We start from the raw sequence: 72089 nt of genomic DNA on the forward strand, positions 1-72089 counted from the left end.
AGCTTGTCACAGGCTGCTTTTATTGTGAAACTGTTGACACTGAAACAGGAAGCTGTTCCTATTTAAATCTAACCTTCCAGTTTCTTTAACTTATTCTTCTTATTTAAATGTTGCCCCGAGGATCTTTTGAATGGTTTTGTATGAACGGATCAGAACTCTGCAGCTTCAATAACGATTTCACAAGTTAAATGAACCAGAACCAGAACTCAATGACCTGTAACCTTCTGCATGTGAGTCAAAATCTGCAGCTGAGCAAACTCTCTGAACTCTCACGCTCAGCGGGAAGAGAGGAGACCTGCTGACCGACCTGCTGAGGCCTCTGGTCCTTGCCTGAGGTCTCTGGTTCTGGTCTGAGGTCTCTGGTTCTGGTCTGAGGTCTCTGGTTCTGACTAAAGACTAAAGCTAGGACAAACACGAGGACGAACACCAGGACTAAAAATAAGACTAAAGGTTCTGGTCTGAGGGCTCTGGTTGTGGTCTAAATTGAAGACTTTTCTGTTTGCTGCTGCCTTTAATTGAACCAGATTCAAGGATATTAATACATTTCTGCATTTTACTGCTGTATTTATTTCTTACACTGCTTTTTAGTGTTTAAATGACTGTTTTTAATGTTTCAATGAATGTTCTTAATTGTTTTTAAATCTCATTTTCTTTTGCCTCGTGTTTTGATGCTTTTAATGGTTTTATGTGAAGCACTTTGAATCACCTTGTTGTTGAAATGTGCGATACAAATAAACTTGCCTTGCCTTTAGACTGAACAGAACTCTGCCCACCAGGTAGACCTGAACAGGTGAGATCACCTGAGGTTTTACCAGGTAGACCTGAACAGGTGAGATCACCTGAGAAGGTTTTACCAGGTAGACCTGCAGGGGCTCGCCTCACCTCCCCCGCTCACATCACACCTTCTCACGAACTGAGCGACCTGATCAGATGTGATTAGAGGGAATAAAGCTCCACAGGTCGGAGCAGGTAGAGAATAGAAACGCTCCCCGCGGAGAGAAAAAAACTGATAATTAACACACAAAAGAAATTCTTTTAGTTCAATGAGGCTGAAGAATCCATCTCCAGAAGGGGGACGACCAAAGCTGCTGCAGAGTCTCAATGTCCTGAAATAACTTCATGATTTAACCCTTTTTATATATTTAATTATCTGTGTTTCATATGTTCAGGATTAAGATTAATTAACTATAAATACTTTATTTTAGGGTTCAGCCCGACCACACAATGGTGTGATAGTGAGACTGTGGTTGTTCCCTTTAGTGACATTACACTCATTCTTGGGTGAGTTTTCCCTTCATCTCAATGCTAAAATTCACTGTAGATCTACATCTTAAAGTTGATTTTTAAAGATCTTCCTAGGGATCCTAGACCCTCAAGGGCCCACATCTTTGTCTTCTTCGTTACCTCTGATTAGTTTGTACCTCTGTTTATAAATTAAAACAGATACGAATACTATCCTCTGGTAGCAGACAGACATAAACTGGAGAGAACCTTCTCTAACCTCTCTAGTCCACTTCTCTAACCTCTCTAGTCCACTACTCTAACCTCTCTAGTCCACTTCTCTAACCTCTCTAGTCCACTTATCTAACCCCTCTAGTCCACTTCTCTCACCTCTCTAGTCCACTTCTCTAACCTCTCTAGTCCACTACTCTAACCTCTCTAGTCCACTTCTCTCACCCCTCTAGTCCACTACTCTAACCTCTCTAGTCCACTTCTCTAACCTCTCTAGTCCACTTCTCTCACCCCTCTAGTCCACTTCTCTAACCTCTCTAGTCCACTTCTCTCACCCCTCTAGTCCACTTCTCTAACCTCTCTAGTCCACTTCTCTCACCCCTCTAGTCCACTTCTCTCACCCCTCTAGTCCACTTCTCTCACCCCTCTAGTCCACTTCTCTAACCTCTCTAGTCCACTTCTCTCACCCCTCTAGTCCACTTCTCTCACCCCTCTAGTCCACTACTCTAACCTCTCTAGTCCACTACTCTAACCTCTCTAGTCCACTTCTCTAACCTCTCTAGTCCACTTCTCTCACCTCTCTAGTCCACTTCTCTAACCTCTCTAGTCCACTACTCTAACCTCTCTAGTCCACTACTCTAACCTCTCTAGTCCACTTATCTAACCCCTCTAGTCCACTTCTCTCACCTCTCTATTCCACTTCTCTCACCTCTCTAGTCCACTTCTCTAGCCCCTCTAGTCCACTTCTCTCACCTCTCTAGTCCACTTCTCTAACACCTGGGCTGCCGATTGTTTCTACCAGCCATCCCTGATTAAAGGTTAAAACCAGCCCTAATCTGTTCCCTTCTTCACTAAACTGTTCCGTACTTCATTAATCCGTTCCCTTCTGTATTAATCTGTTCCCTTTATTAATCCCATCCCTCAGTATCTCCATTATTGTGACTTTAACTTCAGTGAAAATACATTTTAAAGAAGTAAATTCACAATGATATTTTCTAAATGTAACGAAGCGACTGAACTTGAGGTATTGGTTCTGGTTCTGGTTCTAGTTCTGGTTCCTACCTGATCGGCTCTTCTGCAGACCCTGCAGAGCCGCAGCAAGCTCCTTAAATCCATCCAGGTTTTTATCGTTCTGACTGTACAGAAGGATCTTCTTGGCGTCCGAAAACAGACGAGAAATTCTAAAAACACAGAAGAGTTTTTAGTTAAAAACACTTAAAAGATTTAAATAAACAGAGACGGAATCTGAAGTTGGATTTAACACTTTAATTGAAGTTCCACTTTTATTTTGACAAAGTTTGTTTCTTTTCCTGAAATAACAACTAATGAATTCAACATGAAAGGTTGAAGCAGTTCTTAGTCTTTAGTTCAGACCAGATTTTCAGAATAAAAGCCTCAGTAATTTGTTCTCACATGGAGTCGTTGAAGTTTCCGACGACTCCCGGAGACTCTCCCGGCGTCGTGCTCCTGAAACACGGGTTGTTGGCGTTACAGAGGATCCCCTGTAACCACGGCAATGTGCCGGCCGACGGCATCGCCTTGTTGGGGAAGTGACCTTCAGACAGGAAGTAAACAGGAACTGAATCCTTAAAACAGGATGTAAACAGGAAGTGAATCCTTCAGACAGGAAACAAACAGGAAGTGACCGTCAGAGAGGAAGTAAACAGGATGTGACCTTCAGACGGGAAACAAACAGGAAGTGACCTTCAAGCAGGAAGTAAACAGGAAGTGACCTTCAGGCGGGAAGCAAACAGGAAGTGACTGCTTCAGACAGGAAACAAACAGGAAGTAATCTGCAGATGGGATGCAAACAGGAAGTGAATCCTTCAGACAGGAAACAAACAGGAAGTGACCTTCAGACAGAAAACAAACAGGAAGTGATCCCTCTACCAAAGTAAGAGGCCCAATCCCAATGTCCCCCTTGCGGACTCACGGACTTTGAGGCGCGCTCCCGCGAAGTCCGTGAGTGTTTAGTTCTGTCCCGTTGTCAAATCATCGAGTGTTTGAGGCTCTCTGCAGACATGTTGAGCCCTTTATGAACCCTTAACGTAAGTCAGCATAGGACTTTGACTAAGGGAATTACCCACAAATCATTGCAATGTGACGTTAAACACGGGGTAACCGTAAGACAAAAAAAAGGTAAACAAAGAGGACGGCTCAGTGTTCAGTCTGGAGTATTACATTTAATCAGAAACATTAAGGGTTAAAGATGGAACAAAAAATAAACATGAAATCAGAGAATATTTATTCATGTTTTCATCAAATAGTAGATTTTGTCATTGAAGCTGTTTTGACAAAAATGAGTAAATAGATTAGATGAAGTTACTTCATCTTGTGAGGAAAGATCCTGAAGACTTAACATCAGGGAGTACAGAGTACACAATAAATACACACAATTATACATCATATTTGTTGTTGTTTTCATGGTAACGTGATATGTTGCAGCAAAGTGTTGTCCCGTTCATATTCACACCATCTCGAGCCCTCACAGCCTCTCACACTCACACACTCACCAGGTGACGTCAGTGAGTCCTTGAGGGTTCAGGGCTTGAGGGTTTAGGGGGGACGTTGGGATTTGGCCAGAGTCTCAAGAACAGAAACAAACAGGAAGTGATCTCTCTACCAGAGTAAGAGTCTCAAGAACAGAAACAAACAGGAAGTGATCTCTCTACCAGAGTAAGAGTCTGAAGAACAGAAACAAACAGGAAGTGATCTCTCTACCAGAGTAAGAGTCTGAAGAACAGAAACAAACAGGAAGTGATCTCTCTACCAGAGTAAGAGTCTGAAGAACAGAAACAAACAGGAAGTGATCTCTCTACCAGAGTAAGAGTCTGAAGAACAGAAACAAACACATGAACACGTGTGAGTGAAGACGTTTTATCTTCCTGCTGCGTTGGAACAGACAGTCCATTGGTTCACCTGGTTTACCTGAACAAAGGTAGATCACAGGTAGATAAGCTGTGATTGGTTCCCTATCAGCTGAAGGTTTAGGACCTTTACCCCCTGAAGCAGAGCACAGAACCGTTCTAATCAACACTGATTAGATAACAGCTCACTTCAGGCTCACAGCTGATGATCAATAAATATAGAAGTTTAATAAAATAATAGATTTAGATTTATTGAAAAATAATGTGGTGGGCTTGAATAGATGAGTGAATGAGTGAATGAATGAATGAATACATTAAAGTCCATCAGCTGATTAATTTCACTTCCAACTCAATAAATAAAATCATAAATAAATAAAATCACTCATATTGCTACTGGAGCGTTTCCTGTGTTTGACCAATCAGATACCCTCAGCCCTACAAACTCCGCCCCTAATGTTGCTGAACCTTGAGGGACGACTTCCCCCCTCAGTTTGTCTTACAGGAGCTACATGGAGTCCCTGCAGCTCTTTAGTTCCTCAAAAGCTTTTTGGTTCCCTAATAACGACATCCTCACGATTTCACAAGGAGTTTCACAACATGTGTTTATTTATTAAATAATATATAAATAATAATATAATATATAATAATAATATATAATATAATATATAATAATAATATATAATAATATTATATAATAATAATATATAATATAATATATAATAATAATATATAATAATATTATATAATAATAATATATAATATAATATATAATAATAATATATAATATAATATATAAATAATAATATATAATATATAATAATAATATATAAATGTTCACTAACGTGTGCCTTCACTCTGAGCCCAGTGACGAAAGAAGAGAGTGAGACGAGTGGAACCAGGTTCAGGGTCTACAAACTATCGCTAACGAGCAAGCTAACGTTAGCTAGCTAATGAGCAAGCTGCTAAGTCAGATAAACAACATCTACATTATTGATATTATTATGATTATTGTTGGTTTAATATTAACGCCATAAAAACAACACAAGTATCATTTCGTTCACAGCTTAAAGTTCCTCTTTAAAATATAGATAAATGTATGTATGTATGTATATATATATATATATATGTATATATATATATATATATACATATATATATATAATATGAAGTTGTTAGTGAAGATCTGAGGGTTGAATGAGATCAAAGGTCTGACTCAAAGAGCCTGAAGAGACCTTTTCTCTCTTTAAAGAGACGAGTTTCAACACGTTGGAGCTCCTGAAGCTGAATCACCGCTCAAATATTCTGCTTCTACTGACAACACTCTGAGTCCTGGTCTCTGTGAGTCCTGGTCTCTGTGAGTCCTGGTCTCTGTGAGTCCTGGTCTCTGTGAGTCCTGGTCTCTGTGAGGCCTGGTTTCTGAATCCTGGTCTCAGGACCCTGAACCCTCTGATGTAATAAAGGTAACTCACACTCATGCTGCTCGTATGGAGGATAGTTGACTCTCACAGCGATGAGGATGAAGAAGATGAGGAGAGGCCAGATGATTTCTACCAGGAGCTGAAGCTGCAGAAGAGACAGGAAACCATTAACACACAATGAGACACACACTGAGACACACACTGAGACACACACTGAGACACACAGACACACGTGGTAAAGAGCGTGTGTGTGAAACAGGAAGTAGCTTCTTGTCTTTATGATGTCATTCATAATTAATCGTTATCTATCGATCGACTCAGAAATACAATCAGAGCAGAAATCAATCTCCCATGATGCATCAGGGTTATCAGGAGGCTGTGACCGTTGACCTCCTTCAGAACTACAGATCAAGATCCTCCAGAGTCACACAGACCTGGATCAGTTCACATCAGTTCACATCAGTTCACATCAGTTCAGACAGACAGAGAGACAGAGAGACAGACAGACAGAGAGACAGAGAGACAGAGAGACAGACGTACCGTCTGCCGCCGTCTGTAGGTGAAGTTCTTCCACAGCAGCAGACCCAGCTGAGTGGACACAGACATGTCTGTCTCCGTGAGACGTCTCTCAGCTCAGTGAAGACACTTCTCTCTGAATAAAGACACACAGTGAGACACACACAGTGAGACACAGAGTGAGACACATAGAGTGAGACACATAGAGTGAGACACAGAGTGAGGCACACACAGTGAGACACAGAGTGAGACACACACAGTGAGACACAGAGTGAGACACATAGAGTGAGACACAGAGTGAGGCACACACAGTGAGACACAGAGTGAGACACACACAGTGAGACACAGAGTGAGGCACATAGAGTGAGACACATAGAGTGAGACACACACAGTGAGACACAGAGTGAGACACAGAGTAAGACACACACAGTGAGACACAGAGTGAGACACATAGAGTGAGGTACACAGTGAGACACAGAGTGAGACACATAGAGTGAGGCACACAGAGTGAGACACAGTGAGACACATAGAGTGAGACACAGAGTGAGGCACACAGTGAGACACATAGAGTGAGGCGCACACACAGTGAGACACAGAGTGAGACACATAGAGTGAGACACATAGAGTGAGGCACACAGTGAGACACAGAGTGAGACACAGAGTGAGGCACACAGTGAGACACATAGAGTGAGGCACACACAGTGTGAGACAGAGTGAGACACACAGAGTGAGACACACAGTGAGACACATAGAGTGAGGCACAGAGTGAGACACACACAGTGAGACAGAGTAAGACACACAGTGAGACACACACAGTGAGACACAGAGTGAGACACATAGAGTGAGACACATAGAGTGAGACACAGAGTGAGGCACACACAGTGAGACACAGAGTGAGACACACACAGTGAGACACATAGAGTGAGACACATAGAGTGAGACACAGACTGAGACACACACAGTGAGACACAGAGTGAGGCACACAGTGAGACACAGAGTGAGACACAGAGTGAGGCACACAGTGAGACACATAGAGTGAGGCACACACAGTGAGACACAGAGTGAGACACATAGAGTGAGACACATAGAGTGAGGCACACAGTGAGACACATAGAGTGAGGCGCACACACAGTGAGACACAGAGTGAGACACATAGAGTGAGACACATAGAGTGAGGCACACAGTGAGACACAGAGTGAGACACAGAGTGAGGCACACAGTGAGACACATAGAGTGAGGCACACACAGTGAGACACAGAGTGAGACACATAGAGTGAGGCACACAGTGAGACACATAGAGTGAGGCACACACAGTGAGACACAAAGTGAGACACATAGAGTGAGACACATAGAGTGAGGCACACACAGTGTGAGACAGAGTGAGACACACAGAGTGAGACACACAGTGAGACACATAGAGTGAGGCACAGAGTGAGACACACACAGTGAGACAGAGTAAGACACACACAGTGAGACACAGAGTGAGGCACACAGTGAGACACAGAGTGAGACACATAGAGTGAGACAGAGTGAGACACATAGAGTGAGGCACAGAATGAGACACATAGAGTGAGGCACACACAGTGAGACACAGAGTGAGACACATAGAGTGAGACACACAGTGAGACACATAGAGTGAGGCACAGAATGAGACACATAGAGTGAGGCACACACAGTGAGACACAGAGTGAGGCACTCACAGTGAGACACAGAGTGAGACACATAGAGTGAGACACAGAGTGAGGCACAGAGTGAGACACACAGTGTGAGACAGAGTGAGACACACACAGTGAGACACAGAGTGAGACACAGTGTGAGACACAGAGTGAGACACACACAGTGAGACACACAGTGAGACACAGAGTGAGACACACACAGTGAGACACACAGTGAGACACAGAGTGAGACACACAGTGAGACACACAGTGAGACACAGAGTGAGACACACACAGTGGCACACAGAGTGACACACAAAGCTCAAAGGTCAAACAGATGCAGAGATACTACAGAGTACCTCCTCCTGATACTCCAAGTATATCTATACAACATATATGTATATATATGTGTATATAAGTTGTATAACATCTAAATATATTATCATATCATTTAAATACCATATGAGCTCGTGCTGATTATTGTCTCTAATGAGCTGATTGAATCACAGTGATGAGCACACACACACACACACACACACACACACACACACACACACACACACACACACACACACACACACACACACACACACACACACACACATACACCCACACAGATTAATAACTTGATCTAAACATCAGTGTGTAAACAGAAAGTTATTTCCTCACTTCCCTTGTGTTCACTATTTCTTCTCCTCTCATGAAACTTGACATCAAATCAAACTTTCTGATGAACGAGCCTCCTTTTACACTCTAAACCGGATCAAAGCGGAAGCAGCGAGACATTGACATACACATAAAGTAGATCAGAGAACATAATTATCACTATTAACATAAAGGTCCACACAGAGGAGGTAAATACCGTGTCCGTGGTGCGTTCACGGTCCTCCTTCGCCTTCACTCTGCAGCATCTGCTCCTCATAGAGCTGCAGCTCAGATCAAAACTCACCGGAGTCACGAGCACGATCACCACACTGCTTCCGCTCTATTCCTTCAGAATAAAACGTTTAGAACAGGTGTGATGCTTCCGCTCTATTCCTTCAGAATAAAACGTTTAGAACAGGTGTGATGCTTCCGCTCTATTCCTTCAGAATAAAACGTTTAGACCAGGTGTGATGCTTCCGCTCTATTCCTTCAGAATAAAACGTTTAGAACAAGCGTGATGTTGTCACGTGTGGTGGTGTATGTTAGTAGTTGTGTGACAGCATTGTGAAAATAATAGATAACTTATACAAACATTTTAATTATTTTACTTGTGCCAGGTTTATAGATTGTTCTTTGTAGTATTTGTTATTCATGTCATCGGATTATTATTATTATTATTATCATTGTACTTGCTGCTTACTTCAGTTAAAATATTAATTTAAATGTACCCTTATATAGTCAAACAGATGAAAAAGGTTTTCTGTTCATAAAAACATGAATTTGTTATTCATTTAATTCTTATCTGACAAACTGCGACCTCCTGTGACGTGGTCATGTGACGTGGTCATTACCGATCCTGCCTTTAACGTAAAACTATTAAACGATTAAAACATTTAGTAAATATTCTCAGAGCTTCAAATAAAATATCATAAAGTGACATTCTTTGCAGTTGCACCCCCTGGGTCCTAAGTCCCTCCATGTACAGCTTCTTATCACCCTCTATGTACCAACGTACATTTATAACAAACACCACACATGTTACATTTATAACAAACACCACACATGTTACATTTATAACAAACACCACACATGTTACATTTATAACAAACACCACACATGTTACATTTATAACAAACACCACACATATTACATTTATAACAAACACCACACATGTTACATTTATAACAAGCACCACACATGTTACATTTATAACAAACACCACACATGTTACATTTATAACAAACACCACACATGTTACATTTATAACAAACACCACACATGTTACATTTATAACAAACACCACACATGTTACATTTATAACAAACACCACATATATTACGCTAATCAGCGTAGCATAGCGTCTGACCAACATACCAACAAAATAAATGATTCATTTAAATTATTATTTTAGAGTTTTTAAAGTGTTTAGTTTGTAATATGTATAATAATCATATCATTTAGTTATCACTACTGAGAATTTAACAAACATAAAAACATGACGTAGATAGGTTTGCAGGTTTCAAGATGTATATTTAAATTCATCTCTGACACACATGAAGATAAAGTTGTGAACACCGGCTGAATATCTATGATCAGAATCATTATAACTGTGTTATAACTGCTGCTGTGTGAAGAGAATCCTGCTGTTAACAAGAACCTGATGAGTTTAAAGTGTTTAAACCAAATGTTGTTGACCTTTAGTTCATAGAGCAGCACTTTAACACACTACTTTAGATTCATTATGAACTTTAACATAACAATGAGATTAATCAACATTACAATGTGTAATCGTTGCGCAGCACTAGTTTAAATACAATAAAGACATAGAGATAGAATAACATTGTTCTAGTTTGACGTGGTTCTACCTCCTGACATGGAAAGTGAACCAGCCTAGAAATTAAAAGTAGATCTTTTTTATTTAAAAGAGATCATAAAGGTGATGATGCAATATCCTGTTTAGTGTTCTGCTCTTTAATGTTATAATAAAAGTCTCATCTTGACATTTGATTACTGGACAAAAGATTTATTCTGATCTCATTACTTTAAACTGTTGGTATTTTATTTGTGAAATTATGTTTATTTGAAAGATGTCAACGATAAAATCATCCCATTGTATTCATGTTTAATGTATTATCATTACAACACAACGCTCTGATAGTTTCCTTATTCACTGTGGTTTGAGATGCCAAAACAGAAAAGAATGAATATTATTTGAATGGATTCAAACTCAAAAGCTTTTATTGAATGAAATGCCCCTAATAATACATGATATAATAATACTACTTTCCTTTTATAGAACGCCTTTCTAAATACCCAAAGACGCTACAGAGCAGACTGAGAGTCGCTGCTCTCTGAAGATCTGTTTCATCCACGAATTATAACATAATATACATATATTATATACCATAATATACAAAGAAATAATGGACTCAGACTAAAATATGGACATCATGTCATTGACCCACACACTCACACACACACACTCACACACACACTCACACACACACTCACACACACACACTCACACACACACACACTCACACTCACACACACACACACACACACACACTCACACACACACACTCACACACACACACACACACACACACACACACTCACACACACACACACACACTCACACTCACACACACTCACACACACACACACACACACACACACACTCACACTCACACACACACACTCACACACACACACACACACACACACACACACACACACACACACACACACACACACACACACACACAGCCTGGTACAACAGTAAACAATAAGACAAAAGCTCTCTGTTTCTACTGATCAGACCCACATCGCTGCTGTCCTCAGTCTGTAAGGAACACCAGGACTCTACAGGACTCTACAGGACTCTTGATGACTCTTCAGGAGTCTCCAGAACTCTACAGGACTTTCTGGGATTCTACAGGACTCTCCAGGATTCACCAGGGCTCTACAGGACTCTCCAGGACTCTCCAGGACTCGGTAGAACTCTACAGGACTCTACAGGACTCACCAGAACTCTACAGGACTCTCCAGGACTCTGTAGAACTCTACAGGACTCTACAGGACTCACCAGGACTCCACAGGACTCTCCAGGACTCTACAGGACTCACCAGGACTCCACAGGACTCTCCAGGACTCTACAGGACTCTCCAGGACTCTCCAGGACTCTGTAGAACTCTACAGGACTCTACAGGACTCCACAGGACTCTCCAGGACTCTACAGGACTCTACAGGACTCTACAGGACTCTCCAGGACTCTCCAAGACTCTACAGGACTCTCCAGGACTCTCCAGGACTCTACAGGACTCTCCAGGACTCTACAGGACTATGGACCCTAGGTATCTCTCCTCCAGCTCTCAGCAGCAGGCTCAGCTCAGGAAAAAGGTAAATACTATCGTATCATTTGAAAGTACTTGTTAATTAATGACTGAATGACATCACACAGAACCACGTCTGTGGTACTTTGTGTACAAGTACACATTCTTTAAAAGTAGCAGTACAACAGTGTACAAATACTGCAGTACAAGTAACAAACACAGAAGATGTAGTACAATAATTGAATGTGTTTTATATTTAGTGTACTCTATAACGGTTTATGTATTAATGTGTTTTATATTTAATGTATTCATTTATATATTGATTATGTAACATGTTGATCTGATGTAGACTTCAAAGTGGAAATATTACCAAAATGAAACTACAAGCAAATAGAAGTACAAGTAAATAAAAGGACAAATAAAATAAAACATAAATAAAACTACAAACCAACAAAAGAAAACTTTGTTTTCCTCACTAAACGTTCCAGTGGAGGAAACAGCACCACTCAGTGGTCACAGCGCGTATTACACCTGCAGCTCCGCCGCTGTAACGGTTTGTTGTTCAGCTTCTCCTGCTCCGGCACTGCCACGCATCGCGCATGCGCAATGAGATGAATGGCCGTTAATCCCCCGCTCGGTACGGTAACCGGAGGAAGTAGCATGCTCAGCGGACCGGACCGCTCAGTCTGAACCGTCGGAACTTGCTCTCCTGCTCCGGGTTCTGGTTCTGGTTCTGGTTCGGCCTCCAGAAGATCTCTCCGCTGCGCAGTGAGTGAATGCGGGCAGAGCGCACGGAGCTGTCAGCTGAGGCTCCGTGAGGCTCCGGGAGGCTCCGTGAGGCTCCGGGAGGCTCCGTGCACGTCCACCCTGACTGCAATGGGATGCTGCGGGAGCGCGGAGGTAAGAACGGCTCGGGTCAGTCCGGGACGGCCCGGTCCGGTACCACCCTAACCCTCCTCCATCCCTCCTGCAGAGCACCGGTGCGTGTTTATTTGTTCACCGTGAAAGGGAAACCGAGAGAGGGCCGAGCTGGGATTAGAGCCAGGAGGCTGTAATCCAATTAGCTCGTTTACCGGGTTTACCGGGGCCTGTTACCGCGGCCTGTTATCGGGATTCGGTTCGGCCCGGTCCCGGTCCTGCAGGATGTACGGGTCTACCTGGGTCTGTTACCGGTAGATAACCGGTGCTCTGTGATCTGATTAGTGATAACCGGGCCTGAGTCCGATCTGATACCTGTTACAGGTCTCCGATCGGAGACCACAGATCGGAGACCACAGACCACAGGTCGGACCCTGTCCCGGTCCTGCAGACCCGGTCCCGGTGTGACCGTGTGTTGGTGTGTGTTTCAGAGGACAAAGAGAGAATGGAGACCGCTGGAGGATCGGAGCTGCACCGACCTGCCCTGGTTCCTGCTCTTCACCGTCTTCTGCTTTGGCATGGTAACGAGCCCCACTCTGATGTTTACAAGAGACGTTAATATTAATATCTATCAATATGTATTAATATGTATTCATATTTATATATATATATATATATATACATATTTATTTATATTTATTTATATTTATTTATATTTATTTAAACATATATATTTATTTAAAACATATTTAAACATATATATTTATTTATACATATATATTTATTTATATTTATTTATATATATATATATTTATTTAAACATATATATTTGTTTATACATATATATTTATTTATTTATATATTTATTTATTTATATTTATTTATATTTATTTATATGTATTTATATTTATTCATATTTATTCGTATTTATTTATACATGATTATTATATATGTTTATAAACGTATATAATAATTTTCCAGGTGTTACACTGGTTCAGGTGTGACAGTAGTCCAGGTGTGACAGTGGTCCTGGTGTTACACTGGTCCTGGTGTTACACTGGTCCAGGTGTTACACTGGTCCAGGTGTTAGTGGTCCAGGTGTGACACTGGTCCAAGTGTTAGTGGTCCAGGTGTTACACTAGTCCAGGTGTTACAGTGCCCCAGGTGTGACAGTGGTCCTGGTGTTACACTGTTCCAGGTGTTTCAGTGATCCAGGTGTGACAATGGTCCAGGTGTCGTATTGGTCCAGGTATTACACTGGTCCAGGTGTTTCAGTGATCCAGGTGTGACAGTGGTCCAGGTGTGACAATGGTCCAGGTGTCGTATTGGTCCAGGTATTACACTGGTCCAGGTGTTACGGTTTTTAAACCAGTTCAATCACTGACGGTCTCTTGTCCTGCAGGGCAGCATCTGCAGCTTCACCATCGTCACCGGCGGCGCCGCTCGCCTCGTCTTCGGGTACGACAGCTACGGCAACACGTGTGGACAACGCAACGAGCTGATCGAGGGTGTCCGGTTGAGCGGCCTTGACCACACCGACAGGAAGTAGGTTTTATACATGATGGATGTGTTAGTGTAGACTGATGATGGATGTATCGGTGTAGACTTATGATGGATGTATCGGTGTACTCATGATGGATGTATCGGTGTACTCATGATGGATGTATCGGTGTAGACTGATGATGGATGTATCAGTGTAGACTGATGATGGATGTATCAGTGTAGACTGATGATGGATGTATCGGTGTAGACTGATGATGGATGTATCGGTGTAGACTTATGATGGATGTATCGGTGTACTCATGATGGATGTATCGGTGTAGACTGATGATGGATGTATCAGTGTAGACTGATGATGGATGTATCGGTGTAGACTGATGATGGATGTATCAGTGTAGACTGATGATGGATGTATCGGTGTACTCATGATGGATGTATCGGTGTACTCATGATGGATGTATCGGTGTAGACTGATGATGGATGTATCAGTGTAGACTGATGATGGATGTATCGGTGTAGACTGATGATGGATGTATCAGTGTAGACTGATGATGGATGTATCGGTGTACTCATGATGGATGTATCGGTGTAGACTCATGATGGATGTATCGGTGTAGACTTATGATGGATGTATCGGTGTAGACTGATGATGGATGTATCGGTGTAGACTGATGATGGATGTATCGGTGTAGACTTATGATGGATGTATCGGTGTAGACTGATGATGGATGTATCGGTGTAGACTGATGATGGATGTATCGGTGTAGACTGATGATGGATGTATCGGTGTAGACTGATGATGGATGTATCGGTGTAGACTTATGATGGATGTATCGGTGTAGACTGATGATGGATGTATCGGTGTACTCATGATGGATGTATCGGTGTAGACTTATGATGGATGTATCGGTGTACTCATGATGGATGTATCGGTGTAGACTGATGATGGATGTATCAGTGTAGACTGATGATGGATGTATCAGTGTAGACTGATGGATGTATCGGTGTACTCATGATGGATGTATCGGTGTAGACTGATGATGGATGTATTGGTGTAGACTCATGATGGATGTATCAGTGTAGACTGATGATGGATGTATCAGTGTAGACTGATGGATGTATCGGTGTACTCATGATGGATGTATCGGTGTAGACTGATGATGGATGTATTGGTGTAGACTCATGATGGATGTATCAGTGTAGACTGATGATGGATGTATCGGTGTAGACTGATGATGGATGTATCGGTGTAGACTGATGATGGATGTATCGGTGTAGACTGATGATGGATGTATCGGTGTAGACTTATGATGGATGTATCGGTGTAGACTTATGATGGATGTATCGGTGTAGACTGATGATGGATGTATCGGTGTAGACTGATGATGGATGTATCGGTGTAGACTTATGATGGATGTATCGGTGTAGACTGATGATGGATGTATCAGTGTAGACTTATGATGGATGTATCGGTGTAGACTGATGATGGATGTATCGGTGTAGACTGATGATGGATGTATTGGTGTAGACTTATGATGGATGTATCAGTGTAGACTGATGATGAATGTATCGGTGTAGACTCATGATGGATGTATCGGTGTAGACTGATGATGAATGTATCAGTGTAGACTGATGATGGATGTATCGTTCTAGACTCATGATGGATGTATCGGTCTAGACTTATGATGGATGTATCAGTATAGACTGATGATGGATGTATCGGTCTAGACTCATGATGGATGTATCGGTCTAGACTCATGATGGATGTATCAGAATAGACTCATGATGGATGTATCAGTATAGACTCATGATGGATGTATCAGTATAGACTAATGATGGATGTATCGGTCTAGACTCATGATGGATGTATCGGTCTAGACTCATGATGGATGTATCGGTCTAGACTCATGATGGATGTATCGGTCTAGACTCATGATGGATGTATCAGTATAGACTAATGATGGATGTATCAGTATAGACTCATGATGGATGTATCAGTATAGACTCATGATGGATGTATCGGTCTAGACTTATGATGGATGTATCAGTATAGACTAATGATGGATGTATCAGTATAGACTTATGATGGATGTATCAGTATAGACTTATGATGGATGTATCAGTATAGACTCATGATGGATGTATCAGTATAGACTTATGATGGATGTATCAGTATAGACTAATGATGGATGTATCAGTATAGACTCATGATGGATGTATCAGTATAGACTAATGATGGATGTATCAGTGTAGACTCATGATGGATGTATCGGTCTAGACTTATGATGAATGTATCGGTCTAGACTTATGATGGATGTATCGGTCTAGACTTATGATGGATGTATCAGTATAGACTAATGATGGATGTATCAGTGTAGACTCATGATGGATGTATCAGTATAGACTAATGATGGATGTATCAGTGTAGACTCATGATGGATGTATCGGTCTAGACTTATGATGAATGTATCGGTCTAGACTTATGATGGATGTATCGGTCTAGACTCATGATGGATGTATCGGTCTAGACTTATGATGGATGTATCGGTCTAGACTTATGATGGATGTATCAGTATAGACTAATGATGGATGTATCAGTGTAGACTCATGATGGATGTATCAGTATAGACTAATGATGGATGTATCAGTGTAGACTCATGATGGATGTATCGGTCTAGACTTATGATGAATGTATCGGTCTAGACTTATGATGGATGTATCGGTCTAGACTCATGATGGATGTATCGGTCTAGACTTATGATGGATGTATCGGTCTAGACTTATGATGGATGTATCAGTATAGACTAATGATGGATGTATCAGTATAGACTTATGATGGATGTATCAGTATAGACTTATGATGGATGTATCAGTATAGACTCATGATGGATGTATCAGTATAGACTTATGATGGATGTATCAGTATAGACTAATGATGGATGTATCAGTATAGACTCATGATGGATGTATCAGTATAGACTAATGATGGATGTATCAGTGTAGACTCATGATGGATGTATCAGTGTAGACTCATGATGGATGTATCGGTCTAGACTTATGATGGATGTATCGGTCTAGACTCATGATGGATGTATCGGTCTAGACTCATGATGGATGTATTAGTGTAGTGTCCAGGATTTAGGAAGAGGTGAAGAAACAAGTCTAAACATGCCCCCCCTGTTTTTAAACAGCAGGGTTCTAGTCACGACTATCTAATCAATTTCTTTCAGCGATTAAATATCCCGAGGCTCCAGACCCTCTGGGGCCCTAAATATCCCTAAGCTCCAGACCCTCTGGGGCCTTAAATGTCCCGAGGCTCCAGACCCTCTGGGGCCCTAAATATCCCTAAGCTCCAGACCCTCTGGGGCCTTAAATGTCCCGAGGCTCCAGACTCTCTAGGGCCTTAAATGTCCCGAGGCTCCAGACACTCTGGGGCCCTAAATATCCCTAAGCTTCAGACACTCTGGGGCCCTAAATATCCCTAAGTTCCAGACCCTCTCCAGACCTTCTCCTAAATGTCAAACACTGTTTGCGGCGTTAGCTGCTACATGTCGCCATGTTGAGGGCTGTGTGGAGGCAACAGAGTTGCTCTGGACTTTCTAAAGATTGACTGCACGCTCTTACTTTGAAGGACTGACCTGCTCTGACCTTCAGTGACTTCCTCTCCTCTCCCTCAGGTTTGTGTTCTTCCTGGACCCTTGTAACGTAGACATCGTCCAGAGGAAGATCAGGTCCATGGCTCTGTGTGTGTCTCTGTGTCCCACCGAGGAGCTGAAGACCTACCAGGACTTAAAGAGGTTCGCCATGCTCAACGGTGAGGTCATCACTTGTTTCATTAGACGGGAGGGACAGCAAAGGGCCAATCAGGTGACCAAGACCCCGGATCAGGTGACCAGGACCTCGGATCCGGTCTGGACCTGTGAACAGATCGGTTGAGGTCCGGGTTCTGTTCCCTGTGGTTCATCAGGACAGAACTGACAGAGAGGAGGACACTGGTGATGTCATCATGATGATTTAATGCCTCACCACCCGAGTACAGTACACACACACACTCACACACAAAGGCAGCATTAAGACGTCTGTGTCGTTGGTGACTCGTCTCCGTTTGTCCATCATGTAGTTCATGAATAGAGTCTCTGTCCCAGAATCACACAGGAACCAGGTCTCCCTGTCTCCTGTCCTCTCTTACCTCCTCTCTGTCTGTGTTCTTGTGTTTCAGGTTCAGAGTTGTGTTCCTACGAGTTAGCGGGTCATAAATACCCCGGTCTACCTGAGAGGGTCTCTAAATGTCCCAAACTTCCTGTTCCCTCCAGGTACGTCCAACCAATCCTGTAGGTCCTCAGTTCTACATGACCGGGCCTCCAAATGGTCTCAGGGTTAGTTTAGGGACCAGAACCTTTGGGCACAAAAAACACTGTGGTTTGGGGCAAAAAAGTAACTTCAGGAGACTGAAGACTTCCACCACTTCCTGTTCTTTTGTCTTTCTGTCTGACCTCTAACCTGTCTAACCTCTGTGTCTCCTCAGTAAGCCGTTGCCGGTATTTAATCGCTGCACTCCGGTGGATATTTCCTGCTATGCTAAGTTTGCGGAGGCTGTGGTGACATTTGTGGGCGATAACAGTGTTCTGCACCGACTGATCGCCGGCGTCGCCGCCAGTAAAGAGATCATCATCGGCCTGTGTGTCCTCGCTCTGGGTGAGAACCTTATTGATCCATAATGATCCCTCACTATACTCTGTCTCTGTGACCTCTGACCTCTGTCTCTCTGTCAGGCCTCTCTATGATCCTCATGGTGATCATTCGTTACATCTCGGCCGTCCTCGTCTGGATCCTCACCTCGCTGGTGGTCCTCGGATCCCTCGGTGAGGTCACTTCCTGTTTCCCGTTCTGTCTCTCTCTGTGTAAAACAAGCTGATGTGTGTTTTTCTTCTTGTCTCAGCGGGGACCAGCGTGCTCTGGTGGCTCTACATCGACCACCGGCTGTACGGTAACCACACCACCAATAAAGAGAAGGAGGACGTGGAGGTCAGCAGAGACAGTGGACAGGCTCTGCTGGTCTACGCCGGGGCCTCCACTGTCTTCACCGTACGGGTCCATTATTTATTCTGTCTCTATGAACCCTCATAGTCCAGCAGAGGGGGCTCTGAACCCTCATGGTTCAGCAGAGGGGGCTCTGAACCCTCATGGTTCAGCAGAGGGGGCTCTGACCTTCGTAGTCCAGCAGAGGGGGCTCCTCTCCTCCTCTCTCAGGCCTATTGATGGATCAGGGACCTGATGGAACTATTGATTACTTCTGTTCCAGATCATCCTACTGCTGCTGATGCTGTTTATGAGGAAGCGAGTGGCTCTGACCATCGCTCTGTTCCACGTGGCGGGTAAAGTCTTCATCCACCTTCCCCTCCTCACCCTGCAGCCCTTCGTCACCTTCCTCGCCCTCCTGCTCTTCTGGATTTACTGGATCCTGGTCCTGCTCTTCCTGGGAACCAGCGGTCAGTTTAAACCTTTACATTCAGTTTTTCTTTGATTCACTGATTGGAAGATGAAAAGCTTCCCCCCAAAAAAACCTTTAACCTATAAACCTGAACCAGCCCTAACTATGAACCTGAACCAGTCCTAACTATAAACCTGAACCAGTCCTAACTATGAACCTGAACCAGTCCTAACTATGAACCTGAACCAGTCCTAACTATAAACCTGAACCAGCCCTAACTATGAACCTGAACCAGTCCTAACTATGAACCTGAACCAGTCCTAACTATGAACCTGAACCAGTCCTAACTATAAACCTGAACCAGTCCTAACTATAAACCTGAACCAGTCCTAACTATGAACCTGAACCAGTCCTAACTATAAACCTGAACCAGTCCTAACTATAAACCTGAACCAGTCCTAACTATAAACTGAACCAGTCCTAACTATAAACCTGAACCAGTCCTAACTATAAACCTGAACCAGTCCTAACTATGAACCTGAACCAGTCCTAACTATAAACCTGAACCAGTCCTAACTATGAACCTGAACCAGTCCTAACTATAAACCTGAACCAGTCCTAACTATAAACTGAACCAGCCCTAACTATAAACCTGAACCAGTCCTAACTATGAACCTGAACCAGTCCTAACTATAAACCTGAACCAGCCCTAACTATGAACCTGAACCAGTCCTAACTATAAACCTGAACCAGTCCTAACTATAAACTGAACCAGTCCTCACTATAAACCTGAACCAGTCCTAACTATAAACCTGAGCCAGTCCTAACTATGAACCTGAGCCAGTCCTAACTATAAACCTGAACCAGTCCTAACTATAAACTGAACCATTCCTAACTATAAACCTGAACCAGTCCTAACTATAAACCTGAGCCAGTCCTAACTATAAACCTGAACCAGTCCTAACTATAAACCTGAGCCAGTCCTAACTATGAACCTGAACCAGTCCTAACTATAAACCTGAACCAGCCCTAACTATAAACCTGAGCCAGTCCTAACTATGAACCTTAACCAGCCCTAACTATAAACTGAACCAGTCCTAACTATAAACTGAACCAGTCCTAACTATAAACCTGAGCCAGTCCTAACTATGAACCTGATCCAGTCCTAACTATAAACTGAACCAGTCCTAACTATAAACCTGAACCAGCCCTAACTATAAACCTGAACCAGTCCTAACTATAAACCTGAACCAGTCCTAACTATAAACCTGAACCAGTCCTAACTATAAACCTGAGCCAGTCCTAACTATGAACCTGATCCAGTCCTAACTATAAACTGAACCAGTCCTAACTATAAACCTGAACCAGCCCTAACTATAAACCTGAACCAGTTCTAACTATAAACCTGAACCAGTCCTAACTATAAACCTGAACCAGCCCTAACTATAAACCTGAGCCAGTCCTAACTATAAACCTGAACCAGCCCTAACTATGAACCTGAACCAGTCCTAACTATAAACCTGAACCAGTCCTAACTATGGACCTGAACCAGTCCTAACTATGAACCTGAACCAGTCCTAACTATAAACCTGAACCAGCCCTAACTATGAACCTGAACCAGTCCTAACTATAAACCTGAACCAGTCCTAACTATGAACCTGAACCAGTCCTAACTATAAACCTGAACCAGTCCTAACTATAAACCTGAACCAGTCCTAACTATGAACCTGAACCAGTCCTAACTATAAACCTGAACCAGTCCTAACTATAAACCTGAACCAGTCCTAACTATAAACTGAACCAGTCCTAACTATAAACCTGAACCAGTCCTAACTATAAACCTGAACCAGTCCTAACTATGAACCTGAACCAGTCCTAACTATAAACCTGAACCAGTCCTAACTATGAACCTGAACCAGTCCTAACTATAAACCTGAACCAGTCCTAACTATAAACTGAACCAGCCCTAACTATAAACCTGAACCAGTCCTAACTATGAACCTGAACCAGTCCTAACTATAAACCTGAACCAGCCCTAACTATGAACCTGAACCAGTCCTAACTATAAACCTGAACCAGTCCTAACTATAAACTGAACCAGTCCTCACTATAAACCTGAACCAGTCCTAACTATAAACCTGAACCAGTCCTAACTATAAACTGAACCAGTCCTAACTATGAACCTGAACCAGTCCTAACTATAAACCTGAACCAGTCCTAACTATAAACCTGAACCAGTCCTAACTATAAACTGAACCAGCCCTAACTATAAACCTGAACCAGTCCTAACTATAAACCTGAACCAGTCCTAACTATAAACTGAACCAGTCCTAACTATAAACCTGAACCAGTCCTAACTATAAACTGAACCATTCCTAACTATAAACCTGAGCCAGTCCTAACTATGAACCTGAACCAGCCCTAACTATAAACTGAACCAGTCCTAACTATAAACTGAACCAGTCCTAACTATAAACCTGAGCCAGTCCTAACTATGAACCTGATCCAGTCCTAACTATAAACTGAACCAGTCCTAACTATAAACCTGAACCAGCCCTAACTATAAACCTGAACCAGTCCTAACTATAAACCTGAACCAGTCCTAACTATAAACCTGAACCAGTCCTAACTATAAACCTGAGCCAGTCCTAACTATGAACCTGATCCAGTCCTAACTATAAACTGAACCAGTCCTAACTATAAACCTGAACCAGCCCTAACTATAAACCTGAACCAGTCCTAACTATAAACCTGAACCAGTCCTAACTATAAACCTGAACCAGCCCTAACTATAAACCTGAGCCAGTCCTAACTATAAACCTCAACCAGCCCTAACTATAAACCTGAACCAGTCCTAACTATAAACCTGAGCCAGTCCTAACTATGAACCTGATCCAGTCCTAACTATAAACTGAACCAGTCCTAACTATAAACCTGAACCAGCCCTAACTATAAACCTGAACCAGTCCTAACTATAAACCTGAACCAGTCCTAACTATAAACCTGAACCAGCCCTAACTATAAACCTGAGCCAGTCCTAACTATAAACCTGAACCAGTCCTAACTATAAACCTGAGCCAGTCCTAACTATGAACCTGAACCAGTCCTAACTATAAACCTGAGCCAGTCCTAACTATAAACCTGAACCAGTCCTAACTATAAACCTGAGCCAGTCCTAACTATGAACCTGAACCAGTCCTAACTATAAACCTGAACCAGCCCTAACTATAAACCTGAGCCAGTCCTAACTATGAACCTGAACCAGCCCTAACTATAAACTGAACCAGTCCTAACTATAAACTGAACCAGTCCTAACTATAAACCTAAGCCAGTCCTAACTATGAACCTGATCCAGTCCTAACTATAAACTGAACCAGTCCTAACTATAAACCTGAAGCAGCCCTAACTATAAACCTGAACCAGTCCTAACTATAAACCTGAACCAGTCCTAACTATAAACCTGAACCAGTCCTAACTATAAACCTGAGCCAGTCCTAACTATGAACCTGATCCAGTCCTAACTATAAACTGAACCAGTCCTAACTATAAACCTGAACCAGCCCTCACTATAAACCTGAACCAGTCCTAACTATAAACCTGAACCAGCCCTAACTATAAACCTGAGCCAGTCCTAACTATAAACCTGAACCAGCCCTAACTATAAACCTGAACCAGTCCTAACTATAAACCTGAGCCAGTCCTAACTATGAACCTGAGCCAGTCCTAACTATAAACCTGAACCAGTCCTAACTATAAACTGAACCATTCCTAACTATAAACCTGAACCAGTCCTAACTATAAACCTGAGCCAGTCCTAACTATAAACCTGAACCAGTCCTAACTATAAACCTGAGCCAGTCCTAACTATGAACCTGAACCAGTCCTAACTATAAACCTGAACCAGCCCTAACTATAAACCTGAGCCAGTCCTAACTATGAACCTGAACCAGCCCTAACTATAAACTGAACCAGTCCTAACTATAAACTGAACCAGTCCTAACTATAAACCTGAGCCAGTCCTAACTATGAACCTGATCCAGTCCTAACTATAAACTGAACCAGTCCTAACTATAAACCTGAACCAGCCCTAACTATAAACCTGAACCAGTCCTAACTATAAACCTGAACCAGTCCTAACTATAAACCTGAACCAGTCCTAACTATAAACCTGAACCAGTCCTAACTATAAACCTGAGCCAGTCCTAACTATGAACCTGATCCAGTCCTAACTATAAACTGAACCAGTCCTAACTATAAACCTGAACCAGCCCTAACTATAAACCTGAACCAGTCCTAACTATAAACCTGAACCAGTCCTAACTATAAACCTGAACCAGCCCTAACTATAAACCTGAGCCAGTCCTAACTATAAACCTGAGCCAGTCCTAACTATGAACCTGATCCAGTCCTAACTATAAACTGAACCAGTCCTAACTATAAACCTGAACCAGTCCTAACTATAAACCTGAACCAGCCCTAACTATAAACCTGAACCAGCCCTAACTATAAACCTGAACCAGTCCTAACTATAAACCTGAACCAGCCCTAACTATAAACTGAACCAGTCCTAACTATGAACCTGAACCAGTCCTAACTATAAACTGAACCAGACCTAACTATAAACCTGAACCAGCTCTAACTATAAACTGAACCAGTCCTAACTATAAACCTGAACCAGCTCTAACTATAAACTGAACCAGTCCTAACTATAAACCTGAACCAGCCCTAACTATGAACCTGAACCAGCTCTAACTATAAACTGAACCAGTCCTAACTATAAACCTGAACCAGCTCTAACTATAAACTGAACCAGTCCTAACTATAAACCTGAACCAGCTCTAACTATAAACTGAACCAGTCCTAACTATAAACCTGAACCAGCTCTAACTATAAACTGAACCAGCCCTATTTATTTATATGTATTTAGTATTTATATTATGTCTGCCCTCTGCTGGTGATCAAACTGAACTGCAGCGTCTCAACAATCAGCTTATTCAGGACGTACAACTTTCTCCCTTGAATCAATAATCAGTGTTTGTGGTTCTGCAGGGAACTCCGTCCAGAACGAGGAGACGGGTCTGACAGAGTTCAGACTCACGGGTCCTCTGCAGTACCTGACCTGGTACCATGCGGTGGGTCTGGTCTGGATCACCGAGTTCATCCTGGCCTGCCAGCAGATGACTGTGGCCGGAGCCGTGGTCACCTACTACTTCACCAGGTGAGTCCAGTTCAGCAGGTGAGTCCAGTTCAGCAGGTGAGTCCAGCTCAGCAGGTGAGTCCAGCTCAGCAGGTGAGTCCACACCTGCTGGAGTTTGTTTGCTTTGGACTGCGGCACATCAGGATCTCTGAGCTGGGAACCAGATTAATGTGGACTTAATGTTTCAGGGACAAGAACCGGCTCCCGGTGACCCCGATCCTGTCGTCTGTCCTGAGGCTGGTGAGGTATCACCTGGGAACGGTCGCTAAGGGAGCCTTCATCATTACCCTGGTGAAGATCCCCCGACTCTTCCTCATGTACATCCACAACCAGCTCAAAGGAAAGGTACACAACTTTATTAACAGCTCAAAGGAAAGGTACACAACTTTATTAACAGCTCAAAGGAAAGGTACACAACTTTATATACATATATATATACGCACAGTATATATATGTATATATTCATATTGATCATGTGATGATGTATTTCTATCTCTCAGGAGAACGCGTGTGCTCGCTGTCTGCTGAAAACTTGTATCTGCTGTCTGTGGTGTTTGGAGAAGTGCCTCAACTATCTCAATCAGGTAACAAACAAACCTGATTTTCTCTATTGACTCTTCTTCTTGTTTTTATTGTGACCGTCTCACCTTTGGTTTCATTTCCCAGAATGCATATGCAGCCACGGCCATCAACAGCACCAGTTTCTGCACGTCTGCACGCGACGCCTTCGTGATCCTGGTGGAGAACGCGCTGCGCGTCGCCACAATCAACGCCGTCGGAGACTTTGTGCTTTTCTTGGGGAAGGTGAGCTGAATCTGGATCTGACTGGTCCCAAGTGGTTCTGGTCCCAGAGACCACGTAAAGAAACAGACATCATGTTAGGGCCCCCTACAGGCTGCAGAGTTCAATAATGTGAAGAAATCACCAGCTCAGTGATCCGCTGCAGTCCATTATGAAGCATTTCAGTTGAAAGATCATTTATGTTTTTGCCAACCACAAGGCTCTCAATGTAGAGAATTCACAACTTCCTGCTGCTCGTTTTACAATAAAAGCTTTCAACAGTAAATCAGCTGAAGGTTTTTATTGTGAGAGGTTTCTCAGGCTGGTCGTGGATGCATAGTTTACTCTGATTACATTACATTACAGTTATTTAGACGCTTTTATCCAAAGCGACTTACAAATAAAAGACAAAACATCTGATGTATTTATCTTTAGCGTAGAGGTTTCTCTTGATAGAGTCACAGCGGCTCAGAGACTGGAACAGAAACAGGGAGACAACGAGCTGGTGGCCAAAAGAAGCTATTTATTTTTCTCGCCAAAAACAAGTCACCCAAGGTTAACAGCACTTCACACAAAGACAGCAACAACTGTGGTGAGCCAGTCAACAAAGAGCTTCCTTTCCGAGAGGCCGGCTGCCAACAGGAGAGGGTGTGTTAAGGCAGAGCTACTCCTGCTGATGAGCCTCCAATCAGCACCTGTAACAAAGGAAACACAACCGGGCACCTCGGGCACATCCCAAGTCTCTCCTGTTTCTTTGACGTACGTAACTGAATGTTTCCTCAGATCCTGATCGTGACGTCCACGGCGTTCGCCGGCGTCCTCCTCCTGAACTACCAGCAGGATTACGCCGAGTGGCTGCTGCCTCTGATCATCGTGTGTCTCTTCTCCTTCCTGGTGGCTCACTGCTTCCTGTCCATCTTTGAGATCGTGGTGGACGTCCTCTTCCTCTGCTTCGCCATCGACACCAAGTACAACGACGGCACTCCGGGGAAAGAGTTCTTCATGGACAAAGCTCTGATGGTGAGAACATGTTGAATGATATTAGGTGATGATAGCAGGGACAGGACATAGGTGAGGAAGGCTACTTTCAGAGCCTTGATGCAGACAATTGTGGGAGTTTGTTTGTCCTTCTGACATTTGGACCACTCCCTTCTTTGCCCCCCCCCCCCCCTTGTGGCCCCGCCCCCGCAGGAGTTCGTGGAGAGCAGCCGGCGGTTGGGGCGGGCGGTGGAGCGTGGGCGGAGTCGGGTGAAGGAGGCGGTGTCAGAGGGGGCGGAGATGAAGCCCATGGTGAGTGACAGCGGAGGGGGCGTGGCCAAGGAGAAGCGCTCGTTGTCAGAGGAAGTGGGGGTGGAGCTGGAGGAGGATGGGGGGGAGTGGGAGGAGCTTCAGGAGTTCCAGGTGTACTACCTGCTGGTGGGGGTGCTGGTGGACTGGGTGCTGACGGAGCAGAGCGGCTTTGTCCTCTGTCTCAGCGAAGACGTCGTCCTCTTCCTCTGCATCTACCTGCCCACCTCCACCCTCTTCCTGTTTGTCAGCCTGCTGCAAGCGCCAAGCCCCGCCCCCTCCACCCCCAGCAGCAAATCTGCCACCGTCACTGCCGCAAGCTAACACACATGTGCTAACAGACACGTGCTAACTGACGCATGCTAACACATGTGCTAACAGATGCACGCTAACTGACGCATGCTAACACACATGTGCTAACAGATGCATGCTAACGGACGCATGCTAACACACGTGTGCTAACTGATGCACACATTCCTGAGCATGCTGATTGGATGAGAACTGACGCATGCTAATCTGACTCATCATCATCATCATCATCATCATCTGCTTCTTCAACATCTGGGACAAACTCTTCATTGACTTTGTTTATTTGTAATTTAGTTTTTATACTTTTGTATCTTTATATTTTAAAAGGTTTATTTTGCTGCTGTTTTTTCTATTCGGCCTTATTTACTCACTGCGGTGCCTTTAAGGACTCAGCAGATAATCCGATGACTTGGTTCCTCTGTGATTCAATGAAATATGACATAAATCACCAGTAAAAACCTGCAGGTTTTGGTGGTTCCTGATCCTTTTATCTTTAAGGTCCATCTGAGAGTTTTTCATTGGCTGCTAACAAAGCAAAAACATTAATCTGAATAAAGTCCAACATTCGAGCAACATTTGAATTTGTTGTTTGTTTCTGCTTCATTTTTAACTTTGATGAAAGGAAATAAAGACACCAAAGCAGTATAATAGTAGTACAAACATTTATCTGTGAGTTAAACAAAGCAAAGACATCCCATATTATATGATGTAATATAATAACATTTTCAATATTATATTATGATTTATACAATTTAACTAAATACATTTGAGATAAAACTGAATCCTGCTGCAGGAGGAAAACTGATCTGAGATCTGAATCTGTTAAACTTTTATTTTCTTTGGAAGGAACAAACGATGATTGAAATAATTTGCTGCAGCCTGTTAATCTCATATTATTCAGGTCAGACTAACGTGTTGAAAGTGACTTTAATACTAAAAGTACAACCAGAAAGAGTCAAAACTACAGCAAAGACACAAAAATCACCACAAAAACCTACCACTAAGAGACTCTAAACATATATTCAGAGACTAAAATTGACCACAAAGACTTTTGTGCTGTGTAGCCATTTTATGTCTCTTTAGGAGGACTGGGGGTGTAAAAATGAAGCTCAACACCTATAAATACACTAACTGCAGATATATGAACATGCGAGAGTGTGTCTCCTCTCTGACTGCTGCGCGAGGCTGCTGTGAGAGTATCCGCCTGTGAGTGCTTTGGGGCGGCGGAGGGGCTCACGGCAGCTCCCGCTGCTCGTTCACGCAGTGCAGAACGTACGAGCTTTAACGTCAAAACACCAGAAAAGTCTGCAACAACACGAGAACAAGTCGCTAGATTTGTCACTAGTAGCTGTTGCCATGAGGGTTTGGAAAGTCGTCAGATTTAGCGAGAAAGTTGCCAAGTTGTCAACACTTGCACCAGCTAAATATGTCCCCAGAGCAACAATAGTTCCTATCACATATAAAACCAAACAAAAATCCATCTTCATAAAAACAAGTTGTACAAATAATAATATATAAACAAGCATCTTAAAGCTGCAGATGTAAAAACAAACGCAGCTGACTTACCAAATGCTGTTCACTTAAAGACAAACTCCATCCTCCTTTCTTTGTTGACAAAGAGTTTAATCACACGGTTAGATCCCAACTCACTAATCAGTTTCTCCTCCTTCAGCCATTGAGTGTTAAAATAATAAAGCTCGGTAAAAAAATAGATAATCTACACCAAGCAAAATGCAAAACAATTCATAATTTCTTCAATATTTTTCAATTTCAACTCTCACTCCGACTAAGCTCTGATGCTACTTTAAGTTTTGTTTCACAATAGTCACGTGCTCGCCCACTGACCAATCACAGCGCACGCTGCACCTCACTGCAGAGCTGCTGCTGAAAACTGAGCTGCACGTAATGCTGACGTAGCTGTAGGCCAGCTAGCAGCTCTGACACGTCAAAGAATACGCCCACCATGTCAAACTAAAGATCTGATTGGTTGAACACTATGACGATCAACAACATCGTCCCCATTCACTTAACCTGCACATGGATTCACTGGTGAGTCTGCAGGCCTGGGGCCTCTCTTCTACCTAGAGACACAGAGGTGAACTCTGATTGGATCAAAGCTCTACTTAAAACAAGCTGCACTGAAGCAGAGCAACTGAGGAGCACAGTAGCTGTGCAATGAGAACATAAGATGATGGGAAACATATTTATATAAATTATAATACATGTAGTGTATTTAAGAAACATTATTAAATTATAAAATAGCTCTAACTCTGTGATTCTGTTTAGGCCAGCAGAGAAGATCCACCACTGCTATATACAGGACTGTCTCAGAAAATTAGAATATTGTGATAAAGTTCTTTATTTTGTGTAATGCAATTAAAAAAACAAAAATGTCATGCATTCTGGATTCATTACAAATCAACTGAAATATTGCAAGCCTTTTATTCTTTTAATATTGCTGATTATGGCTTACAGCTTAAGAAAACTCAAATATCCTATCTCTAAATATTAGAATATCATGAAAAAGTATACTAGTAGGGTGTTCAACTAATCACTTGAATCGTCTAATTAACTCGAAACACCTGCAAGGGTTTCCTGAGCCTTGAAAAACACTCGGTTCAGTAAACTAAATCACACGTATGGGGATTATCACAATATTCTAATTTTCTGAGACAGTCCTGTATACTGTTTGGTTGTGACGTCAGTGTTTCTAACATCCTGGTTTCACCACCTAACTACCCATGATGCTTCGCTCTCTCGCCTCTATCCTGTCTGTTTGATGTTCATGAAGAACCGGGTCCGTTTTAACCATGTGGCCTCGTTTCCTGTTTCAGGCTCCGGGGACGAGTTCAGCTTGACCAAAATCAGCCAATGGGACTTCTTAAAAAGAAAAGAGACATTCCAAATGTTTATTTTTACCAACGTGTAACATGTTTACTATGGTTTCACTCCAGGGAAAAAATATTTTAATATAAACTGTAAAAACGTAACAATGTAACGAAGCACTTTATATCGAAGCGCTGCAGATCTGAAACCGGCTGATGCATTTTTTCGTAGTGATGTCCTTTTTTATAAAACGTTATCTGAAGTCATCACGTCATAACGTTTTTTATAAGACTCCACCTGGATGCCATGTTGGATCAGGAGTGCTGTGATGTCATCAGAGGGGCGGAGTCTGTGGTGTTGATGGCTGTCATCATAAAAACACAACCTGGTTGTAACCCGAACATGATTCTGATGAACTGTTCAGTTTCAGACGCCACGTCACAACAAACTGCTACGACCAACGTGGGGAGCCCAGCTAGCACCATTGCTAACAAGCTAATGAAGCTAATACAGCTAGCCTGTTGGAATACAAGATGTTTAATAGTTATCATGTTTTAGTTTCTTTATCTCATATTCCTGCACACTTTGTGAACACTCGATATAAAGTCCGAATTTTTTTACTTTTCAAATGTTCACGGTGGTGATGACGTAAAATCATTCTCGTATAAATATGAATGATCATGTGAAGTTGATTTAATGGTGTGAAACTAAAGTCGAACTTCTTACCTTTCTAAACAAATATGGTTTGAATCCTCACCTGAAGCCGACAGTGGAACGCTAAAGCTAACGCTAGTGAATGAGCCCTTTCCTCCTTGTTTTAAGGCCCAGACCAGTTGAGGAAGAAGAACTCAGAACTTTTAAAGTCACTACGAGGATCTTTTCTTTGAGATGACTTTGTCATTCCTGTGGATGAAAGTAGAAAACCTCTCAGGGTCCGATGGTCAACAGGATTTGTGGTGACGTGGAGTCTGTGACGGCCGTCATGCTGTCATCCTCAGCCGTCTCCTGGATCCCACTTCCTGTCACCATCAAGTGTTGTCCCCATTAACACCAGAGAAGAAGACGCGTGTGGGCGGAGCTTCCTGAGGAGTTCAGACAGTCAGCAATAAAACAAACTGCATCATGTGACCAACAACAACTTCAACAAGTCTTCCTGCTTCTGTTGGTTCATCATGTCCAACACGTTGTTCAGACTTCAGACAGGAAATGTAATGTTTGACATCACTTCCTGTCCAACATGTCAGACAAGATGTTTAATGTTTGACATCACTTCCTGTCCAACACGTCAGACAAGATGTTTAATGTTTGACTTCACTTATTGTCCAACATGTCGGACAGGAAGTTTAATGTTTGACTTCACTTATTGTCCAACACGTCGGACAGGAAGTTTAATGTTTGACATCACTTCCTGTCCAACACGTCAGACAGGAAGTTTAATGTTTGACTTCACTTATTGTCCAACACGTCGGACAGGAAGTTTAATGTTTGACTTCACTTATTGTCCAACATGTCGGACAGGAAGTTTAATGTTTGACATCACTTCCTGTCCAACACGTTCGACAGGAAGTTTAATGTTTGACATCACTTCCTGTCCAACACGTCAGACAGGATGTTTAATGTTTGACATCACTTCCTGTCCAACACGTCAGACAGGAAGTTTAATGTTTGACATCACTTCCTGTCCAACACGTCAGACAGGATGTTTAATGTTTGACATCACTTCCTGTCCAACACGTCGGACAGGAAGTTTAATGTTTGACATCACTTATTGTCCAACACGTCGGACAGGAAGTTTAATGTTTGACATCACTTATTGTCCAACACGTCGGACAGGATGTTTAATGTTTGACATCACTTCCTGTCAGACAGGATGTTTAATGTTTGACATCACTTCCTGTCAGACAGGAAGTTGAATGTTTGACATCACTTATTGTCCTACACGAGGCAACTGATTGAGCAACCGAGTCAATGTCTCGGTCTGTGAGATGCAGCTGAAAGCTCAAAGAAAACACAGAAAATTGTTCATATTTCGCTTCCTGTGTGAATCAAGACAAGCTCAAACCTGCGATATAATGATTATTAATCATTATGACCATTTCAGCTCCTTGTCGCCCGATAACCAATAATCTGCTTCACTCACCAATCAACCGATTATTGATCATTGATCCGATATGATAGTAATCACAAAATCCGATCAATTATTCTCACTCTCCTGATTGAAGGTGTGTAAATGACATCACAGCTGATGTCATCAGCACTTCTCTCTGTGGTTGGTTGTTTCTGTTGACAGTAAAGCTAACTAGCTTAGCATGAACTCAGCAGTAGTTTAGTTTATCATTCGCTTTCTGTTAGTTTACTGTTAGCTTACCATTAGCTTACAGTCACTTTACCATTAGTTTATCAGTACCTTTCTGTTAAAACTTGTAGCCTGTTAGCTTTGTTAGCATCTAGCATGCTATCACAGGCCCTAAATTCACTTCCTGTCTGAGTCCCAATAACTTCAAGAATGTTCCCGTCGTTATAGCAGACTAAAGGTCATTTACACGTCTTTACAAAATACTACAATTAAATACTCAAGTATTCAGTAGATCATTTCTCAGATGAAATGAATATTACTCTTTTAAAGACATTAGTAAATGTACATTAGTAACAATAAGGGTTTTAAATCGGCTCCAGTTTGTCGTCAGTTTGTCTTCATTCTTCACAGTAAAGTTTGTTTTAAAGCTCCGTCCCTGAGAGATGAACCAACATTACTACCATGACTCCATTAACACATCGATCACTTTAACTTGTTTATCCTTTGAAGTGTTGGAATAACGTCATGTCATTATAATTACTGTGTTTAAATGAAGCATGTCCATGTTTCTCCTCTCAGTTTCCTGTTTGTAACATTTAAGAACTTATTCTTTGGTTCTGGGTTTACTTTTTTATATTTATCATTTGTTTTGTAAGAAAAATAATAAAATTGAAAATTGAATCTGTGTGTGATGGTCGTCTGATTTCAGTTTCAGATTATTATATATATTTATATTTTATTCTATAAGATATTCTTCACATCACAATACATAAACAATATATTATATTATAAGATATTTTCTAACAATGATCTAGAGAGGAGGACCTTCACACTTTCCCACAATTCATAGCGTTGTGATGTAACACGGGTTACCTGGGGACCTGGTCCTGAAGCCGGTTTCATGGATTGTGAGATAATATTATTATATTATATTATAATATTACACAAATATGAAGATTCAGACTCATAATTCAGAATAAAAGAGTTTAAGACAAATACAATAAATCACTGACTGTGTGAATGTGCTTTAATTAATATATCTTATTTCCTCATAATAACACAAGTGACGTCACTTTACCGGATATCACATGAATATATCACATCTACTGTCATCTTTTATTTTGAAAAGTAATGAGCGAGAACACGTCGAAACCGGCTCTTATTGTAACATAAAACGGAAGTTATCGCGGTGCGTGGAGGATTTGTTGAGAGCAAAAGAGAAAAGAACGTAGCCAGCTCGAGACACCAGGAAGAGAAGATAACCCGGAGTAAAGCAGAGAAGAAGAGGAAGAAGAAGAAGAATACAAGGAGAAGGAGAAGGAGAAGGAGAAGAAGGAGAAGAAGAAGAAGAAGAGGAAGAAAGAGTCTCTCAGTCTGAGTTTAAGAACAGGATCCAGACCAGCGAGGTGTGTTCAGGCCACGCCCCTTCAGGTGAACGCTCAGGTGTGTTTCTGAACAGGTGAGGACACGCAGATACACGCAGTGTGTGTGTGTGTGTGTGTGTGTGTGTTATTATTATCAGTGTTTATTAATGTTTCTCATTATCTGTCGTCATCATAGCATCTATAAAGTTGTAGAATATTTAAATAATATATAAGGTTATATAATACAACAGTGTTATAGAATGTATAAAGTTGTATATGAAGGTATATAATATAATAGTGTTATAAGTTATAGAATCAATGTTTAAAGACGTGTTTCCTATTAAGGGCGTAACTAACAGACACTTCCTGTCATTATGTGTCATTACTGCTGAAATCATTTCCTGTAGTTTGAATGTGTTCAGTGAGTCTGATGGAAAAACAAGAAGTTCTCCACTTCAGTAAAACTGTGTTTAAATACTTCTTAAAAAGTACAAAATACTGCCTTCATCCATCATGATGTCTTTATTATGTTTTATCATTTAAAGTTATAACAAGATGAATTATTCTCTTTCTTCCTCCTATAAATAGAAAGTAAAATACAGTTCTGACAGTGAAGAAGAACTTGTGTCTTCAGATTTTAGGATTTTAATGAGTTTGATCACTTGAAGAAGAAGAAGAAGAAGAAGATCTGGTGTCTCATTAATATTACTAATGCTCCTCTGACTTTAGGAGATTAAAGTACTCGTTAGAGATTAAATCAGTTGATGTTTCAGTGAAAACAGTGAAACCATCACAGACAGAGACTCTACCCCCCAAAGACTGTTTGTAGAGTCAGAACCAGGTCAATACCAGAACCTCCAGGACATGAGGGAGCATAAAGAGTCTGGAGATGCAGGATCCTGGTCCACATAGAAGGTTCTGGTATCACCTCATGGATCCATTGGTACCAACCAGCTCCACAGTATGGCTTCATAAAGGGGGGACCTCTCATTTGGATGGGTTCTGTGGTTCCCCCAAGGCCCCCCTCTACAGACCCCTTCATGGTCTTTACTTGCTCTATACATGTGTTCTAAAGTGGTGTGTTATCCAAACAAAGTGTAAACACAAACACATCGTTCCATGTCTTTGTCTCTGTTTTTAGAGGATGGATGAAAGCAGCTCAACAGGAAGTCACAGCGCCACCTCGTCTCGCCGGCTTCCTGCTGACGAGGACGAACTTCAACCAGCTGATTGGATCTCAGCTTCTGAGGAGGACAACCAGCAGATTCTGCCCTGGTCCCAGAACCACCAGAGTCTTGCAGAGACCCACTATAGTCCTGCAGAGACCCACCATAGTCCTGCAGAGACCCGCCAGAGTCCTACAGAGAACCCCCAGAGTCCTACAGAGACCCGCCAGAGTCCTACAGAGAACCCCCAGAGTCCTGCAGAGAACCCCCAGAGTCCTACAGAGAACCCCCAGAGTCCTACAGAGACCCACCATAGTCCTGCAGAGACCCGCCAGAGTCCTACAGAGAACCCCCAGAGTCCTACAGAGACCCACCATAGTCCTGCAGAGACCCGCCAGAGTCCTACAGAGAACCCCCAGAGTCCTACAGAGACCCACCATAGTCCTGCAAAGAAACGTCTGAGTCCTGCAGAGATCGAACAGAATGAAGAAGAGTCCTGCAGAGAAACCAGACCATCTGCAGAGAAACCAGACCATCTGCGTCTCACCGAACACAGAATCCACAAAGATCCTCCGACTTATAAACAGAAATTAGAACATTCTCAAACCAAACAAGATCAACTAAAACCAAATGGTTTTATTGAGGAACAAAAACTGAGGAAAACAGAAGATCAGGCTTCTCCAATTAGATCAGATCAAACTAAACTAGGTCCTCTTCCTACAGAGCAACAGAAAACTAAAGAGTCTCCTCCAAAGGATCAACCGGAACCAGATCCACTAAAACCAGATCCTCTTCTCGAGCTCCACATCTCTGAGTCCAAAAACCAGCAGAACCACCAGGATCCACCTTCAGAGAAACTAATTTCAACCTCACCTGAGAGGCATCAGGACCACCAAGATCCTCCTCCTCCTCACCTGAATATGCATCGGGCTCCTCCTCCTCCTCCTCACCTGAACATCCATCAGGCTCCTCCTCCTCCTCACCTGAAATCCCAGCGGGCTCCTCCTCCTTACCTGAGCACCCACCAGGTTCCTCCTTCTCCTCCTCACCTGAATACCCACCAGGTTCCTCCTCCTCCTCCTCACTTGAACACCCACCAGGTTCCTCCTCCTTCACCTCACCTAAACTACCAGCAGGCTCCTCCTCCTTACCTGAGCACCCAGAGGTCATCTCTTCACCTGAACACCTACCAGACTCCTCCTCCTCCTTACCTGAACACCCACCAGGTTCCTCCTTCTCCTCCTCACTTGAACACCCACCAGGTTCCTCCTCCTTCACCTCACCTAAACTACCAGCAGGCTCCTCCTCACCTGAACCTGGTCCAGGCTCCGCCTCTCATCAAAGAGCTGTTCTGTGACCAGGTGGGGCCGCGACCTCTGGTTTCTTCTTCAGGTGACCCTAAACTGTGCGGCTTCCTGCAGAAGCAGGGGGGGGCCCCTGAGGGCCTGGAAGCAGCGCTGGTTCACCTACGAGGAGAAGAAGAACCAGCTGTTCTACTACCGCACACCACAGGATGTGACGCCGCTCGGTCAGGTGGGGCTCTGCAGCGCCACCTTCAGCTACCCACTGAAGGCTGAGAGGGGCACCTTCCACATCAGGACACCTGAACGCACCTTCATCCTCAAGGTAGGAGGAGCCACAGTCCGTCAGGGACCGTCTCTGTCCGCAGGTGTTTAACACAAATAAAATATATTATATATAATATATAATAACAACCATCTCACCTGGTTTAATGAGGTTCCAATGAGTTCATATTCACACATCGTATACAACAAGCATTCAGGCTCCCGTTGAAGAGCAGCTGCAAATCAAACTTTAAATGTGCATGCTAATTAATTATATGTTATGTTTGATCTACCACTACAGGCCGTGAGCCAGGACCTGATGCTCTATTGGCTGCAGCAGCTGCAGGTGAGACGCTGGCAGCACAGACAGAATTCCACCTGTCGAGACCCGACAAACAACAACAACAACAACAACAACGACACTGCAGGTGAGAAACCAGGAGACAACCTCTGGTTCTTTAAAGTGAAGTCAAAGCTTCACGTGTTAAAGCTGCATTCTCTCTAGTGTCCACCAGGGGGCGACTCCTCTGGTTGTATAGAAGTCTATGAGAAAATGACTCTACTTCTCTCTTGATTTATTACCTCAGTAAACATTGTAAACATGAGTTTATGGTCTCAATCTCTAGTTTCAAGTCTTCTTCAATACAGCATGATGTTCATTTAGTAAATGATGGTCCAGCATTTTTTGCAACCAATCCGTTCGTTGTTTGCTACAAAAACAACATGGCGGCGGCTGTCTTATGCCGTGTTCACACCAAACAACCACAGCACAACAAGTACTCAGCAGAAATAGAGGTTATTTCTTTAATGGTTGTTGGAGGAAATAAATGGCTTAAATTGATAACGGCTTCCATGGCGATAAGCCACGCCCCCCTCTCCGGCGCCAGAGGACGTCAGGAAATGTTCTCCTTTAATGTGTGGAACAGGGTGTGATGTCACACGGACGAACTGGATGCCTGATGACGTCATCAACTAACCATCATCAAACCCGTTGGCGACTAATTTAATCATCAATGTTTGTGGACTACGTTGATTATTTGTTGCACTTCTAAAAAGAGACGCACCGTTATGTGTTTCTGACCATAAAGCTTTTATTGAATCAGAACCGGTTATTGCCATGGTATGTTTAACATACAAGGAATTTGACATGACAGGAGGTGCATAACATTTAACAATTAACAACAATCAACACAGTGCAAAGTAGAAACATATTACATTTACAGAAAAATATAAAATTAAGTGAAATATAAAATAAACATTGACCTGCCCATGCTATCTTGAGCAGACAACTGCCCCCAAGCAGTTCTGCCACACTGCACCCCGCCTTGAGAGGCAGGCATCTGTTGTGACGATCTCCCGGCGGAATGGAGCCGGGCCCACGGGGACACCTCTCCCTCCATGGGGATAGAGTGAGTCGGCACTATTAGGGTGGACGCCGCCCAAGGGTCCGAAGCATGAGCTGCCCAGTAGCTGATCTGCATCTGGGAGAAAAAGAATGACAGCCGGCCCGGAGACATCATCTCCTGGCCCCCCTGCCTCTGGAGGCTATGGGGGGGCAAACTGTTAGTCCCCAAGTTCGGAGGTTGCCTGGCGAGGACTTAGGTAGGGTTGTATTGGTAGCGGGCCGGTCTCTCAGCGGAACGCTGAGGCCCGTGGCAGCTACTGGGGTAAGCTGGGGGCTGAAAACGGTCTCGGGGGGCCAAAGTGGGACCCCTAGGTCTGCTGGGTGCGGGCATGTCCCTGGACCAGAGAACTGCTGCCTGGTCTGACTGGCTTTAATGGTCCGCTGAAGCACCTGTAGAGCAGCTGACCTGAACAGCTGCCCAGGTTCCACTGGGACAGTATACGGAGGGTTCTCCTACATGTCTCTGACAGGGGTGGACATCAGACGTCCAAGTTCCCTCGACATGAGCGCAAACACCTGCAGTGAAGCATCACTGAGGCTGGTGGCGGAAGCGTCGAAAGTAGCCTGCTGCAGAGAAGCTGAGAGGGCAAGCATGAGGTGGGAGAGGGAGTTGCCGATACGGTCCACAGCGCTGCTGTGTCATAAGCCCCGGATAGCAGGTCATCTGTGACCCGACGTTGGGGTCGAGGGCACCTGACATCGGGCCGCAGAGTCTCCTCAGGGGAAACTATGAGGGACGCAGTAATCGGCTCAATGGCTGGCATACGGGCGAGGCCAAATTTTGCCACGTCCTGCATTCGGCCATCTGATGTAAGGAGGGAGAGAGCCTGGACTCAGCTGCCCTGACGGGGAGGTCGACCTCACGCATCAAGTTTTCCACCTCGGCCAGCCTAGCAGTGAGGGGAGCGAGGATGCTCTCTTCACTTGGACAGTCGCTGCGGATATTGGTGCTCCACCAGTTAGCCTGAGCGAGAGCACTCTGCCACTGTGGAGACAGACCAAAAAGGGGAGTGATGGACACTCTCTTCACTAGGACAGTCGCTGTAACTAGTTATCGTCCCACCAGGTTAGCCTGAGCGAGGACACTGCCAACTGTGACAGCCGTAATGCATAAAAGCATCAATGGACACAAAATCAATATCGATTTAGTCTAACTAGCATTTCACTCTGCTAACTGTGATAGTCGTATTGCTATGAAGTCAATAGACGCAGTCCCAGTATCAGCTTTGTCTAGCTAGCTTCCCACTGAGTTAGCCTGAGCGAGGACACTCTGCTCACTGGAAGATATCCAGTGTTGGCAGTCAGTAAGGATGAAATAGAACTACATTAATGTGAACAAATTGTCAAAAGGTTAATGAATGTATGATCAAGACTACAGATTATTGATCATATCCTTTAATATTGTAATTATTCTGCAGACGACTTCCTGCCCGTGTTGTCCGGCCCGCTGGGTCTGGTGGGCGAGGAGGCCGCCAACGTCCCGTCACCGAGGACGCCGCTCACTAACATGTCGCTCAAACACCCGCTCATCGAGATCCAGTGAGTGTTTAATATCAGAGCCCGACTGAGACTACGTTTCCCATGAGCCCCAGTGATTATGATGTTTGTGTGTTGGTCAGAAACTCGGTCCACAGTCTTCGTAAGAGGGCATCTCAGGAGTTGAGTCAGAGTCAGAGTGCGTTTCATGTCGACGCTCCACCGAGGATCCCCCCAATCTCTGCAGAACCCGACAAAACTATGAGTACGTACTCTAATACAATAAGTAGTACTAGTACCTCGTATACAAGTATTAATAATAATACAATAAGTATATATTCTATAACACTGTCACATGTCATTCTCTCCAGCTCTGTCCGTTGAGACTCCGCCCCCTCTCCTCCCATTGGCTGGGTCAGCAGGTCAGGTGACCCCCGACTCACCTTCAGCGTTCGACCATCGAACCAGGAAGACGAAGACTCGCAGCTCGTCCTCCATGACGGTCGTCTGCAGAGACTCTCTGTCCTCAGACCGGACGTCCCGTCTCCAGCAGGAGAACCTGGTGCTCATGGAGGACGTCAGAGCTCAGAAGGTGATCAATAACTCAGTGATCAGATACATATTGATCGGAGGATTTTAATCAAATAATGTTGTAATGTCAGCTACAGAGTTGATGACAATGATAATTATTTTAATAATAATAATAATGTGTCGGGTCCAGGAGCTGGTGTGGATCCTCCACAAAGCCTTGGAGGCGTCTCAGCTGGAGAAGAGAACCTGTGCAGAGTTTCTGGCGGAGAAAGACGAGCAGCAGCGTCTGGAGCTGCTGAGACATCGAGAGCGACAGGCGGCCGACCTCAGAAGTCAGCTGGAGGAGGTGAAGAAGGAGGCCGAGGACACCAAGAGGAGTCTGTCTCACAGAGATGCTCAGCTGGTCGACCTGCAGGACAACATCGGGATGCTGATCGAGAAGAACAACGCCAAGCAGGAGGTGAGTCTCACCTCAGAACAGAACACCTGGTTCAACACCTGAAGACGAAGATCTACCTAAAAACAACCCAAAATCACAGTTTTATTGTTTATCGAAGGCTATATTAATCTTTCTCATCTGTACTGAGATCAGATGATTTGTGTTTGTACATCTGTGATGTGAAGCTTGTTGAATGTCTTCCTGTTGTTTCCTGTCAGGTGATCTTAAAGCTCTCTGATCAGGTGACTTCCTGTTGTTGTTTCCTGTCAGGTGATCATAAAGCTCTCTGATCAGGTGACTTCCTGCCTGTCCTCTGACGGCAGTTTGAACTCTCAGACCTTCAGACGGCTTCAGAGAGACATAGAAAACCTGAAGGTGAAACTCTTTGAAGCACACAAATAGAATTAAATATGTTTTTATTACACCTGTATATATTGTTGTCACTCTACTGGTATCGGCCACAGAGATCCAGTATGAACTGGTTTCTCTCTGATTCTTCAGGACGACATTGAGGCGTACAAGACTCAGAACCAGTTCCTGAACTCTGAGATCCACCAGCTGACTAAACTCTGGAGGACCAGTTGTGAGCAGGAGAAGAGTCTGATGGTGAAGGTGAGTCCAGCTAGTGAACACCTTTATCAAGGTTTCGTTAAAGCTCAGCTTCACGCTGTGTTTCCTGTCTCCTGATTGGCTGCAGTGTTCCTACCTGGAGGCCAGTCACTGCCAGGTGGAGAGCCGCTACCTGGGCGTCCTGCGGCAGCTGCAGGAGACCACAACTCTGGATCCGGTCCAGCGGGGGAAGGTCCAGAAGATGATCGAGGAGGCCCTGAAAAAGGAGCTGAAGAGCGCCCTCCAGCTTAATATGGCCAGGTAGCTAGGACGGTCACAGCACTTGGGTGGACAGAATAACAGGAACACCTGGTGCATTGATTGTGTTAAATCTGTTGTATCCTCAGAGATCATGATGAATACGGATTCAAAATCATCCCAGAATACGAGGTGGAGGACATGAAGCTGCTGGCAAAGATTCAGGCGCTGGAGATCCGCTCACACAACCTGCTGCATCAGGTAGGAACCTTCACCTGTACACCTGTAGACCTTTGTACCTGTACACCTGTACACTTTTGTACCTCTACCTGTAGCCCATCAGATCAGCTGACCAACAATGAACAGATTGTGATCGATGGTCTAAGAAAAGTCCTCACAGGTACACAGATGTGTGGTTGTGTCCTCTGAGGAAGTCGATGGAACAGGATGTTTATTTAAAGTCTCTGGGTTTCTACCTGCAGGAAGGTACAGAGCGCTACTTGTTGAGTCGCTGGGCTCAGTACCTCACCGGCAGGTCAGAAGACCTCAGTCCCTCACCTGAGCTCAAAGGTCTGCTGCGAGGCGGCATCCCTCAGGAGTACCGACAGCGGGTGTGGCGCTGGGTGGTCCGAGCCAGAACCAGGACCATCAGGGAGCGTCACCCACAGCGCTACCAGCAGGTGTGCAGGAAGTTAACACCTCGTTCACACCTATCCACACTTTATCCACACTTTATCCACACATGATCCACACCTGGTCCACACCTTGTCCGGACCTTGACCACACCTGATCCACACCTTGTCCACACCGGATCCACACCTTGTCAACACCTTATCCACACCTGTTCATACCGGATCCACATCTTGTCAACACCTTATCCACACCTGTTCATACCGGATCCACATCTTGTCAACACCTGATCCACACCTTGTCCACACCGGATCCACACCTTGTCAACACCTTATCCACACCTGTTCATACCGGATCCACACCTTGTCAACACCTTATCCACACCTGTTCACACCGGATCCACACCTTGTCAACACCTTATCCATACCTGCTCACACCGGATCCACACCTTGTCAACACCTTATCCACACCTGTTCACACCTGATCCACACCTTGTCAACACCTTATCCACACCTGTTCACACCTGATCCACATCTTGTCAACACCTTATCCACACCTGTTCACACCTGATCCACACCTTGTCAACACCTTATCCACACCTGTTCACACCGGATCCACACCTTGTCAACACCTTATCCACACCTGTTCACACCTGATCCACACCTTGTCAACACCTTATCCACACCTGTTCACACCTGATCCACAACTTGTCAACACCTTATCCACACCTGTTCACACCTGATCCACACCTTGTCAACACCTTATCCACACCTGTTCACACCGGATCCACACCTTGTCAACACCTTATCCACACCTGTTCACACCTGATCCACACCTTGTCAACACCTTATCCACACCTGTTCACACCTGATCCACACCTTGTCAACACCTTATCCACACCTGTTCACACCGGATCCACACCTTGTCAACACCTTATCCATACCTGCTCACACCGGATCCACACCTTGTCAACACCTTATCCACACCTGTTCACACCTGATCCACACCTTGTCAACACCTTATCCACACCTGTTCACACCTGATCCACATCTTGTCAACACCTTATCCACACCTGTTCACACCTGATCCACACCTTGTCAACACCTTATCCACACCTGTTCACACCGGATCCACACCTTGTCAACACCTTATCCACACCTGTTCACACCTGATCCACATCTTGTCAACACCTTATCCATACCTGCTCACACCGGATCCACACCTTGTCAACACCTTATCCACACCCGATCCACACCTGATCCATCCTACACACCTGTCCACATTGTCACCTGTTCACACCTGGATGTAGGAACATGTTGTTAATGACCTCACAGTAATCCAGCTGCTGTGTTTCCAGTTGTGTGAGAAGAGTCGAACATGTCCTCATCCGGCCTCCAGACAAATCCAGCTGGACCTCCATCGCACCCTGACAACCAATCAGCACTTCTCCTCACCCTCTAACCCTGCCCTCCAGCAGCTCCGCCGCATCCTATTGGCCTTCTCCTGGCAGAACCCTTCCATTGGCTACTGCCAGGGACTCAACAGGTAAACATGGTTTACGTTGTCCAATCCCTGGCCCCCAAATCCAGGTCTCATGTGACGTGCCGCGTGATCACCTGTGTGTCTCTCAGGGTGGCGGCCATCGCTCTGCTGGTCCTTCAGAGTGAAGAAGACGCCTTCTGGTGTCTGGTGGCTGTGGTGGAGGCCCTCATGCCTCAGGACTACTACACCAAGAACCTGGTGGCCTCTCAGGTACAGGAGACTAATTATTGATGAGGAGAACGTTGTGGCATTGATCAGGAACCAGAACGTTTGTTTATTTCTGTGTAAAACTCATATTTCCATAAAAGCATCATCAGTGAATTGATCTCAGGTGTAAACCTGACAACCAGATGCAGAGATCAGTGTTATGGATCGATCAGTGTTATTGATCGATTGATTGATTATTGAGTGTCTGTGTTCAGGCGGACCAGCGGGTGCTGAAAGACTTTTTGGCAGAGAAGCTTCCCAGACTCTCGGCTCACTTTGAGGATCACAGCATCGACGTGTCTCTCATCACCTTCAACTGGTTCCTGGTGGTTTTTGTGGAGAGTCTGCCAAGCGACATCCTGCTGCCGCTGTGGGATGCCTTCCTGTACGAGGGCACCAAGGTATCGAACCCCCGAACACACCACCACAGAAACACACACAAAATACAGAAATACAGAAAAAAACTAAAACACAGAAAGAAATACAGAAATAAATTTAATAAAAACACGTAAATAATCAGACTCAAAACTATAAAGATACTCTCAGAGTTCAGATCTGATCCAGGTGCATTATGGCGACTTCAGCTGTAATATATGATTGAATTTACACAAAGACATGTTTTCACTTTCACACAACCGACACGCTGTCATTGGGATCAATGTCTTCTCTTTGTTTAAATGTCTTCTCTTTGTTTAAATGTCTTTTTTGTTTAAATGTCTTCTTTGTTTAAATGTCTTTTTTGTTTAAATGTCTTCTTTGTTTAAATGTCTTTTTTGTTTAAATGTCTTTTTTGTTTAAATGTCTTTTTTGTTTAAATGTCTTTTTTGTTTAAATGTCTTCTTTTTTTAAATGTCTTCTTTGTTTAAATGTCCTCTCTTTGTTTAAATGTCTTCTCTTTGTTTAAATGTCTTCTCTTTGTTTAAATGTCTTCTCTTTGTTTAAATGTCTTTTTTGTTTAAATGTCTTTTTTGTTTAAATGTCTTCTTTGTTTAAATGTCTTCTCTTTGTTTAAATGTCTTTTTTGTTTAAATGTATTTTTTGTTTAAATGTCTTCTTTGTTTAAATGTCTTTTTTGTTTAAATGTCTTCTTTGTGTAGATGTCTTCTCTTTGTTTAAATGTCTTTTTTGTTTAAATGTCTTTTTTGTTTAAATGTCTTCTTTGTTTAAATGTCTTCTTTGTTTAAATGTCTTCTTTGTTTAAATGTCTTCTCTTTGTTTAAATGTCTTTTTTGTTTAAATGTCTTTTTTGTTTAAATGTCTTCTTTGTTTAAATGTCTTTTTTGTTTAAATGTCTTTTTTGTTTAAATGTCTTCTTTGTTTAAATGTCCTCTCTTTGTTTAAATGTCTTTTTTGTTTAAATGTCTTTTTTGTTTAAATGTCTTCTCTTTGTTTAAATGTCTTCTCTTTGTTTAAATGTCTTCTTTGTTTAAATGTCTTCTTTGTTTAAATGTCTTCTTTGTTTAAATGTCTTCTTTGTTTAAATGTCTTTTTTGTTTAAATGTCTTTTTTGTTTAAATGTCTTCTCTTTGTTTAAATGTCCTCTCTTTGTTTAAATGTCTTCTCTTTGTTTAAATTATTATTAAATTAATAATTAATTTCATCACCTCTGAACAGCAAACATTGTTTAAATATTGTCTGTATGTTCAAAATAAAAGCGTAGAATGAAACCTTGATTCTCAGCTGTGTGGTTTGGTGCTGCAGGTTATCTTCAGGTATGCTCTGGCTCTCTTCAAATACAAAGAGGACGACATGCTGAAGATCCACGACGGCGTGGAGATCTACCAGTACCTGCGCTTCTTCACCAAGACCATCTCTGACGGCAGGTAAAGACTCAGCTGGGGTACATCTCAAGTCTCTTAATTATCATTTCCTCGCTCCTCGCACTGTATTAAAGAAAATTCCAGAACTGAATCAAAATGAAATTCAACCCAAAGAAACTTTTCATTCACTTATTTTTATTTTGAATACGTTGCTGTATTTTTCAATGTTCAAGACCACAACTTGAACTTTCAGGTTCAAATTTATTTTTCAAATGAACAAATCTTTTGCCCTGGATTTACCTCGGTGCCTCTGAGCCTGTGTCCTCGCATCCTCACTGCTCTGTAAAGTGACACCTTGTGTAACTGAAATGAAACTTTGTTTCAGTGTTTCAGGTGTTTTCACACCTGTAGTTCGTTTGCTTTGTTCCGATTCAGGGATTAATATGATTCAATGTTGCAGTTTGTTCGGTTTGTGTTCACTCTGCAACATTTAACAGCTGACGAAACCTGGTAAACAAATGCCACACGCGAGCAAACTCTTCTCTCATTGGTCCGATGTTTATGCGGCTATAAAGGCTGGGGGGGGGGGGGGGGGGGCGTGGCCTAAAAGGTTTGGGAACCGCTGATCTAGTATATAGTACAATAGTACACAGTATATCGTTTATAGTTCAGTATACAGTACACAGTATCTAGTACACAGTATGTAGTACACAGTACACAGTATCTAGTACACAGTACACAGTATATAGTATACAGTATCTAGTACACAGTACACAGTATCTAGTACACAGTACACAGTATATAGTATACAGTATCTAGTACACAGTACACAGTATCTAGTACACAGTATCTAGGACGAGAGCTTTCTTGCTCTCTGTCGTTGGCTGAATGAAGTAAACGTCCTCTGAAGCGTGAAGAGGTCTTCTTCTGTGGTGGATGAAGCTGTTAATCGTGGTGTTGTCCTGCAGGAGGCTGACCAGCATCGCCTTCAGTGACATGAACCCGTTCCCCCTCCGCCTGCTGAGGAACCGGCGAGCGCTTCACCTGACTCGCCTGCAGGCGGAGCTGCAGGAGCTGGAGGAGCAGCAGAGGGAGTTCATGACGGAGAGCGCCGAACGAGAAGACAAAGATCTCGACACGGCAGTCAGCGAGGACGACGACGAACTCTGAGTTTATTTACATGAATATATACATACATACATATATATATATATATATATATATATATATATATATATATATATATGTATATATATATATGTGTATATACATATATATGTATATACATGTATATGTATATATATGTATATATATATATATATACATATATATACATATATATATATATATATATATATATATATATATATATATATATATATATATATATATATATATATATATATATATATATATATATATATATATATATATATATATATATATATATATATATATATATGAATATACCGAGGGCTGGGGGCGGGACTAAAGGAAACGTTACTGAGCTCTTTGGGACCAGTGATGAAGAAGATCCTTTTCACCTTCATCAGCCGTCTCAGGAATGAACTCTGTTCTCTTCAGACCTTCATGAGTTAAATGAGCTTTGTTAAGTTTTGACCGTTGACACTTCTGTTACAACAAGATAATGAGTTAAGTCTGACATTGTTCACTTGTTTGTTACATTCATTGTATTTTCACTGTGTGTGTGTGTGTGTGTGTGTGTGTGTGTGTGTGTGTGTGTGTGTGTGTGTGTGTGTGTGTGTGTGTGTGTGTGTGTGTGTGTGTGTGTGTGTGTGTGTGTGTGTGGACTGTAAGATTCTGTAAATCTTTTAAATACAATAAATGTTATTATTGCTGCTCTAGTTGGCTTTGTGTTTTACGTACGTAATGAAAAGTGAAAGATTTGAGAATCAACCGTGTTTGTAATGTGTCACTTCAGTCCATATCTAGTCCTGATATGCAATGAAGTGATTATTCGTAAAATAATAATTCTCAAATGAATTTAAAATGAAAATAATTCCTATTTGAGGGACACTTGAAGGGGTCCTGGTCCAGAGAGGACGTCTGTCCTTCACCTCCTCTTCCTGCTCGGGGATCCTCGTGGACAATGTCACTGAAGACAGTCTGGAGGTTCTAAAGGATCCTTTGCTTGTCAGTTGATAGATAAATAGATAGATAGAAAGTTTATTCATCCCCAGCAATTTACAGAGTCAAATAAAATACTACATATGGAAATGCACAATATATATACAGTACAATAAAATAACAGAGCAGCACATTGTTGCCGTAAGAAAGAAAGTAACGTTCACACTGGGTTTGTTGTGATGATTAAAGTCCTGTTTACAGGCCTGGTTTAGTCTCAGCTATACTGTGGTGATATCTACAGTATATGCAGATCTATACTGGTGATATCTACAGTATATACAGATCTATACTGGTGATATCTACAGTATATACAGATCTATACTGGTGATATCTACAGTATATGCAGATCTATACTGGTGATATCTACAGTATATGCAGATCTATACTGGTGATATCTACAGTATATACAGATCTATACTGGTGATATCTACAGTATATGCAGATCTATACTGGTGATATCTACAGTATATACAGATCTATACTGGTGATATCTACAGTATATGCAGATCTATACTGGTGATATCTACAGTATATACAGATCTATACTGGTGATATCTACAGTATATACAGATCTATACTGGTGATATCTACAGTATATACAGATCTATTCTGGTGATATCTACAGTATATGCAGATCTATACTGGTGATATCTACAGTATAAGCAGATCTATACTGGTGATATCTACAGTATATGCAGATCTATTCTGGTGATATCTACAGTATATGCAGATCTATACTGGTGATATCTACAGTATATACAGATCTATTCTGGTGATATCTACAGTATATGCAGATCTATGCTGGTGATATCTACAGTATATGCAGATCTATACTGGTGATATCTACAGTATAAGCAGATCTATACTGGTGATATCTACAGTATATGCAGATCTATTCTGGTGATATCTACAGTATATGCAGATCTATACTGGTGATATCTACAGTATATACAGATCTATACTGGTGATATCTACAGTATATGCAGATCTATACTGGTGATATCTACAGTATAAGCAGATCTATACTGGTGATATCTACAGTATATGCAGATCTATTCTGGTGATATCTACAGTATATGCAGATCTATACTGGTGATATCTACAGTATATGCAGATCTATTCTGGTGATATCTACAGTATATACAGATCTATTCTGGTGATACCTACAGTATATGCAGATCTATACTGGTGATATCTACAGTATATACAGATCTATTCTTGTGATATCTACAGTATATGCAGATCTATTCTTGTGATACCTACAGTATATGCAGATCTATTCTGGTGATATCTACAGTATATACAGATCTATTCTTGTGATGTCTACAGTATATACAGATCTATTCTGGTGATATCTACAGTATATACAGATCTATTCTTGTGATATCTACAGTATATACAGATCTATACTGGTGATATCTACAGTATATACAGATCTATTCTTGTGATATCTACAGTATATACAGATCTATACTGGTGATATCTACAGTATATACAGATCTATTCTTGTGATATCTACAGTATATACAGATCTAATGTAAAGTATTGTATTGTAATGTATTGTATTGTATTGTAATGTAATGTAATGTAATGTATTGTAATGTAAAGTAATGTAATGTAATATATTTTATTGTATTGTAATGTAATGTATTGTAATGTAAAGTAATGTATTGTATTGTAATGTAATGTAATGTATTGTATTGTAATGTAATGTAATGTATTGTATTGTAATGTAATGTATTGTATTGTAAAGTAATGTAAAGTAATGTAATGTAATGTATTGTAATGTAATGTAATGTAATATAATGTAATGTATTGTAATGTAAAGTAATGTAATGTAATGTATTGTAATGTAATGTAAAGTAATGTAATGTAATGTAATGTATTGTAATGTAAAGTAATGTAATGTATTGTATTGTAAAGTAATGTAAAGTAATGTAATGTATTGTAATGTAATGTAATGTAATATAATGTAATGTATTGTAATGTAATGTATTGTAATGTATTGTAATGTAATGTAATGTAATATAATGTAATGTATTGTAATGTATTGTATTGTATTGTATTGTAATGTATTGTATTGTAATGTAATGTAATATAATGTATTGTAATGTATTGTAATGTAATGTAATATAATGTAATGTATTGTATTGTATTGTATTGTATTGTAATGTATTGTATTGTATTGTATTGTATTGTATTGTAATGTATTGTATTGTAATGTAATGTAATATAATGTATTGTAATGTATTGTAATGTAATGTAATATAATGTAATGTATTGTATTGTATTGTATTGTATTGTAATGTATTGTAATGTATTGTAATGTAATATAATGTAATGTAATGTATTGTAATGTAATGTATTGTAATGTATTGTAATGTATTGTATTGTAATGTAATATAATGTAATGTATTGTATTGTATTGTATTGTATTGTATTGTAATGTATTGTATTGTAATGTAATGTAATATAATGTATTGTAATGTATTGTAATGTAATGTAATATAATGTAATGTATTGTATTGTATTGTATTGTATTGTAATGTATTGTAATGTATTGTAATGTAATATAATGTAATGTAATGTATTGTAATGTAATGTATTGTAATGTATTGTAATGTATTGTATTGTAATGTAATATAATGTAATGTATTGTATTGTATTGTATTGTAATGTATTGTATTGTAATGTAATGTAATGTAATGTATTGTAATGTAAAGTAATGTAATGTATATATGAGGAGGGTTAAAGTTACTCATCATGCTGCTTCTTGTCTCACACATCACTACACGTTGTACACGGTGGTCGGTTGGTCTTCTGTTGCTACGTTCAGGATGCAGAATTGTTCTCGATCGTTCGGCAGGTTTGTCTAATAAGTAGCTTTGGTGATCCTGACGAACTACGGCCACCGATTTAAAGTCCGTTAACAAGAAATGTTACGTAATCATTTAACCTCAGATCAATGAATACATGTTCATCAGTGAGCTGATCTCCCTTAAACTAGAAGAATATAAGATTCACAGTCCTACCTGCTGCTTCAGAAACTCTCAACTGCACAATACATTTTTTAAACTAAATTAAAATGTTGAACTTCAAACCACGAATTAAATTGATAATCAATGAAGTGAGTCACTGAACCTGAACACATTCAATCATTTCAGTCATCGAAGTCATTTATTAAGTCATCCTTTATTCGTTTTATCATTTAGTTTAGTAATATAAAATATATATATTTCATTTATAACATAACATAAAATGAAGCTTTTTATAAAGCTTCTTATTTATATATATTTATATTTTTAAACACAAGCCAAACTTAATCAGTAAAAACTGGTTTAAATACATTTTTGACACTTTTAATGAGACAGTTTACATTTGTTTGACTTCAGGGTTTTACTGGAGAAGATCTCAGCAGCAGCTTCACTTTGAACTTGTGGGCTGAAATCTAAAATGTATGGAAAAGGTTTTTATATACTTTTCTATGTTTTAATACAAATAAGGTTTAGGATTCAAATAAAGACTGAAACAACATTTTCAGTCTGTAAACATTTTGTTATTTCATTTCGATATTCAATGTTGTCCCTTAAATATTTGTTTCCGAGTATTTATACAACACATGAGGAGTACATATCTTTTTATTAATGTGTAAATAAATTAGCTGATCAGAATCTACAATCAAGTCCCCAGAGATCAGTTCATGCTCTCGGTTTAAAGGAGACTTTAATCTAAGCTGTGATGATGTTATATAAACTATTTAAGAATTGATTCATCTTTAATATCAAAACAAGACATTTAAAGACACTTTGGACATTTTAAACTATTTTATAGACCAAAGATGAATCTAAAGTCTAAATGATGGTTGGTTGCAGCCCGACAGTGAGACGCCTCCTCACATTGTCTCTGACGTCCCACACCGAGTGGAGGTGGACAACACGGTGACCTTTGACCCGAGGCCTGATGATGATGATGATGAAGAGTACGACACCTTGTTCCCCAGAGAAGACTGTCCTTTCTCTGAATTGCCACGGCAACACAGAGCGTCCCCGGCCTTCTGCCTGAACTCCACCGACACAAAGTAGAAGATGAAGGGGTTGATGCAGCTGTTGAAGGTACTAACCGCTAAGCTAACCATGTAGGGGACGTAGAGGTCCTCCCCATCTCCGTCCAGCAAGTTGTCTGCGTAGGTGAGGAGGAGGAGGATGTTGCTAGGCAGCAGACACACAACGAAGACCAGCAGCACCAGCACCGTGACCCGGACAGCATGACCGTACCGCTTCCCCTCGGCCAGCAGGGCGCGCAGCACAGCGCCGTGGCAGTACAGCACCACCAGGAGGGGCAGCAGGAAGCAGAAGGTGAACAAGGTGGCGAAGTACGGAAGGAAGTAGTTCTCCTGCTCCTCCTCCGGCAGGGCGTCGTGACAAGTGGTGATCTGCAGCTCGTCCAGAGTGTAGGTCTGCCGGGTCGCCAGCAGCGGCAGCATGGCGGCCACGACCGCCGTCCACACTGCAGCCGTCATGTACAGAGATGTCCGCCGGCTGCGGAGCGTCTTGGCGCCGAATGGGTGAACCAGAGCAATGTACCGGTCCAGAGCCACCAGCGCCAGACACAGCGCCGACCCGTACATGTTGCCATAAAACATGGCCATGACCACGCGGCAGAAGGGCTCGCCCAGCTCCCAGTGGTTCCCTCTGAAGTGGTACACGATGCGGAAAGGCAGCACCAGCAGCAGCAGGCAGTCGGCGGCAGTGAGGTTGATGAGCAGCGTGGTGGACGGCAGCGGTTTGGTCCTGAAGACCAGAACCCACAGAGCCAGCAGGTTGGAGGGGAGACCCACAATGAAGGCCAGCAGGTAGAGGACCGGCAGGTACAGGTTGGTGGTCGGAGCCTGGATTTCTTTCAGCTGCTTCTCCTTCAGAGTTGTGAAGTTACAGTTAATCTTGAGCCGGAACGCCCGCAGACCTGCAAAGACCAGAACACGCATCAATCTGTAGACCTGAAGAGACTAGAACACACATCAGTCTGTAGACCTGCAAAGACCAGAACACGCATCAGTCTGTAGACCTGGAGAGACTAGAACACACATCAGTCTGTAGACCTGGAGAGACCAGAACACACATCAGTCTGTAGACCTGGAGAGACCAGAACACACATCAGTCTGTAGACCTGGAGAGACTAGAACACACATCAGTCTGTAGACCTGGAGAGACTAGAACACACATCAGTCTGTAGACCTGGAGAGACTAGAACACACATCAGTCTGTAGACCTGGAGAGACCAGAACACACATCAGTCTGTAGACCTGGAGAGACTAGAACACACATCAGTCTGTAGACCTGGAGAGACTAGAACACACATCAGTCTGTAGACCTGGAGAGACTAGAACACACATCAGTCTGTAGACCTGGAGAGACTAGAACACACATCAGTCTGTAGACCTGGAGAGACCAGAACACACATCAGTCTGTAGACCTGGAGAGACTAGAACACACATCAGTCTGTAGACCTGGAGAGACCAGAACACACATCAGTCTGTAGACCTGGAGAGACCAGAACACGCATCAATCTGTAGACCTGGAGAGACTAGAACACACATCAGTCTGTAGACCTGGAGAGACTAGAACACACATCAGTCTGTAGACCTGGAGAGACTAGAACACACATCAGTCTGTAGACCTGGAGAGACCTTTAATAAAATGTCCTCACTTCAACATACAAACTTCCAGGGACTAAAACTCAGCTTGGTCATCTCAAAGATATAAAAAACAAGAACACAAACACACATTGAGTACATTTAATGTATAAATTCTCTCTCAGGCAACAAAACATGTCCTGGTGTGAAACAGGCTGCTGGGGATCAAACCTGTCTCGACCTGATCATGCATTCAAAAAAAGAAGAAGCAGAAGAAGAAGACTTACGGACGGCCATACTGGAACAATCGTCTGCAGGACGAGAATTTGGAGAGATGCTGTAGACGGAGGACAGCAGAGAGACTAAGACAAGAGTCCCAAAAATGAGCCTCATCATCATCATCTTCTTCTTCTTCTTCTCTTGTTTTCCTTCTTCCAGTTCTTACAATACCCCTTTTTTACAGTTTTTCTGATTCCGTCAACAGAGCAGCGCTCTTCCTCTTCCTCTAACAGCCCTGTGGGTTTACAGCAGCAGTACTCTTGTAGTACAGCAGCAGTACTCTTGTAGTACAGCAGCAGTACTCTTGTAGTACAGCAGCAGTACTCTTGTAGTACACTGGTAGTTGTGGTTGTAGTAGTACTATCAGTGCTGTGAGGCTCACCAGTCTGTTTGTGTTATCTGATCTCAGAGCCGCCGGTGACGACTCCCCTCCTCCGCTGATGGCATCCAGATGTGTGTGTGTGTGTGTGTGTGTGTATGTGTGAGACTGGTATGTCGGTCTTCGTAGGGACTAGTTTCAGACCACCTGAGTAAGGACATGTTGTCTGGGTTCAGATTAGAATCAGGTTTAGTTTCAGTTCAGGGAGTTAAATGTTTAGATGTGATGCTTATATGCATTATGTCCTCACAAGTATAGACGTACCAACATGTGTGTGTGTGTGTGTTCCTCCCACAGTGTGATTCAGACGATGATGGAAACGTTTGAAGTTCCTTCATCATAAAAGGAAATGTGTCTGACCTGTCTGTAACAGATTGTTCTCTTAACCCCGCCCCTGAACCGTGATTGTCCAATCACAGCTGAGCAACAGTAACACAGTGGGTGGATTTCTCCACTAAGGTTGTGTGTAGACGTGGACTGATTATGAGACAAAATGTAATTGTCCCCCCCAACCTCCCCACATGGGAGAAAGTCCTTTTGTGTGTCTGAAGAGACAAACCACCACAAAGAGACAAAAAGAGACACAATATGACCACAAAGAGACACAAAGTCCACCAGGACCAAGACCTCACGCCACAAGAACAGTTTCTTCACTTCTGCAGTTGGGTTCATAAACAAAGACCCTCTGACTCTTACAGCCTCGGGACAATTTCCTACTGTTACAATCCCCTGCACATCCTTTTTATCTTTCTATATTTTAATACACTTGCCAATTTTACACAACCACAAAGAGACACAAAGAGACACAACACACAACCACAAAGAGACACAACACACAACCACAAAGAGACACAACACACAACCACAAAGAGACACAAAGAGACACAACACACAACCACAAAGAGACACAACACACAACCACAAAGAGACACAAAGAGACACAACACACAACCACAAAGAGACACAACACACAACCACAAAGAGACACAACACACAACCACAAAGAGACAACAAGAGACAACACACAACCACAAAGAGACACAACACACAACCACAAAGAGACAAAAAGACGGATAACGACCACAGAGAAAGAGAATAACCACGTAGAGACAGAAAACATAGAAAACATTCCTCTTCCTGTCTCTCCCCGTGTCTTCCTGTCTGATAAGCAGGTTTCCTGTCTGAATTCAAACCGTCTGTTGCTGTTGTCGTGACGATAGAAACACAGTTTCAGATGTTAAAGTGGCAAGAATTTCATTTAAATAAATGTCTGTTAAGTCACTTTCTATCGCCTGTGGTCCACTGAAATATTGTAATACATTAAATACAATATTTATGAATAAATGTAACTCTGCACACATTTGTGGAACATAGCGAGTTAGTATGAATAGAATAAATCCTCTTAAAGATGCTTTGAAGTACAAACATGAAGACATCCAGCAGTCCTTTAGGTGGTTCTGGTCTGAGTATGTTTTAAAGGTCCTTCAGAAGATTTTAAATATGACATAGATATGAATATATTATGTACTATAACATATTAAAACGTCATAACTTTAATAAATAGCTTCTACATTATTGGAGGAGATTTAACTCTTCTCCTCACACTGGCCTCCTATTGGTCAGAACAGGCATTGGTCCTCTCGGAGCCCCGCACACTTCTTCTGAATATAAAACATGCAGAAACTATTCTCACGTTTAAAATAATATACCATCAATGATTATTTCTATCATCTTATTAAAGGGGCTGAACAAACGTTCATATAATATAACTGTTTTTAAGATTTAAGAAAGTTTTTCTGATTATTGATTCGTTCTTATTTGGTGTATTTACATTTGATTTATATCATCACTGTATTAGTGAGTCTGTGCTGCAGTTACACACTGTGTCCACTAGATACCAGTGCTGACCCATCATCTTCATCATCATCATTATTATCATCTTCAACATTTTCATCATCATCATTATCATCCTCATCCTCGTCATCGTCATCGTCCTCATCATCGTTCTCGTTATTAGTGTGTTTCTGTACGTCTGCTCTGGTTTCTGCTCTGAGATGTTTAAAGGAGATGAACTCATGACTTCTGGTGACGAGTAGTTCTCTTGAATACTATGTTGAACACACTGACTGTAAGTCTCTTTGGATAACAGCGTCTGCTGAATGACTGTAATGTAATGTAATCTTCATCTTCATGTTATTATTATCGTTATTATTATTATTATTATTATTATTATTATTATTGTTATTATTATCATTATTATTATTGTTACGATTATTATTGTTATTATTGTTACTATTATTAGTATTATTATTGTTATTATTATTAACAATAATAATATTGTTATTATTATTATTAGTGTTATTATTATCGTTATTATTGTTATTATTATTGTTACTATTATTATTGTTATTATTATTGTTATTATTATCGTTATTATTGTTATTATTATTGTTACTATTATTATTGTTATTATTATTATTATTATTATTGTTGTTATTATCGTTATTATTATTATTATTGTTATTATTGTTACTATTATTCTTAATATTATTATTGTTATTATTATCGTTATTATTATTGTTATTATTAACATTGTTATCATCTCCACTCTGTCTATTAACGGTTCTATAATGATGATTATTGGATTGATAATCATTGATATTGTGATTGTTGATCTTTAGAAACCACAGACAGGTTGTCAGACAGACAGGAAGAGGGTCTCTCGTCCGGTCTCGCGACAGCTGATCAAATCTCAGGTACCTAAACAAGAAGGTGTCGCTCACGCGCCCTGTCTGCCGCCTCCCCTCTCCTGGCTCTGCGCATGCGCAGTGCGCCTAAACTGAGAACCGAGACGGGGCTCGAGCCTCCGCACCAAAGAGACCACCAGCTGGAACAAAACCGGAATAAAAGACTGAACCGCTGCAGGATCCGACCTCTGTAGACCCACCGAGGACCACCGGATATTCACCGGGACCACAGCGGACAGAAGGCGGGAGGAGAGCGGAGACAAGCGGGGGTCTGTCGCTCGGGAGCTGCCTGTCTGTCCGCCTGCAGACGGTAAGACAAAGCGGCTTCAAACGGCGTTTTAACACCGAGTCACGGGGCTGCACGTTAAACGAGCTTTTATTTAATGGACCTCTGAATGTCTCTGGTTGTCTTTAACCTCCAGGGTCTCAGGTCCGGAGACATGGCGGCGTGAAGGTCCAGATGTTGGCCTGTGATGATGCTCCATGATCAGACAGACACACGGACAACACTGTCTGTCCTCGAGAGGCTGATCCAGGACTTCACTCAGCGTGAGGACATGATGGGACATAAAGAGGACATAAAGAGGACATACAGGGACATACAGGGACATTAAGAGGACACACAGGGTCATTAAGAGGACCTGAGACATTAGGAGGACACACAGGGTCATTAAGAGGACATGCAATCCCTTCATGGGCTACCAGTAGAGGACAGAATTCATCTTTAAATGTTGTTATTTGTTTTTAAGTGTTTAGGTCCTAAGCTGTGGAACAACGTCCCCTTCATGTTAGCTTGTTGTTTATTTTCCTGCCCTTCCACCTGTCCTCTGAACATGGCGCTTTTGTGTGATTTGTGTCAGTTAGTCTTGATTTTAATGCTACTTACTGCTATTAATCCAGTCTTTGTTGGTACGACTGTGTATCTGTTGTATGTGCAGCACTTTTTAAAATATGCTATATGAATACATTCTGATTGATTGATTGATGCAGGGACATTAAGAGGACCTGAGACTTAAAGATGCTTTTGAGGACATTTAAAAAGATATTTTGATGATAAAGAGACATTAAGACATTTTCATTGGACACACAGGAGACAGGTGGACAGGAAGTTGTTGTCTAAAGGAGTTTTGTTTTGTCTCCTGGCAGTTTGGATGTAACCAAGACTGAAAGGACGACATGATGTCCCCAAGGTGGACCCGTCTGTCCGCTTCGTTGGTCCTGGTCCTGGTTTTGTCCCGCTCAGTGTCAGCAGCCCGCTCTGACAGAAACATGGTGTCAGAGGAGAACGTGGGCGCCACAGTGAACGCCACGGTTCTGGACGGACGGGGGAACGCTGTCCACCTGATGAGCAGCGATGACGGGACGTACGGACAGAACTCTCCTAAAGTGGACACCAGGGGACGCATCATCGCACCTGTACAGCATCATGGAGGTACTGACATCACATCACACCTGAGATCACATCACACCTGAGATCACATCACACCTGAGATCACATCACACCTGACATCACATCACACCTGACATCACATCACACCTGAGATCACATCACACCTGAGATCACATCACACCTGAGATCACATCACACCTGAGATCACATCACACCTGACATCACATCACACCTGAGATCACATCACACCTGAGATCACATCACACCTGACATCACATCACATCAGGGCCCCGTTCCTCATACGTGGTCCACTAAGTGGATCAGATGTCCTGTTATTTTAAGCCTCATCAGCCCGACCAATCACAGGACTCGTCTTTAAATGTGCTGCTGGCAGCAGCTTCATGGATCCATCATCCAATGAGATCTAGAGACAAGAAGGATCTCAACTCTTCACCAAGAAGATCAAAACAAAGAGGATCTAACTGATACCAATGAAGAGATGCTGATGAGGATAGATGTGCTGTATGCGCTCATGTGTCATGTACTATATATATGTGTGTGTGTGTACATGTATGTGTAGATTACATAGAGAACTAGGAGTTTGAATGTGTGTGAACCTGTGTATGGGTGGATCAGTGTGTGTGTGTGTGTGTGTGTGTGTGTGTGTGTGTATTATTCATAATCAGCAGTAAATAAATGTGTGATTGTCTCTGTTCTTCATCATGTTCATCAGTAATGATCTCTATGCTGCACTAATAACACCGTCACATCATGATGATGCTTTACACCATCATGTAGTTCAACCAGCCATCAAGAGGACACGGGAGCAAGTCCACACACACACACACATGACTCAGCATGGTGATCAGTGCAACATGTTGCCATGGTGACGTCATGAACACATCATGAGCTTCTTCAGCACCAGATAAACGTGATGAACAGCACGGCGTGCAGCGGCTTCTCTCATCACCGACGCTGTTCAACATGAAGCATCGCTCCACAGCGAGGCTGCAGCGTGTGGTGTTCAATGTCTGCTCCACAAGTCTGTAAATAAAGGATTCCTCGTCGCTCGAACAGGAAGTCATCGTGATGTGATGACGGATGTTGGCGATGTGGAAGAACTCTCTCCCTATAAAACGCTGATCTGACTAATATCCTCCTTCATCAGTGGATCTCTGAGGAAGAGGAGCTAATCCTGCTAACTGAAGCTAGCCTGCGCTGGAGCAGGTTCAAGCTGATGGATGTGTTGCTATGGTGATTTTGCCAAACTTGCTTCGAGGAACTGAAAAGCCTGACTTATGTAATCTCATCCTGAACATTATCCGGCTAACTCAGTTAGCCACGTACGAGGAACAGGGCCCTGAGGTCACGTCAGACCCGAGGTCACGTCAGACCCGAGGTCACGTCAGACCCGAGGTCACGTCAGACCCGAGGTCACGTCAGACCCGAGGTCACGTCAGACCATATGTTCCTTATGACGGTCTCAGTGTCACATGTTAGAGTCCTGCTTCATACAGACTGGATGCTTTGAATGGAGGTACTCTGCTGCTGGTGCTTTTACATATGAAAGTGCCTGGTAGTATCTGTAGTAGTTTATGTAATATCTGTAGTACATGTTGTAGTATCTGTAGTATCTGTAGTAGTATCTGTCGTACTGAGACACTGCAGCGCTCAGGCTGAAGGTCGAGGCGTCTCTGCTCTCAGGTCAGATTACAGTCAGACTCTGAAGGACACTGCAGCTGATATCTGGTACGACTGATCCTGTTTACTGTTAGAGATCAGTCTAGACCTTCTCAGAGTGAAACCTTCAGACCATTCTGTGAGCTGATTGTGGTATTTCCTGTCTCTGATGTCATTAGTGATGTCATCAGGGACAAATAACCACAGCGCTAACCTTGTAGCCACAGCTACTGTTTATTACCAGTAGTGTGTGTGTGTTGGGTAAATATGTTTATTTAGTTTCCTCTATTGTTACACCACTCTGTAATATCTCAGCTGTCAGTGATGATGATCTGGTGATGGTGATCAATAAGTGAACAGTGACATTAAAAACACTCAAAAGGAAATACTAATAGAACGTCTCTTTAAAATGTGTGTAACCGTGCTACCGGTCTGTTTCCTCAGTGGTGGACCGGCAGGGCTGCGACCCCGGCACTCGGTTCCTGGTCCCTCCTCGGGGCGTCCAGTGGGTGGCGCTGCTGCAGAGAGGAAACTGCACCTTTAAAGAGAAGATTCTGAAAGCGGCCGCCTACAACGCCACGGCAGTCCTCATCTACAACAACTCCACCGACAAGACGGTCAAGATGGGACACGAAGGTCAGAACCTGCATGTTACTGTCAGGAAGTAGTGTACAGAGTACCTGAGCAGGAAGTAGTGTACAGAGTACCTGAGCAGGAAGTAGTGTACAGAGTACCTGAGCAGGAAGTAGTGTACAGAGTACCTGAGCAGGAAGTAGTGTACAGAGTACCTGAGCAGGAAGTAGTGTACAGAGTACCTGAGCAGGTGTAGTGTATTATTCCTCTGATTGAGAGGAAGACGATGATGAAGGTGTGTGTATGTGAGAAGCGACTTCCTGAGGGTTGATCTCGTGATCTAAATATAGACGGGGACTTGTCATTAATTGATGAGGTCAGTGTGTGTGTGTGTGTGTGTGTGTGTGTGTGTGTGTGTGTGTGTGTGTGTGTGTGTGTGTGTGTGTGTGTGTGTGTGTGTGTGTGTGTGTGTGTGTGTGTGTGTGTGGTGCCTGGTGCTGAATGTCAGAGAGCAGAAATTGAAACAAACGATTTGATGAGCAGAAAATAAATAACAACAAAACAGACAGTTTAGACAATAAACATATATTCACACATAACTAACATCAGTAAAGACTATTCTACTATATTCCAGTGTAGTACTGTTATACTGCAGTACGTTGTAGTACTGTTATACTGTACTGCAGTGTAGTCATTTTTTTTCTTTTAAAGTTAAATTACTCGTTTAATTTCCTAAACAAACACTGTTTCAGTAAATGTAATCATTTAATTGTAACACAAAACTTATTTTGTTATTTTGTCTGCTTTGCAACCAGCTGTCACACAGCTGGTTGCAAAGCAGCAGGTCGTACCCAACAGTGGAACGTGTAAGTCACAGACTGAAGCAGCTCACTGGCCCCCGCGCTAACGTTAGAACAGCTCACTGTGCCCCCGCGCTAACGTTAGAACAGCTCACTGTGCCCCCGCGCTAACGTTAGAACAGCTCACTGTGCCCCCGCGCTAACGTTAGAACAGCTCACTGTGCCCCCGCGCTAACGTTAGAACAGCTCACTGTGCCCCCGCGCTAACGTTAGAACAGCTCACTGTGCCCCCGCGCTAACGTTAGAACAGCTCACTGTGCCCCCGCGCTAACGTTAGAACAGCTCACTGTGCCCCCGCGCTAACGTTAGAACAGCTCAATGTGCCCCCGCGCTCGTTAGAACAGCTCACTGTGCCCCCGCGCTAACGTTAGAACAGCTCACTGTGCCCCCGCGCTAACGTTAGAACAGCTCACTGTGCCCCCGCGCTAACGTTAGAACAGCTCACTGTGCCCCCGCGCTAACGTTAGAACAGCTCACTGTGCCCCCGCGCTAACGTTAGAACAGCTCACTGTGCCCCCGCGCTAACGTTAGAACAGCTCACTGTGCCCCCGCGCTAACGTTAGAACAGCTCACTGGCCCCCGCGCTAACGTTAGAACAGCTCACTGTGCCCCCGCGCTAACGTTAGAACAGCTCACTGTGCCCCCGCGCTAACGTTAGAACAGCTCACTGGCCCCCGCGCTAACGTTAGAACAGCAACAGCCTCTTGCTCACATCAAGTCATTAGAGCCACTGGGTGTCGCCACTTACTAAAAGTAAAACGTGCAACGCTGAAGCTCAACAAGAGTCAGACAACCCTGCACTACAAGATGCAGTTGCTGGTCTCCTCAGTCGCTGCCATGTTGTGCTGCAGGACACAGCTGCCCTGCCACAAGAAGCCCTGGTCGCTGAAACAGAGCTCGAGCAGCTGCTGAAGAGCTATCAATCTCATCATGGTCCCCAAAGCGGAAGCCTCTAAAGTTTTAGAGACTAATACCCTGAGTGCTCAGAGAAGCACTAAGACTTGGCATGAAGAACCTCAGGGGGGTCAGTAACCGTTGCTGTCGCAATCTCCGACCCCATGATAGGCCTCCTTCCAGACCCAGTCAGCCAAGCCCCGCCCCAAAGGCTTGATGAGGCCCGACTGAGTGGACACGCCACTACAGTCATCTTAAACAGCGGTCCCCAACCACCGGGCCGCACAGAAAGAATAAATATTATATTATTTCCGTTTTATTGATTATCAGAGTCTGAAAAAAGTTTTATTTTGAAAAATTACCGGATTCTCTCCCAATTTCATCCGCCTGAGCCTCTTGACGTGAAGACGCTTGTCTCGGTGATACGTGACTTTACAAACTAGCAAACATGAGTAAATAACTTCTGGAGAGCTTCTTTGCAAAGAGGAAAAGGCCACCAAGGAGACAGAAGAAGAGCCGACTTCCAAGAAAAATAAATCTTCATTTAACAGACAATATCAGGAGTCTAATTAAATATCAGGAGGAATTCTCACGCGCCCGCTCTGCAGAATATGAGGCCACAGATGAAGATCAGCTGCTGGAGGTTGTAGATGACGGACCTTAAAGTCTGTTTGAGACAACAGCTCGGCTGGTGTTTAGATTAAAGGCTGAATATCCTGAGACCTCCACTAAACACTGAAACCTGCTTCCATGTCACACATCCTCTCTGTGAAGATGTTCTGCAGTGACAGCGATCAAAGCTAAACGCAGTAGTCTGGACATGAGGAACACACTTCAGGTGTCATTGTCTCCCTTTAACCCAGACGGGACGTCTCGCTGCAGAGAAACCAGCTCAGGGCTCCACTGATTCAGCGTTATTGTGAGTTGTATTTATTTGTGCATTTTATAATAGATTTAATGCCGATCGTATCATTTTATTTCGTTGTGTTTATCCGCCACACCTTGAAGATTGATCTTAAAGACCGCTGCTAGGAGCATAGCAGCCTCTAGTGGGGCAGTTCTTCATCACACCACCAGGGACAGCAACCGAGCACCCAAGTCTGCTCGCGCGCTTGATCCAGGTGTCTCACTCCCCACTTTGCATTTTGACAGGAGGGGGGACCACTCAGGACCACTCCCAGGCCCCGAGTGGCATTAGTGGTTCCAAACCCACATCCACAGGTGAATGAAGCGTCCCGTGTAGTCGACGCATGCACCTGAAATGGAGTCCGTCCCCCACACGTAGAGAGGTTAGTCGTCCTCACCGCCAAAATCTGCCAACCAAAACCATGTCCCAAACCAGAAGTCTTCCCTTTGTTCGCTGAAAAACGCTGAGAACAAAGGTGTACGACACTCTGACCTCTCCCTTGCAGCTAACCAGCCTGCAACGGAACAGGGGACACCCTGGGTATCCCAGAACAATTGGCCTCCAATTTCACAACCTTGCGCTGTGAATACCATTAAGCGTCGGAACAGAGGAAAACCAGAGAATCCTCAAAACTGTCCACAAATCTCGCACCTGGGTCGCAAACCCGCCAAGCAAGCACGAGATCCAGTCCTTCCAACCACTCGACAGCCGGAGTTGAAACCCACGCGAAAAGGGTCCCGACAACTACCGCTGCTCGAATCAGAAGAGTTGCGAGCTCGCCATTCTGTTCAGCCAAACTGTCAAATGAAAAAGGTTTTTTTGGTACACACCTCTAGGGGCCATGAACCGGTCTATTGGGCCATCCCAGCAGACCCAAGGGGGTGATAGATAAATCCAAATCTAGACTTAGGTAGACCGTGACACAACCATCACACTAACCTACCTAACCACCTTTTCATTTTGTTTTTGTTTGTTTCCTTTTTCATTTCTCTGCTTTCGTTTTGTTTTGTTTTTCAAATATTATGCTACATTGCTGACGGTATCACAAAGTCATGATTAGCAGTTGAGTGTATTAGGAATAATGCCTTGCTTACCGATGATGTATGTATGTTTGATGTAGCTTAGTTAGACATCTGCCCAGATGCCACCTTAATGTCTGCCCAGACACCTAGAGCCTCTATGAACTCTGACTGTTTGAACCCCTTTTGTTCCCAAAACTACATAGACTGCTTAACCGTCCGTGTTCTCAGGAATACATGGACTGTATGACACCACATGGAAGCACATTTCCGTCCTTGGTTTGTCCTAAAGACCGTGGCCAGCACCCCGCTCTTTAGGCCAAAGGGGGGATGTTGGGGTCTGACTATGTGGCCTCGCCATGTGCTTTGAAACAAAGAAGTCAGGCCTTCCTTTTTGCCGAGCAAAGGGTTCATCCTGATTTGAGTTTGATACGGACCAAAACCCCCTCTAGGAAGAAGTTCACATTAAGGTGTGAACTCGCCACCCAAATGCAACACTGCTCTCATTGGACGAGCCCAGGGATGCCGAGGTGGGACTTCCGGTTTTACAACCAGATACCCCAAAAACTATAAAAACCCTCAGCCCCCCTGAATGCATCGCTATTTCCCCGACCTTGCGTCGGTGCACGAAAGCACGCACGCAACGTTTGCTATTTAAAAGAAAACCCTCTGTTTTAAACAGTTTTAGATTTGCTGGACGTATCTACTGGACTGTTTGTTTGTTTTGTTTTTGTTCGCATCCTGGATGAGGAAGCGAACCATTTTCCTGCAGAAGTGAAGAGACCGACTCATCAGAGAGAGAAGCACATTTCTCCTCTTTGTGCTAGCTGTAAGGATGGGAATTCCCTTACTGAGCCGAAGAAATTCTCTGCTACCAAGAGAATCTATTGCAACCGGGACAAAGAGTCACCGGCTGTATTTCTGTAGCTGAGAGACAGCAATCTTCCACCGCGGCGGGGAGGATCTTAAATCTGTTTTTGGAGGACCCCTTTTGTTTTGTTTGCTTTCTCTCTTCTTTTACTAACCCACACACATATAGCTTTAAGCTAATGTAGTTCCAGGGTTGCGCTAACGGCTTCAGACACGTGTAGCTAACGAGGTCTCTATCGTCTACCACCATTGTAGAGCCTCGTGCCATCTTGTGTACTGTTATACTGCAGTACAGTGTAGAACTGTAATACTGCAGTACAGTGTAGAACTGTTAGATACTGTAGTAGATACTGTAGTACTGCGTAGTAGTGTTGAAGTATTATACTGTTTTCACTGGTTCTCTTACTGGTTCTGTCTGTGCAGGTACTGGTGACACAGTGGCCGTGATGATCACAGAGGCGTACGGTAAAGAGATCCTGGCACACCTGGAGAGGAACATGACGGTCCTGGTCTCTGTGGTGGTGGGTCAACGTGGTCCCACCAAAAACATCAATCGAGGCTCGCTGGTGTTTGTTTCCATCTCCTTCATCGTCCTGATGATCATTTCATCAGCCTGGCTCATCTTCTACTTTATTCAGAAGATCCGCTACACCAGTGCCCGGGACCGCAGCCAGGTAGCACGCTAACACACCGCTAACACGCCGCTAACACACCGCTAACACGCCGCTAACATGCTCTTATACAACTGACACACGTTACCATACAGCTAACATGCTAACTCAAAGCTATCAAGCTAAGACACAGCTAACAGACGTTAACATTATTAATATAATGCTAACATACCACTAACATAATACTTAAGAGCTAACACACCGATAACAGGCTTAGAACAGAGCTAACACCCACCTCCTCTGGTTCAGATGAATCATTCATATTTAATGAGATGAATCTCTGCTGGAAGTGTTAGTGCCGCCCCCCCCCCCCCCCCCCAGTGTAATACAACCTCTCAGGACTCTCCATCTGCTCCAGGAAAACCTTCACTTCACTTCCTGCAGTCTGTCAGGGAGTCAGCATCTACTCACGCCTGTAGTAGTATTCAGAGTACTGTAGTACTCTAGACCTAACCACAGTAGTACTGTAGTACTCTGGACCTAACCACAGTAGTACTGTAGTACTCTGGACCTAACGACTGTAGTACTGTAGTACTCTGGAACTAACCACAGTAGTACTGTAGTACATGTTATAGTCTTACATGTGTCCTCTCTCTCCATCTCTCAGCGTCGTCTTGGCGATGCAGCAAAGAAAGCCATCGGGAAGTTGACGACGAGGACGGTAAAGAAAGGAGACAAGGTAAAGACCTCTGTTACCTTCTTCTGTGGTACTGAATGAGGAAAGGAGACAAGTTAAAGTCATCTGTTACCTCCTTCTGTGGTACTGAATGAGGAAAGGAGAAAAGGTAAAGACATATGTTACCTCCTTCTTCTTCTGTGGTACTGAATGAGGAAAGGAGACAAGGTAAGGACATCTGTGATCTCCATCTTCTGTGGCGCTGAATGAAAGATTTAAGGTAGGGGACACAGGTCTGATACATGGTGGGTAGAAGGACCCAGAGGTTTCAGGTTCTGTGTTGTGATGGATGTGTACTCTGCTCTGACACAAAGATCAGAGGTCACAGGACGATGGTTAGGGAAGATAAACAAAGATCTGACGAGTCACTGCAAGGAAACAGCTGAGAGGAAGTCTAAAAATGCAGAAGACACTGACCAGTTACTAATTTAACCAGTTAACACACTGACCAGTTTCTAATTTAACCAGTTAACACACTGACCAGTTACTAATTTAACCAGTTAACACACTGACCAGTTTCTAATTTAACCAGTTAACACACTGACCAGTTACTAATTTAACCAGTTAACACACTGACCAGTTACTAATTTAACCAGTTAATATACTGACCAGTTACTAATTTAACCAGTTAACACACTGACCAGTTACTAATTTAACCAGTTAATCACACTGACCTGTTACTAATTTAACCAGTTAACACACTGATCAGTTACTAATTTAACCAGTTACACACTGATCAGTTACTAATTTAACCAGTTAACACACTGACCTGTTACTAATTTAACCAGCTAACACACTGACCAGTTACTAATTTAACCAGTTAAAACACTGACCAGTTACGAATTTAACCAGTTAATCACACTGACCAGTTACTAATTTAACCAGTTAATATACTGACCAGTTACTAATTTAACCAGTTAATATACTGACCAGTTACTAATTTAACCAGTTAATATACTGACCAGTTACTAATTTAACCAGTTAACACACTGACCTGTTACTAATTTAACCAGTTAATCACACTGACCAGTTACTAATTTAACCAGTTAACACACTGACCAGTTACTAATTTAACCAGTTAACACACTGACCAGTTACTAATTTAACCAGTTAATATACTGACCAGTTACTAATTTAACCAGTTAACACACTGACCAGTTACTAATTTAACCAGTTAATCACACTGACCTGTTACTAATTTAACCAGTTAACACACTGATCAGTTACTAATTTAACCAGTTACACACTGATCAGTTACTAATTTAACCAGTTAACACACTGACCTGTTACTAATTTAACCAGCTAATACACTGACCAGTTACTAATTTAACCAGTTAACACACTGACCAGTTACTAATTTAACCAGTTAACACACTGACCAGTTACTAATTTAACCAGTTAATCACACTGACCTGTTACTAATTTAACCAGTTAACACACTGACCAGTTACTAATTTAACCAGTTAACACACTGACCTGTTACTAATTTAACCAGTTAATATACTGACCAGTTACTAATTTAACCAGTTAACACACTGACCAGTTACTAATTTAACCAGTTAATCACACTGACCAGTTACTAATTTAACCAGTTAACACACTGACCAGTTACTAATTTAACCAGTTAACACACTGACCAGTTACTAATTTAACCAGTTAACACACTGACCTGTTACTAATTTAACCAGTTAATATACTGACCTGTTACTAATTTAACCAGTTAACACACTGACCAGTTACTAATTTAACCAGTTAATCACACTGACCAGTTACTAATTTAACCAGTTAACACACTGACCAGTTACTAATTTAACCAGTTAATCACACTGACCAGTTACTAATTTAACCAGTTAACACACTGACCAGTTTCTAATTTAACCAGTTAACACACTGACCAGTTACTAATTTAACCAGTTAACACACTGACCAGTTACTAATTTAACCAGTTAACACACTGATCAGTTACTAATTTAACCAGTTAATCACACTGACCAGTTACTAATTTAACCAGTTAACACACTGACCAGTTACTAATTTAACCAGTTAACACACTGACCAGTTACTAATTTAACCAGTTAACACACTGACCTGTTACTAATTTAACCAGTTAACACACTGACCAGTTACTAATTTAACCAGTTAATCACACTGACCTGTTACTAATTTAACCAGTTAACACACTGACCAGTTACTAATTTAACCAGTTAACACACTGACCAGTTACTAATTTAACCAGTTAACACACTGACCTGTTACTAATTTAACCAGTTAATATACTGACCTGTTACTAATTTAACCAGTTAACACACTGACCAGTTACTAATTTAACCAGTTAATCACACTGACCAGTTACTAATTTAACCAGTTAATACACTGACCTGTTACTAATTTAACCAGTTAACACACTGACCAGTTACTAATTTAACCAGTTAACACACTGACCAGTTACTAATTTAACCAGTTAACACACTGACCAGTTACTAATTTAACCAGTTAATATACTGACCAGTTACTAATTTAACCAGTTACACACTGACCCGTTACTAATTGAACCAGTTAATCACACTGACCTGTTACTAATTTAACCAGTTAACACACTGTTCAGTTACTAATTTAACCAGTTAATCACACTGACCAGTTACTAATTTAACCAGTTAATACACTGACCTGTTACTAATTTAACCAGTTAACACACTGACCAGTTACTAATTTAACCAGTTAACACACTGACCAGTTACTAATTTAACCAGTTAACACACTGACCAGTTACTAATTTAACCAGTTAATATACTGACCAGTTACTAATTTAACCAGTTACACACTGACCCGTTACTAATTGAACCAGTTAATACACTGACCTGTTACTAATTTAACCAGTTAACACACTGTTCAGTTACTACTTTAACCAGCTAACACACTGACCAGTTACTAATTTAACCAGTTAACACACTGATCAATTACTAATTTAACCAGTTAATATACTGACCAGTTACTAATTTAACCAGTTACACACTGACCCGTTACTAATTGAACCAGTTAATCACACTGACCTGTTACTAATTTAACCAGTTAACACACTGACCAGTTACTAATTTAACCAGTTAACACACTGACCAGTTACTAATTTAACCAGTTAACACACTGATCAGTTACTACTTTAACCAGTTACACACTGACCAGTTACTAATTTAACCAGTTAACACACTGACCTGTTACTAATTTAACCAGTTAACACACTGACCAGTTACTAATTTAACCAGTTAACACACTGACCTGTTACTAATTTAACCAGTTAATATACTGATCAGTTACTAATTTAACCAGTTAATCACACTGACCTGTTACTTATTTAACCAGTTAACACACTGACCAGTTACTAATTTAACCAGTTAACACACTGACCAGTTACTAATTTAACCAGTTAACACACTGACCAGTTAATCTCACCACAGAGACTCGACACCACCACCAGTTCCGGCAATAATTCACACCAGATATCATGATCGTAATATTGTGGATTAACCTCGTTTTGAAGAGTGTTCATGTCACTTCAACATGTTCATCTGTGTTTTTCTGTGTTTCTCTGTCACAGGAAACTGATCCAGACTTTACCCACTGTGCCGTGTGTATTGAAGCGTACCAGCTCAATGATGTGGTTCGCATTCTGCCCTGCAAGTGAGTCTGAAAACACCAGACTGGTGTCACTATTCAGACCAGTCAGACCGGTGTCCTCATTCAGACCAGTGTCCTCATTCAGACCAGTGTCCTCATTCAGACCGGTGTCAGCATTCAGACCGGTGTCCTCATTCAGACCAGTGTCCTTATTCAGACCAGTGTCACCATTCAGACCAGTGTCCTCATTCAGACCAGTGTCACCATTCAGACCGGTGTCCTCATTCAGACCAGTGTCCTCATTCAGACCAGTGTCACCATTCAGACCGGTGTCCTCATTCAGACCAGTGTCCTCATTCAGACCAGTGTCCTCATTCAGACCGGTGTCACCATTCAGACCGGTGTCCTCATTCAGACCAGTGTCCTTATTCAGACCAGTGTCCTCATTCAGACCAGTGTCCTCATTCAGACCAGTGTCACCATTCAGACCAGTGTCCTCATTCAGACCAGTGTCCTCATTCAGACCAGTGTCCTCATTCAGACCAGTGTCCTCATTCAGACCAGTGTCCTCATTCAGACCGGTGTCCTCATTCAGACCGGTGTCCTCATTCAGACCAGTGTCACCAGATGACCCTGTCCGTGTCCTGTTGGTTCTGATGGTGTGATGACCCGTGTCCTGTTGGTTCTGATGGTTTGATGACCCGTGTCCTGTTGGTTCTGATGGTGTGATGACCCGTGTCCTGTTGGTTCTGATGGTGTGATGACCCGTGTCCTGTTGGTTCTGATGGTTTGATGACCCGTGTCCTGTTGGTTCTGATGGTGTGATGACCCGTGTCCTGTTGGTTCTGATGGTGTGATGACCCGTGTCCTGTTGGTTCTGATGGTTTGATGACCCGTGTCCTGTTGGTTCTGATGGTGTGATGACCCGTGTCCTGTTGGTTCTGATGGTTTGATGACCCGTCTCTGCAGACATGTCTTCCATAAGCTGTGCGTGGACCCCTGGCTGAACGAACACTGCACCTGTCCCATGTGTAAACTCAACATCCTCAAAGCTCTCGGCATCATGGTGAGTCCTCACTGACATCGACAACACAAACATACCAGGTGTGTTATTAACAAGTTATTGTCTCCTTTTCTCTGTCTGTCTTCTCTGTGTCCTTTGTCTGTCCTCTGTCTCCTCTGTCCTCAGACCAGTCTTCCCTGCGTGGACAGCGTGGTGTTGGATGTGGAGCGTCTGGGCGTCAGTCAGGCGTCCGGTGGTCAGAGGCTGACGCTGGGCGACCAGCCGTCCATTAGCCTCGAGCCGCTCAGCCCCCCTCACCCTGAGGCCACGCCCAGAACACCTGCTGACATCACCATCGCTGTGACCAGTAAGACACGGCACCACACGGCACAATAACCATAAAAGTCTTTACTGTTAGGGCAACTAATCACCACAGGCAACTTTAATTATTCAAAAGACCTCTTTACACTGTCATGGAACAGCTTTACACCATCATTTAGCAACTTTACACTGTCACTAGCAACTTTATAATGTTGTAGAGCAACTTTACACTGGTAATACTGTCATAAAGCAACTTCTCACTCTTAATGTGATCATAATGTAACTGTATGCTGTCATAAAGAAAAGTAGAACTGTCACTGAGCAGAAAAGATCTAAATAGGATTCAAAGAAATAAAAAAGTGTTTTAACACAGAACAATAACATGATTCCTTCATAGTAAAGATGAACCTGGTTCATCAGATTTGATAGTTTTTCTTTCAGGCTCTGTTTGGTTTGCTGCAGTGTCTCCACTAGATGGAGCCAATGACATCATAAATACACACCTGATGATGTCATCAGTTCAGTCTGAGAGACTCTTTAGTGTAGATTTGACATGTTGGTGTTGATACAGCTGATGTTGATACTGAAGTAAATGAACACTAATACCAAATGTTTGTCGATGTTTATGACTAATATGGAGCATGTTGTGTTTCTGTCTCTTCAGGCGGAGGTCACTTCTTCAACAGGACCTCGATGTCTCCTCTGGTGGTCTGCGAGATGGAGCTACCAGACATCCAGGCCTCGCTAGACCTATATGACGACAACAAGTCCTGAGGCCCGTCGTCATGGTTTACGACCCCCCTCTACCTGCTAATGTGTGTGTGTGTGGGGGGGGGGGGTTCTGATAAAGACAACCTGGACAAACTTTAAAACATCATCAATCCATCAGATTTTCTTCAGACTGAACATGGAGTCTAGACTCTGCTCTGGATCCGGTTCTAAGTTTACACTTATTAACCTTGACACTCTGGGCCGGTTGTTGGGTCAAATCCTTAAAACACTACGTAAACAAATAATTCAGAGAACTGAACTCCAGATCCGACTCCGGCCCAGGATCCAGAACCTGAACTAGGTTCCTCTGGTAGACCTGGAGGTAATGTTGTTGTTGAACTGAAAGCGCTTTTGTGTTCTTGGAAAAGGGTTTCTGGGTTCTGAGTTCCTGAA

At 42.7% G+C, this 72089-nt stretch overlaps 5 protein-coding genes across 6 annotated transcripts in view; 3 read left to right on the top strand and 2 right to left on the bottom strand.

Moving 5' to 3' along the window:
* abca1b (ATP-binding cassette, sub-family A (ABC1), member 1B) overlaps positions 1 to 8813 on the bottom strand; it is a 58302-nt gene extending 49489 nt beyond the window's left edge. Inside the window, exons 1-5 of the mRNA XM_079167395.1 lie at positions 8771 to 8813; positions 6278 to 6389; positions 5789 to 5882; positions 2866 to 3007; positions 2515 to 2633 (exon numbers count right to left, since the gene is read on the bottom strand). Of these exons, the coding sequence (XP_079023521.1) occupies positions 2515 to 2633; positions 2866 to 3007; positions 5789 to 5882; positions 6278 to 6343 (421 nt within the window). The 5' untranslated portion in view covers positions 6344 to 6389; positions 8771 to 8813. The remainder of the gene's footprint in view (positions 1 to 2514; positions 2634 to 2865; positions 3008 to 5788; positions 5883 to 6277; positions 6390 to 8770) is intronic.
* Positions 8814 to 11898: 3085 nt separating this feature from the next.
* Positions 11899 to 30211, top strand: slc44a1b (solute carrier family 44 member 1b; the record flags this gene model as incomplete). Its single annotated transcript, XM_079167232.1, has 16 exons — positions 11899 to 11955; positions 13238 to 13327; positions 14149 to 14291; positions 17924 to 18060; positions 18466 to 18559; positions 18772 to 18941; positions 19019 to 19108; positions 19186 to 19331; positions 19549 to 19735; positions 24727 to 24895; positions 25063 to 25219; positions 25375 to 25458; positions 25541 to 25678; positions 26438 to 26674; positions 26846 to 26944; positions 30085 to 30211. 16 exons carry the CDS (start codon positions 11899 to 11901, stop codon positions 30106 to 30108), a joined length of 2022 nt encoding a protein of 673 aa, XP_079023358.1. The 3' UTR covers positions 30109 to 30211.
* A 3361-nt stretch (positions 30212 to 33572) lies between these two features.
* tbc1d2 (TBC1 domain family, member 2) lies at positions 33573 to 46445 on the top strand. The gene is given in 18 exon segments (XM_079167021.1): positions 33573 to 33815; positions 34878 to 36329; positions 36331 to 36528; positions 36769 to 36895; positions 39291 to 39411; positions 39492 to 39613; positions 39720 to 39940; positions 40070 to 40339; positions 40589 to 40693; positions 40820 to 40930; positions 41016 to 41188; positions 41275 to 41386; positions 41608 to 41805; positions 43113 to 43300; positions 43387 to 43507; positions 43720 to 43905; positions 45206 to 45327; positions 46233 to 46445. Coding segments are annotated over 17 exon segments (4026 nt in total). The 5' UTR covers positions 33573 to 33815; positions 34878 to 34880; the 3' UTR covers positions 46435 to 46445.
* Positions 46446 to 50666: 4221 nt separating this feature from the next.
* LOC306702424 (proteinase-activated receptor 4) lies at positions 50667 to 53631 on the bottom strand. Its single transcript, XM_079168047.1, has 2 exons — positions 53332 to 53631; positions 50667 to 52374 (listed from the first exon to the last, which is right to left on the bottom strand). The coding sequence occupies exons 1-2, from the start codon at positions 53444 to 53446 to the stop codon at positions 51305 to 51307; spliced, it is 1185 nt and encodes a 394-aa protein (XP_079024173.1). The 5' UTR covers positions 53447 to 53631; the 3' UTR covers positions 50667 to 51304.
* A 2950-nt stretch (positions 53632 to 56581) lies between these two features.
* The window catches only part of rnf130 (ring finger protein 130), a 17674-nt gene continuing 2166 nt past the window's right edge, over positions 56582 to 72089 (top strand). Inside the window, exons 1-10 of one of the 2 annotated variants that reach the window (XM_079168074.1) lie at positions 56582 to 56759; positions 56872 to 56998; positions 57596 to 57881; positions 59964 to 60155; positions 65066 to 65316; positions 65921 to 65992; positions 69582 to 69664; positions 70571 to 70667; positions 70791 to 70971; positions 71590 to 72089. The exon at positions 71590 to 72089 is cut by the window's right edge and continues 2166 nt beyond it. In XM_079168074.1, the coding sequence (XP_079024200.1) occupies positions 57626 to 57881; positions 59964 to 60155; positions 65066 to 65316; positions 65921 to 65992; positions 69582 to 69664; positions 70571 to 70667; positions 70791 to 70971; positions 71590 to 71699 (1242 nt within the window). In that variant the 5' untranslated portion in view covers positions 56582 to 56759; positions 56872 to 56998; positions 57596 to 57625 and the 3' untranslated portion in view covers positions 71700 to 72089. Of the gene's footprint in view, positions 56760 to 56871; positions 56999 to 57552; positions 57882 to 59963; positions 60156 to 65065; positions 65317 to 65920; positions 65993 to 69581; positions 69665 to 70570; positions 70668 to 70790; positions 70972 to 71589 lie in introns of those variants that run through there. The other variant, XM_079168075.1, reaches the window with a different exon arrangement.

Source organism: Pholis gunnellus, assembly GCF_910591455.1.
Source record: "Pholis gunnellus genome assembly, chromosome: 10".
Lineage (NCBI taxonomy): Eukaryota > Metazoa > Chordata > Actinopteri > Perciformes > Pholidae > Pholis > Pholis gunnellus.

Coding starts and splice junctions, on each gene's coding strand:
- LOC306702424 (XM_079168047.1), bottom strand. CDS start 53,446: ATGATGATGATGAGGCTCATTTTTGGGACTCTTGTCTTAGTCTCTCTG. Junction 52,375..53,331: donor TTGTTCCAGTATGGCCGTCC/GTAAGTCTTCTT, acceptor TGGTCTTTGCAG/GTCTGCGGGCGTTCCGGCTC.